Source organism: Chinchilla lanigera, unplaced genomic scaffold, assembly GCF_000276665.1.
Source record: "Chinchilla lanigera isolate Chin_1 unplaced genomic scaffold, ChiLan1.0 scaffold00014, whole genome shotgun sequence".
NCBI classification, from domain to species: Eukaryota; Metazoa; Chordata; class Mammalia; order Rodentia; family Chinchillidae; genus Chinchilla; species Chinchilla lanigera.
Genome location: NW_004955415.1, coordinates 5,439,887 through 5,503,117, shown reverse-complemented (window position 1 = coordinate 5,503,117; position 63,231 = coordinate 5,439,887). Strand labels below are relative to the sequence as shown.

At 42.8% G+C, this 63,231-nt stretch overlaps 1 long non-coding RNA gene across 1 annotated transcript; it reads right to left on the bottom strand.

Moving 5' to 3' along the window:
* Positions 1 to 5,521: 5,521 nt before the first annotated feature.
* LOC102003758 lies at positions 5,522 to 57,887 on the bottom strand. The gene is made up of 3 exons (XR_260270.2): positions 57,736 to 57,887; positions 6,250 to 6,380; positions 5,522 to 5,887 (listed from the first exon to the last, which is right to left on the bottom strand). It is a non-coding gene; the product is annotated as an uncharacterized LOC102003758 (long non-coding RNA).
* Between the last annotated feature and the right edge of the window lie 5,344 nt (positions 57,888 to 63,231).

Below are 63,231 nucleotides of genomic sequence, written 5' to 3'. Positions count from 1 at the left end.
TGTTCTATCTCAACTTCCAGTTTAACTGGGCATCCTCTATCTTAATCTGACAGTGTTAATAGAGAAGAAGGGTAAAGAGAGTGAAAAAATCTTAGCATTAATGTCTCAAAATAAATAGTTGGAGGACATTTACCTCTTAACTTAGAAATAATAATAATAATTTATATTTGTTTAGGAAAGCACTTTGAAAACATTTCTAAGAGTCTCTATAGAAAACAATAAAAGCTACACTGGGAAAAATGAAGAAAGAAAGAAGGGATGGAGGGAGGAAGGAAGGGAAAAAAGAAAGGGAAAAGGAAAAAAGTTTGAAGTCAAAAGTTTAGGAAATTGTACTTCCACTATGTCTCTTTTGGAATTTACACACTGCAATGACACTGGAAATGTTCTAAGAATTCTTACAGGAAGTATACCTGCTGACCTGGTTTAACCCGGCTTGTCCACAAAATGCTATTTATGGAGTTTTGGGTGTTTGTTTTGCTATGTTTATTTTGTAAGGACACCTGGTAACATCAGCAAACTTACTACTCTAACCAGTGTGCTTTAGGGAACACTGGTAGAAAAAAAAAAAAATGAAAGTTCTCTTCAAATACACAGTGGGCTGCTGGGTAGGGAGGAAGTGGACTCAGTCTTTGTAAACCAAAGGGCAGACCAGCACCCAAGGCATAGACACATCTGGAAGGCAATTTTTGGCTCAACATGAAGTCTATATCTCTCTAACAATTAGAATAGACTGGAAGGTAATGAACTCCCAGTTCCTAGAGATATTAAAACAGAAACAGAATGCCGTCAGGGACACTGGAGGAAATGCTTGCTCTGTGTAGGAAGTTCTGCAGGTTGACTGAAAAAGCACGTTCGCATAAAACGTGGAGGGACCTTTGCCAGTAAACTTTCTTTGAGACTATGCCGTATTCTACATCTTTTCTGAAACCTAAGTCCATTCTGTATGTAGACCCTTAACATATGCCTTTCCATCTGTGGGCAAACGTGTCTGATAAATGCCTCAAATCAGACCTCTCATGGGAATAATGTTAGCTCTGTTCTGGGCCTGTTTATACTCCAGTTTAGCTTCCACGAGTCACCCACCCTGAGCCTGAGCTCCTGGAGGGGCTCATACACTTCAGAAGTAGCCTGAGCTCACAGCCCTACTTGCCAGCCCAGGAGCAGATGGGTCCAGAGAAATCCAGATTGTGGGAGCATCAGAGGCACACAGCATAATGGAACCCAACAGAGGGTCAAACCCAAACTCTTCTGGAATCTGTGAAGTAGAAAAAGTCTCTTAGCTTCTCTGAGCATTATTTCTCCTTTTAAAACATATGGGAATGATCATACCTGTACCTTACGATTAGGTAAATCAAAAGAGATTAAAAATACAAAAAGGACCAAGGAAAATTCCAGTACATAATGGACATTCAGTAAATGTTTATTTAATGAGTGATTCTGTTTGTTACTACCATGGTTGTACCAAACTTTCAAAGAAGTTAAAAATTTTTAGAAATTCAGAAATTTTTAGTAATCAGTATGCCAAGATTTCAGACCCCAGCCAAAGCAGAATGTTGAAAATTGTCTAGACTTCTAATATCTTCCTTTTGAGAATATATACTTGAGAAAAGAAGGTAGTACACATGTGTTCTAGAAGACAGTTTACTTTCCTGGGGAGGAGAAATTGCCTTGCAGCTGGGGACAGTGAGCCTGCAGCTTCACCCATGGATTCTAGGCTTTCTTTGTGAAATAAAAAGGTTAGACAAAGCCAGGGTTCCTTGTGGGTTCTGTGAGCTGTGCCTCTGAATCAGAACCAAAATTCAGATATTAAAATAATGCTATTGGTTTTCACTGCTAAGTAAAGAGAAGACTTCACAACTTAATCAATGTGTGTGTGTGTGTGTGTGTGTGTGTGTAAATGCAATATGCATGAAATGCTCTCAGAGTGCTTTGATTGGACCCCACTCTTCTGCCTGTCTGTATGGTAAATGGTTCGACCCTGGATAATTATGAGGAACTGAGATGACCACTAGCTCAGAATGCGGAGAGCTGGTTCCAGTTCCAATGCTTACTCCGTTGGCAATGTTTGTCTGTTGTCTCTAAGTGTGACAGTAAACCCCTCCCCCAAGCCTATGTCCTCTCCATTTTTATGTAAGGGTCTTGGTTCCAGGATCTCCAAGTGCTGTGTCTCTTGGGAGAATGTCTCTGATCTATTTTCACTCAGATTTGATTGCTCTTCACAAGGATTATCATCTGGCTGGCTCCAGTTTTGCTTATTTCTTTTGTTTGATCTGCTCTGGTTTCATAACACAAGCTCGATGGCCTATTTTAGCCCTTTCTGGATTATGGGAGTGTCAAAATTAAGGTATCCGTGCATTTGTCACGGTTTCTGCAGAGGAGACTTGTTCCTCCTCCCCCACCCTGTGTTCCATTCCATTTTGGTGCAAAAGAAACACTCCCTCTCCCTACATGACTCCTTAAGTGGTGGAATCTGGTTTTCACATCAGCTAAGAGGAGGCCCTGAAGTCAGAAATCTTTGGCACATGAGTCACTTTGTCTCTTTGTGCCTCATTTCCCCCAACTATAAATAGGTGGAGTCTCGCACTTTCTGTCTCCCAATGTTTGAGAGCCTGCCACAGAGATGGCTCTGGGCTGGCCTGTAATTCCAAGCACAGTGGGAAGCTTAGGTAGGAGGATCACAAGTTCGAGCCCAACCTGGGCAACTTGGAAGACCCTGTCTCAAAATTTAAACAATGAATAAAATAAAAAGGGAAGGGTATAGTTCAGTGTGTAGGTTCTGGATTAGAACTGCAGTGCCATGCTCCCTCCCCATGGATACACATGTCTGCTTTTACCTGAGGTCTCTCTTGAAGATTGTGGTGCAGAGAGGTTTTCTAATAAATCAGTGTGTCTCTCTGACTCTTTTCCTGGCCCTCTGCAGAACCCCTTCTGCACTGCTTGAGTGAAATTTCCAAACTGTAAATCAGCCTTTGTTAAAAGAACCCTCAGTGGCTCCCTATTACATTCAGCAAAATCCTCAGCAAGCAAGTTCATAGAGAAGCTTAAAGAAAACTCACTCGGGAATTAACACATGCAAACATACTCACCCTGAGCACTGCTAATACAAGCAAACACATGCCAGTGCATAGCATACTGATCTACCAGGACTCGTGTGACACAAGGCAGTGTGCGGAGAGTTAAAAGGAGAGTAAGCTTTGGCCCTGTGTTTGAGAAGCATTGACACCAAAGGTAACAAGTACACAAGGTACCAAATACACAAAAAGCTATATCTTTATTTTTAAGTACTGGAAGTACCTTGGAAATCATTAACCCATGTATAGTTGGAGAAAATCAGAACTGGCAAATTGTAAAGAAAGATGAGGTTTTTCTAATAGATCTCCCTGCTTCCTTTCTGCCTCTGTGGCCAGCAGCTTCTCCCACTTTGTAGCCAGTCATCTCTCTGGGGGACAGTGACTTGCCACTGTTCTGAAACCATTCTGTGCCACACCACATGTAGAGAGAGGCCAAACCCCTCCCCAGACCCAGGTTTTGGGAGTACTGTCCTCCATTCCCCACAGCCGGGGCCTGCCCGCCATGCTCACTGTCCCCTGCCTCCCTTGCCCTCCTCTCTGGTCCCCCAAAGGAAGCCGAGGGGAACCTCTTCTTCCAGACCATCAGGGAAATATTTGTGCAAGGCAGAAAGACAGCCCTGCTCACTCCCTCCCGTGGCCCGGTTGCTGTCTTCACAGTAGGCACCACTGTCATCTGCATCCTCAGGCTTGCGTATTTGTTATTCTGGTTTCTCATGTGTCTACTACTGATCAGAGGGTGAACTACAGGAGAGCCAGACTTGCTTACCTCCAGGGTCTGGAGCAAAATGGGTTCATAGGTGATATCTAGGAAATACTTGCTGAGTTCAAGCCCAGCCTAAGCAACTTCGTCACTTAATAAGACCCTCTGTCAAAACTGAAAATAAAAAGGGCTGGGGAATACAGCTCAGGATGAAGGCCATGGGCTCAATTCCCAGAAGAAGAAGAAGGAGGAGGAAGGGGAGGAGGAGGAGAAGGGAAGGATGGAGAAGAGGGAATGGGGAGGACAGAGGAAGGAAAGGTGGAAGAGAGCGAGGGAGGGAGGGAAGGAGAGAGGGAGGGCGGAAGGAAGGAAGGAAGGAAGAAAGGAGTGGAGGGAAGGAGGAAGGGAGGGAGAGAGGGACAAAGGAAGGGAGGGAGGTACAAATATTTGCTGAATGACTGAACACGTACTGAGCACATACATACACATATTGAAGGAAATTTGAAAATGCAGATTGATATAAAGACATAAATGAAGATCACCCATACTTCTCCTTCTGGATATTTCTTCTGTTAGCATTTTATAGTATTCTCCCCCACCTGCACCCTCAGGTCTTTATATTTTGTTACACTATGGACTGTATGCATCCCATTTTTCCCTTGTATTGCATGGTATTACACTGTATAGTATTGTATTGTATTGTGTTGTATTATTCTCTCATACTGTTACAGCATAGATTTTTAAAGCTCTGTAGAATACTTCAGAAGAATATATCAAAATTTAGCATGTGCCTATCGTTGGACACTGATAAGTTAAATTTTTTTCCCTAACTGATTTGTCCTCTGTCCAAACCATTTAAATAGGACTTGACTTTTAAGATATTGCAACTGCTCCTAGCTGTGTGCACATAATTGGGTAGAAGACATCCTTACCTTCCAGGAAATGTCAACTCACCCATCTTTCACTTTGTACGCTTTCTGTGCCTCTTTCTGTGGCAAGTGACTTATTGGATGACTTAGTTACTATGTCAAAGAGTTGTGATTAGGTAGGGGTTGTGCTTCTAAAGCTTCCTGATAGAAAGATAAACCCTCAAATGCTTTCACGGCGAACAGAGCCAAAGGGGGAGTGCAGGCAGGTCCCAGATGAATTTTAAAACCTCCAGCATTTTCCTGTTGAAGTTAACTGAGGGTCCAAAAAAATTAAAGAGTTTCTAAATATTCATAGATTTATAATAAAATCTAAGTGAATGAAAAGAAATATGAGGAAAAGCAGCTAACTTTAAGGAATAAACTGAGACCCCAAGAGGGGCTCTGCCTTGCCAAGACAGGGAGCAGCAGTGATGGCCCCAGCACCCGGGGAGGGGACACTGTTCTCCGCAGGCCAAGCCAGAGGAACTTCCATGCGGATGCACCGTGACTTCACTGCAGAACGCGCTTCGGGCTACAGACGACCATGCGGAAAGACAAAGATTTGAATTACAATATTTCAGAGAAATCCATTAAGGGAATATTGAGGTTTGTTGTTTCATTATTAAACTGAATTATTTGAGGTACCCCCATCGTAGTTGCCAAACTTTCCTGAAGATCCATCCTTATCCATAAAAATTTGTTAGCAAACCTCTGCGATGTGTGCATGTGTAGTACACCAGCATCAATATAGACCACTATAGTAGTAGATCTTTTAAAGCATACACAAAAATAAGCATTTTATCAGAATGAAAGAGAAACAATGCAAATAGCTGTTCTGTTATTTTACTCTTTATTTTAATTAGCAATAATCACACCTCAGATACACGTCATGGGCTAAGATACTGTCACTGAACAAAGTTTGCCCTTCATTTTAGTAAATTGTCTTTTGTGCTCCTCGGGGGCCTGTAACACATTCTGGAAACCGCAGCTCAAGATCAGCATTTTCCACACGTGAAAGGAAGGGTCAGGACTCCTTGTGGGCCTGGATCATGAAGTCAGTTCCCCAGGTGACACCTACCCAGTTATAAATGAGCTACAATAACACAGATAGGAAGTAACGGGCAGATTGCAAATGGTGATGGTAACTTCAGCAGAGCACTTTTTCAGTAGTTTATATGGATGGAAGTATGCTTGATCTGAGTGCTGTACTGTGAAGGGAGAATACATCTAAATTAGCAGTTTGATGGTTGTGAGAGCCACTCTCATATTACTTCCGTAACTCCTAACCTCACCTCCCATCTTCAAATTGACTGATTGTTCCCAGCATGACTATCTTTCTGATCTAAAGTGAAACAGTAATCGGATCACTCTTCTGGTCTGAAATCCTCAGTGGTTCTCACAGCTTGCGTGATGAGTTCTTCCTCCTCAACCTCGAGTCTTAGACTCTCCAAGCAGGGTCCTCCTGAACCTTCTTTATCCCACCGTCTCCCAGTTTCCTGTTGCTATTTCCATCATTTGACCCTACCTTCCCAACCCCAACTCTGGAGCAATGAAAACTCCCATGTCTCACCTCTTCTTCATGCTTTCAGACTCAGCCTTTCAGCTTTCTTCTTTCTGCATCTCTGCCTTCTCCTTGTGCCTCCAGGATCTTTCCAGTCTTTGAATTTTCTCTAAGCACCGAAGAAAACCATTCTGTGAAACCTATAGGTAAATGAACACAGTCTGAAAAGGTACAATAAGGAAAACAGGCCCAGAATCACCCTTTTTGCTCCTCAAATCCCCTCTCAGGCATCCCACAACGTTGTATGCACACAGACACCCCATTTTCATGCTAGGATTCTAGATCTGGCTCTGGGCTTTAAAGAGGTCATGCATGAGCACCCATGATTTTATTATAAGTCTATAAATATAGAGAAAAACTGGAAGTCTCAGAGGTCGGTTTATCCAATTCCTCTGTTTCACTGATGCTATAAACAACACCAGCAAAAGTGAAACTACCAGGTTCTGTGTTGAAATGATTAAGCCATCGTCTCACTGAATGTACACAGCTCTGTGACATGGTATGACTGCCTCTTGCTGTGCAGATGGGATCACACTGCAAGGAGAGGTTGAAAGATTCAGCCGTGCTTGTACAGCCTGCTGTAGCACAGATTTGACAGCTGAACCCTAGGCTGCAGCTGAAGCACCGTGGGAACTGCAGAGAGGGGTTGCAGGCAAGCAGGGCCCCACGGCCACGCAAGTCTTTAGCTCATTCTTCTGTCTTTTCTGCTCTTACTGCCAGCCTTCCTCTTTCTGTCTCTTTCTTCCCCTTCCTTTTCTTCCTCTGTCCCTCCTTTCCTCCTTGCAGTATTAGTTGTTCCTGATCGAGATTTCAGAAAGACTTCAAAGAGCTAGGAGGAACTGAAGAGATGAACTACTTCAACATTTCTGAAGATGAGGAAATGGAGGTCCAGACAGGAAGGGCGTGGCACCGGGTCACTGCTAGCTTGCGGCAGGGCTGAGGTGAAAATCCGCTTCCTCTTCCTCCTCATCCATATATTATTCTACTGCCCCAGCTACTGTCAGGCCCTATAATGCACCAACACTTAGCAAAGTCTGCCCCTGGCCTCTCCTTACTTGAATGCTATGAAGTCCCGTTACTTCACGTACAGACCTGAGAAACGGTAGTTTTCGGTGAAAGCCAGTGCTGACAGAGTGTTGGCTCTGGGTACACACAGGCCTTCAACTCTGGCTCTTACCCCACTGGCTGTGTCATCTTCTCATTGTCAGTGTCTCCCATTACACTATAAGCTTCCTGAGAGCAGAAGCCTCTTTTCTTTCTTTCCTTTCTCAGCCCTCTACTCCCTGTTACACAAATCAGGTCATGATGGATGCTCTATTACTATTTGTTGAATGAATAAATAAAAACATAGACCCTGTATGGGTTTGTTAGGGTTGCTATAACAAAATACCACAACTTGGGTAGTTTAAACAAGAAAGAGCTAGTTTTCTCCCTAGAATTTTGTTCTGCTTTTGTTTTTAAGAGGGGGTCTTGTTCTATAGTCAGGGCTGGCCTTGAAATCACTTTGTAGCCAAGGCTGGCCTTGAATTCATGGCCATCCTCCTGCCTCAGCCTCCCAAGTGCTGGGATTATAGGCATATGCCACCATGCCCAGCTCTCACTAAGTTTAAGATCTAAGTATCTGTGGGGTTGATTTGTTCTAAGCCTCTCTCCAGCACTTACAGTGGGCCACCTCTTGCTGCCCCTTCACGGGGACTTTTCTCTGCACACATACCCGTGTCTCTCTAAATGTCTCCCCTCATCCTCTCCTTGCATAAGGTCACCAGTCAGTTCACATTAAGGACCAACCTTACAGCTTCATTTTAGCTTGGTCACTTCTTTAAAGTTCTGTCTCTAAATACAGTCGCACTCAGAAATACTGAGGATTGTGGCATACTATCTTTGACACATTTGTGGTTTAACAGAAGGTCCTAAAGTATAATAATGATAAGACAATATAACCACTGTTTTAATAATAAAGTACAAAGCCTTGTGGGACACAGATAATAGTTAATAATTATAATAGTTGCACACTGTCAATCTCTGTGTGTCACGTACAGGCACAGAATGTATTACCTAATTTAATTCCTGCCAGTATTAAATGTCAGCAAACATTTACTAATGCCTGCTCTGTCAATCACCACACTAGAATCTGCAGAGACAAAAATACATAAGCTTAGCTCATAGTGGAAAGATTCTCACTGCTTAATAGGAAAATTCGCATGCGCACGCACACACGCACACATACACACACGGTGCTATGTCTGTAAACCCCTGTTATGTTTATGGTTACAATAACATTTATTCCCCAGCCAGTAATTCATTTTGTGCCCCATCAGGAAAATGGAAATCAGCTAGGTATTTCCACCTAAGGAATTTAATGTAAGCACTATTAGATCAACACATTATAGATGAAGAAACTGAGGCACAGTTAGTAAATAACATGTCTCCCTCACATGGGTAATGGGTTACTGGCCCAGGGCTGAAGGCCATCATACTGGTTTCACACTGTTGTCTTAATCAGCACTCCATATGCTCTTGATGATAAGGGGTCTTGTTATTTTCATCCCCAAAGGAGGGGGAATCTGAGATAAAGCACAGGAGAGGAAAAATAAGCAGGGCTACAGAGTGACATAAAGACAGCAGAAAAAAGCAGCAGAGGAAATGGGAGGGCCAAGGCCCGGTTTGGCAAGCAGCTGGCTGAGCAGGTGCCATACAGGGAAGGCTGGGGAGGTCAGTTGGGACCAGACTAGGTGAGGTCTCACTTGATGTGATAATAATTGGACTTGATTCTCTAGATGCCTATAAGCTATTGAATCTTGGATCATTTAATCTGACTTCCTCATTTACCAATGAGGAAACTGAGGGTCAGACAGGCCTGGCTCACCCAAAGCCTCACCACAGGTCAGTAGAAGGGCAGCGACCACAACCAGATCTCCCGAGGCTGACTCTGTTGCTTCCTGCATAAGATAGTTTTACAGCATGATTCTGTGTTTTCCCGCATCTTTCATCCAGTTTTCACGCACTCTCTTTTTTTGGCAGTTGTACTTTTGCCCAAGTTTTAGCTAATTAATATCTTCTCATGTAAAATAACTTCGATGATTCAAAAGCCCAGTGACCCTGTAGAAATCAGGAATGGTGTCATTTCTCCTGGATGGTGTTACATTATGCAGTGAAATGGCTCACTGATACAATTTATAGACTGGAAGGACCTGTATTTCTTAAGACTGAGTCTAGTACATACTTAGAGATACAGAGATACACTAAATAGTCACTCTGGCTGGGTTTGTTTTGTCATGCAAACATATTAGATCAGCAGTTATTTACTGGTGGCTGCTATATGTCAGACTCCACGTTAGAACTTCAAGATCCAAAGGTGTGTAAGTTCAATTCCAGACAACAAGGCACTCCCTATGTAGTAGTAAAGTGCATGTCCACGCATCTGGACACATCTGGTAAACTCTCAGGATCTGTTTCTGTCATTCTTACAGTCATACTTAGTATGTCATACTTTCTGTCATACTTACGGTCCTTACAGTAGTGACTGTGCAGGAAGGATTCAACCAGGAAAACAGAAACCATCTCAGGTCATTCAGTACACAATTTTCCCTTTATCATGTTTCACTTTCTTTTGTGTTTGTTTTCTGTGGTCAAAACATAGCCCAAAACTATTTTTTATTTTATTGGTACATTTTAGATATACATAGTGACAACATTGATCATAAGGAAATTATGCCTGTTCATGATATATCTTGCTTCTTTTTTTCCCCATTCCCCTCCCCTCCCTTCAGCCCCTCTTCCCCTTTTTATTTACAAAAACTTTATTTCCATTTTTGCTTCTTTTTTTATTTGGTCCCTTCGGGAAATGGGAAGAAAATGTTCAAATGAGAAGGGAAATGGGGTGGAGGGAGGAGAAAAGGCACAAAACTATTAAATGGAAAATTCCAGAAAGACACTATATATATATGATTGTACACTACTCTGAGGAGTGTGATCTCACTCCAACCCTCTCTATCCCACTCAGGTTCATGAGTTATCCCTTGTCCAGTGTATCCATACTGTATATCACACCCTCACCTTATTAGCCACTTACTGTATATCGTACCCTCACCTTGTTAGTCACTTAGTAACTGTCTCAGTTATCAGTCACGTTCTGTACCACCATGGTTTCAGACATTCACTCTCATATAGCCTTGGAATGTATCACCCATGGATAAGCGTAGTGGGGTCTGCTGTTGTGCGGATATGGACATACAGGTGATGGAATGGCCGAGAAATTGAACAACAGATGGGACACCACAGAGATTAACATCAGCAGGAAGTTACCACTGGTCCTGAGCCTAGAAGAACACAAGAGAAGGTGATGCTACCAGATTTGGGAAGTCAGGATGGCTGGCAGGATCTGGAGGTGCTCAGCACATGAAACCACTGCAGAGATGCCACAAAAGGCAGAGAAAAAGGAGAGTAAAAGCCACCTTCCCCCTCTCTCCTCCAGTCTCCTCTCATTGACTCCCATTAGCCAAACTCTCCTTGAACAAATGGGGGAAGGGAGCCTGGAGTACCCAGTCCTTGGGATGCTGAGTAGAACAGGGAGGAGTTCACTGGCTCAGCAGGTGACCTTGAGCAAATCACTTAGGCTCTCAAAGATTTAGTTTCCTTGTTGGTAATTTGAGAAGAATAATACTGCTCAGGTTTGTTATGAGTCGTACACGAAAGGAAGTATGTGAAAGCATTTTATAATCTTCAAAAAGCACGTATACAAACTCAAGGTCTTTTATTCTTGGTTTTAATCCAACATGTTTTAGACTATAGGCTCCAGGAAAAGAAGTAGGGAGGTACTCAGGGATCACCAAGAAATCCACATTGCCCAGCTAGTTACCTGAAGAAAGGAGAGTACCTTTTAATTTTACTGTTTGTGATCTCAGCCTGTCACACTGGCCCATGGCCTTCGTAAATTATGGACTGAATTTAAATATATTGACATCCAATGAAAAGGATATTAGAGCACAACCTCAGTTCTTCTCAGAGATCTGGCTATGGTTTTGAACCAAAAAGTAACAAATAAAGAACTCTGGAAATTATTTCAAGACCATGTATTCTGCCCTTTTCATCTTACAGAGCACTAGAAAGGGAAAGAGACTGCCACAGTGTCCCATGCTAAATTCTTGGCAGAGGGAGACAGAGGCAGGGAGGACCCTCACTCCTTCCTTGACCTGTCACCTCTTCCTTGAACTGTGGGTTGTCAAATGAATCTCCTGTAACAACTTGTACTTCCTATGTGGCCTTCTTCCTTTCTTATGATCCTTATGCCTCCTTTCTTCCTCATATCCTTTGATCTTTTCTCTTTAATAATATTTGACAACTCCATTTCACGAGCAGATAATGAAAACTTACCATTAAGTCATATCTATTTGAAATTGAGGAGACAGGGGATAAAATTTTCCTAAATAACTCAACTCCCCTTTGATAGGATGTGAGCAAGCATCACAAACTTTGAGACCAACTTTTCTACCACACTCAGGGCTGATGGTGAAAATCATAAGGTTTGATCTATTTTTTCCTGCTGGCACCAAGTTCAGCCCATGGCCAGATTTTCTGGCTAAGTGCCAGCATCCTCACTCCTGGCCCATGGAACAGCAGTACCAATGGTTCAAGGTGGTTCCATCCTCTAGGCAAGAGTGGTCTGCTCTTTTTAAACCTTTAATGTGATTTGTCAGCAACTGGTAAGTGAATAACAATTGTAAATGATGCATTCCTGTCTTCTAATGAAGCAATTGTGCTTTGATAGCCTCCAAGTTCTTTCTAGCTCTGTTGTTTAAGAAGTCAGTATCATTCCAGCAAAGAAGGCCTATTATGGTCACAGAGGCACGAAGATAATAATAATCCCCTGAGTGACTCATGGAATTCCCAGCAGCTCACTATGAATTGACATTTTACTGATGCAGAGCCTGTGGCATCTTGGAATATCAGAACAGGAAGAATGTCAGTCATCATTTGCTACGAGGGCCTTCAGGAGTCTGTGTTCTTTGTTTTTTTTTTTTTTTTTGGTTTTTCCTCTGGTACCGGGAACCGAACTCACGACCTTGCGCTTGCCAGGCAGGCGCTTTGCCGCTGAGCTAAATCCCCAGCCCCAGGAGTCTGTGTTCTGATGTGCTGCCTTACCCATTAGTGGATTCCTTCAACAATGATTTATTGTGCTTATGCCACGAGGCAAGCACTGTGCTAAGACCCAGGATGCAGTGACACAGATAAGGTGCCTGATCTCACGTATACTGATGGGGTATGATGCATGATAGCAAGGAAACTAATAAATAAATGAGATAAATACAGTTTCTAGTAGTTTTTTGAAAAGTGTAAATAATAGAATGGGTTCATTCACTTTACTAGATTTTGCATAACTTAAGGGGTAAGTAGGTGAAGTGGCACTTAAAATGAAATCTGAATCTTGACAAAGAAACAACTATGGAAACCAATATGTGAAAAAAAAAAAAAAAAAAAAAAGGCAGAGAGAATGGGATCTGCAAAGGCCCCAAGGTAGGAAAGTGTTTGGTACATTGAAAAAGTGAAAGTAAGCCAAGCTTTCTGAAAATGAAATAAAGGAAAAGTAATTTTGGAAGTAGTTGGAAGATTTGGCCAGGGCTAGATCAGTCCCATGGGCTTTAGTAAGGAGTTTTGGTTTTATTGCAAGTGTGGGAAGGCTTTAAAAAGGCACTTATAAAAGGCACTACAACAGGTAAGCTGCATGATTTGGTTTACTGTCTTGAAGATACTTCTGAGTGTAATAAGTAATATGGTTAAAAGAGAGAATGAAGCTATTACAGAGGTCTAGATGAAAGGAAAAATGATGGACACAATTTGTGTAAATGAAGATGGAAAAAGTGGAGGGGTCTGATATATTCAGGAAGTAAAACCTGTAAGATGCACTGGTCATTTGGACATCTAAACTGAAAGAATCAAAGAAGACTTCTAAATTTTTAAACAGCTGAGTGAATGGAGATGCTATTATTATTTTTCCTTTTTTCCTTTTTTTCTTTCTTTGTCTTAGTTTGAGACAGGGTCTCACTATGTTGCCTTAATTACACTTAACTAACAATTTTGCATGAGCCTCCTGAGTAGTAGGTATTACAGGCATGGGCCACCATGTCTAGCTTCGGATATGCAATTAAGATGATAATGATTGCTGGAGGTCAGTGGGATGAAAGAGATTTATTTATTGTATCGTTATCCATCCATTTCCATGGTTTTTGAATCTGTGAATTCCACCAACCTGGCATCAGAAATATTCAAGAAAAAGAAAGTTGCATCTATACTGAACACATATAGATTTTTTCCTGCCACTGATCTGTAAACAATGCGAGAGAACAACATGTATGCATTCTTCACAATCTACAGATGATTTAAAGTATACGGAAGGATGTAAGTAGTTCATATTCAAACACAATGGCAATTTATACAGGATCTGAGCATTCACAGGTTTTGATATCCTTAAGGGGCCTGGAAGCATACCACCTGCAGATACGATGGGAGGACTGGAAAGGGAGATGGGTATCTCAGGGATTACAAAGCAAGCTGGTGGTATAAGAACTGGAACATTAGCATTTCACCCATGCCTGAAGAAAATATAAGAGCTTGAACTACTTTACAGCAGTGATATTCAAATGGGTTTGATTTTGTCCATAAGGGACATAGCAGTCAGGGATGCTATTGAAAAACTTTCAGTGCACAAGATAGCCCTTAAATCAAAAAATTAGCCATCCCCAATGGCAAAAGTGCTGAGGTTGAGAGCTGCTGTTTCACAGTTGCTTTCTATCATTTCTGAAAATGAAGTCCAGAGAGCAGGGTCCCAGAAGCTGTCACTCCAAATGCAATGTTAAGCAGAAGTGTGGACTTGCTTCTGTGGCAGAGGCTGACAGGAGCTTGTGGAATTTTCTTATGACTGTGGCTGAGCCCCCAGGAGAGGGATTTTTGCCAAGTAAGATCTCATTGATTTAGGTGAGTGAGTTGATGGAAATGAGTCACAGCAACATCAAGAGAAAAAGGCTGAGGGATCCTTGGGGGTGTGAAGAAAGAAAGCAAGAACTCCTCCAGGAATCTGAGCTCCTTAGAGCAAGATCAACTAGAGTCTGCTGGTCCACATGCCTGCCTGCACAGTAAAATCCCCTGGGGAGATATTAAAAGTATTATACCTATACCCCACCCCCCAAGTACATTGAAAGTTAATCTGGCTTAGGTCCCCAGAATGGAACTTTAAACCTTCCCAGGTATTCTGGGTTGACAGCTATGGACCTAATCCAAGTACTGCACACTCAGATGTCTGCAAGGCCAGGTAAGTAAAGAGAACAAGGGACAGGGCAGGCGCCACCTAAGTGGACAGCCTTGGTCAGCTTGGCCCACTGCTGCCCTGTAGAAATTTGGGCTCAGTGTTGCCATCTCTTCCTGTCCTCATGTTTTTTGTTTTTATTTTTTCCAAAAGCCTAAATTCCAGATTTTTAAATGCTAACCCCAACTATCTCAAACTCCCCTGCCAAACAAAACATGTCTGCAGAGTTTGCTGGGCTTTGGGGCTGTCATTTAGCAACCTCTGGTGCAGTGCAGTGGTTTTCACACTTTTTTTTAGCCACAGGAGGTTTTCTCCAGACAAGTCATTTTGTAGAGCTTCTGTCAATTGAATAAATCTAAGTGGAGCTTTGGTCCAAGCAGAACAGAGCACACTCAGCCTCTGCTTCCAGCTCCAGGCTATTTCTGAGGCTGAGTAAAGGACCTTCAGTTCTGGGGCCTCTTTCTACTATATCTAGCAGATGAGAAAACTGAGGCCTTCAGCATGCAATCCCAGAGCAGAACCCTCTCCCAAGCCACTTGGAAATGTGTGGGGATGTTTGGTGTTATCACAGTGACAAAGAAGATTCTTGCATTTAGTGGCCAAGAACCAGGAATGCTAAACTTCCTGCCGTGTCCAAGACAATAAAGAATCATCCCACACAAAATGCCAAGAGCTCCCAGCCTGGAGACACCAGATGAGGAAGTAGAGACCCAGAGAAGTAACATCGGCTGGCAGGATCACAGCAAGAGTCCCTGAGGATTTTAGCCTCTGCCCCACAGGCTTGAGGACTTGCATTTGTGCCCAGGAGACTTTATTGCCTGAGCTGGGCTGGCCACACTCCAAACTCAGGGGAGAAAGGGATGTGTTTAAATTAAAACCAAGTAGCCTCTTGAAGTAGGACAGCCACTACTTAAAAAGCTAAGCCAGGACAGGGAAGCAAATTGGAAAAGAAGAGATAATGCCCTCTCTGATGGGGCTGTGGCTAGCACTAGGAGGGGAAGGTCAGCTGCTGCTAGGAGCAGGCTGCCGGGAATGCTGGGCTCAGGGCAGTCACACAGGTTGGTTGGCTCCATTTGTCATTTAATCCTTACACCAAAATGTGCCAGGTTCAAAAATAGGATGCGGGAGCAGAAAGTGAAAGGAGGGTGTTCCCCATACACCGAGGAATATAGAGCCAAGGAGCATCCTTTTCCTATTTTTGTCATTACAATGCCACATGTGTTTACCTCTTACAAAACCGTTACTGAGAACTACCTTCGTCATGTCCTCCAGGCAAGGCGAGACTTACCCCCCTCTTTATAGGGAAGAAAATGGGACCACAGAGTCATGTCTAGGTGGCAACCACCATTTGAGATCTGATTTCGTATGTTCATTTCTGCTTCCTTTCATGGTCCTCAGAAGGGTCAAGGAAGATATCCTCAGTTCCGATTTGCACTTTAGACCAGGGGTTCTCACACTGTGGTGGGTGTCAGCATGATTTAGGCAATTTGCTGAAATGGCAAGAGGTCTTACGTGATTGGAAGGGTCTTCCTCAACTCTTATCAGTGTCCGGTTATAATGTCCCCACTGGTCTAAGACAAGGTGCACTTAGACATCACAGCAGTGTCCAGTTACCACTTTCTTAAATGCTCATGATCTCAGCTAGTGAGGAAAAGGAGACAATCTAGTGGTCTGCTACCAAGCTGACTGGCTGTGGGGCTGAATCTGAGACTTCTGCTTGTTTCCTATTTCTGTGATGTAGATACTTGTACATTGGCCAATTTCAAAATATCAAGGCAGCATCAGGGAATGTAGCCTTTAGAAGAAGTAAGTTCAATCTGCTCTTTGGAGATAGAATGTATCCGTGCTAGCACACACAGCTTATGTCCTTCCTCTCTGCTACAGAACATGGGACAGGCTTGTGAAGGAAACAGGTCTATGTTCCATGACATCATTTTCAGAGAGCAAACATGTCAATTACTATTCATCTACCATGGTCTTTGAAGGGCAACAGGCATGACTTTCTATCCCAACTTTGTGACTGTGTGACCTTGGAAAAGCCCCAAGTCTCTGTGAGCCTCATACTCTCCCTATCTAAATCAGAAATAATAATACAACCCTTAAAAGGAAAGCATAAGGCTAACATCTATGATAAGCATAAAGTATGTAAGACAGTCCTTGGCAACTAGTTCAACTAAAATGTTTGTGCTGTTTTCTTCTTTGCCCACATCCCGCACATTTTTAAACCTGGAAATATCTTCATAACTCTTCCATGAGATGCCTAGCTGAAGAGTCAGAGACTCAAGGAGGGCAATTGCTTTGCTCAACAAACCACAGGCTGTTGGCAGGAAAGCCACCTTACTTCAAAAAAATTTGTCACCAGGCCATGGCATCCTTTCCGCAGACCAACACAGAAGCCAAACTGTGGGAGCTCTGAATGTTTGCATTGGAGCAATGTTGTCATGGTCATTATCCACGCAGGGTTTGCACAGAGAAGGGAGAGGCATTCTGTTGCAGCAGCCTGGACCTCGCAATGGGGTGGCCCTGCAGAAGGTCGATTTTACCTTTCTGGCACAGGTGACGGAAACATTTAAAGCTATGGATCGTGTCTCTGCATCCTCTTCCCTTCACACCAACTAATGTGTTTTTCATTTCTCTTGGCTGGTTCAATTTCCCACATGTTCTCCAAGCTCTTCCTCTTGCCTCCCCAGGGCTTCCCACAACAAACCTGCATGTTCTGGCATCCTCACAGGAGGGGCTGCTGAAATACAGAGCGGACATGCCTCTGGCTGTTTTTGCCAGCCCAGCCCAGCTCCCGTAGCTGAACATGGCTGCAGCAGAAAGGCTGGGCTCTTCCAGTGGCCCAGACATGCATTCGGTCCATCCCTGAAAGTAACCTGTCTATCCTGCCTTTGTCCACATCTACCATCAGTCCACTGCAAACATTGCTCATCCACAGAGCAAAGACCTTTGCCTCTACACCTCACTTTCCTCACCTTTGAAAATATCAGTGAGCTTGGCAATGAGCTTCTGAAATTCCAGTTACTTGAGAGACTGAGGCAGAAAAGTTGCAAGTTCAAGACCAACCCAGGCAACTTAGTGAGATCTTGCCTCAGAATAAAATTTTGAAAGAACTAGGGGTATGACTCAGTGGTAGAGTGCTTGCCTAGCATGCATGAAGTTTGATCCCCAGTTTGATCCTCAGTAATGAAACCCCACCTTCTCCCCCAAAAAATCCCTAAAAGTGTCAGCACTAGAGGTTTCTTCATTTTATGTGGAACACGTTGCACTTTACATAGCCTCTTTATCTGTGGCTTCCTGTTTAATCCAAGTGTACCCTGAGAAGTACAGGATTCACCTCAACAGGTACACTGCAGAGGTGGGACTGTAGTGCAGGTCTGCTCATGCCCAGAGTGGGCAGCGCTCTTCGTCCTACCCTTGGCTGCTGCCTCATTTATACAAGGGGTCTGGAGAGTCAGCAGGAGTCCGTGGTTCTCCGCCATCGCTGTGTGACCTGCTTTATTTCTGTTGTCTCCTTTTCCTCACTCCCGCAGGACACTTTTCCCCGAGATGGAGCTTTACCCTCGGAGCACACTGTATAGGACACCAGGGGCAGCTGAGCATTCACAGCTTGTGACCTATGTGGAACACATAGAGGCTTATGAGACACACATTTGACTCTTGAAACTCCTTTTTGCATTTCTTCTTAGAAGAGGCATGGCAAATTTTACTACTCCTTTCTCTGTCTCTCCAGTTGGAATTAACTTTTTTTTAAACACAAGTCCTATCTGCACCCTGTGCCCAGGCCTTTTCTGATTAACATTTCATCCTTCTCTGTGCTGCTTACCAGGTTCTCCTGCCGAATGATAAATTCTTCTATTGTAAGGACCATTTTTGAATCATTTTTTAGTTCACTATCGCAGTTCACATCAAATAATAATAATAATACTGGCAGTTGCCGTTTAGCAGAATGCTTACTCTGCATGAGATTATTGAAGCAATATCTTATGTAACCTTACAGCACCCCATTGAGGCAAGTAATAGTACAATTTCCATTTAAGTAACTTTCTGAGAGTTCAATAGAAGTACAAGAAAGAGCTAGAATTTCCAATACAGTTTTGTCAGATTCTCTAATTCCCAAGCTGATGGCACCAAATTCTGTGACATTCTGCCTAGCACAGTGGCTGAGAGAATAGGGATTCCATGAGGGAATTCCAATCTGAGAAAGAGATTCAGAACTATTTGAAAGAGATAACACTTTTAAGGTCATTTCATCCCACCCTGTCGTTTCACTGACGAAGATTTTAAAGCCATAAAGGGGAAAGTGCGTCAACCTGGACAGCTGGTGGCACAGCATAGCATCCAGCTTCACGCCATTTCCCTGCTGCCCACCACCTCTTGGCCTCTTGTTTTCCTAGTGTTCCCATGAGATAGAAATTGCTCAGTATTGGAAAGCTTAGGCAGGAATAGGGTGTGGACACAAATATATGTCACGCTTCATGATCACACTGTATAGGACACCAGGGACAGCCAGATTCCCTGAAGCTTTACTTTCCTGAAAAGTTGTGCGTAGATCAGATGTTGGTTTCCCCTTTCCAGTAAGTCAGCCTCCGGTTGGGTGAGTCAGCTTGGCTGGAGGCTGGAAGCCTGTGCCATGACATTGTCTTTGTGCAGCTTGTCAGTGCATTGCATGTATATGGACTTTAGGATTTACGATGACAAGATTTAGAGACACAGCACTGGTTACTGTTTAATCTGCCATCCACGATTTCCACCACCAGATAATTCTTTGTTCTGGGGTTTGTTTTGTGCAGTGTAAGTACTTAGCAGCTTTACTGGCTTCTACTCACGAGATTCCAGTAGCACCTCCCTTGCCCTAGTTGTGATGACTGAAGAAGTTTCTAGACAATACAGGATGTCCCCTGGGGGCAACAGCACCTCTGGTTGATTTACCCCTTGGTCTCCTGTCTCTTTGAGTTCTCTGGAGTGGGTTAGGTGCTAATTGGTAAAGAGTGAACATAGATTCTATATCTTAAAGATGCTCTGACTTGAGAAGTCAAAATATTTTTGTGGCTTTCATGTATTGTATCATTGTGATCAATAAGCTCAACTTTTCTACAAGGACTGTGGGGGATGGGGCAGCTATTCCTATTTTAATCATTTTAGTCAGAGCTCTCCAAAGAAAGAAACCAGAGAGAGAGAGGACAGAGGTAGATGATATATAGATGTAGATATATAGATATAAATATAGATGCAGATGAGGATGTAGAATATATCTACAGTGGTACCTCAGTCCATGAATGCTTTTGTTTGCAAACAGCTTGGTTCACAAACAGAAGTATTTGGCAAAATTTTTTTTTTGTTTGCCAACTCTGCATCAGGTGACAGACATGACCACAGCCATCTTTCCTACACAAACACAAATGCAGCCACCTTTTCCAAAATTGTAGAACAAATTAAGCTTGCAAACTGAGGTACCACTATATGTCTATATATCTATATCTATTTATATCTCTCTATATCTGTCTATCTCTGTCTACATCTACATCTACACCTGAGTGACCCACACAGTCCACAAAGGTGAAAAAATCCTACCACAGCTCCCTACAGGATGATGAGATAGGGAAGTCAATAGTATGGCTCATTCTCAGAAGCTGGAATCCTCTGAACTGGAAGGCCAAAGGCTTTAGAACCCATGGAGGGCCACTGGCAAGAACTGAGGAAACTGGAATCTGGAGTCTGATGTCCAAGGACAAGGGCAGGGGAAACATGTCCACTCTGGAAAGAAAAGCCAGACATTCCCCAGTCTCTAACTTTCCTAATCTGTCCCAGCCTACAGCCCATTGGATGGTGCTGCCCACATGGAGTGTGCTGCCCTCCTCAGTTTGCTGATTCACATGCTAGTCTTCCCTGGTAACATCTCATAGACACACCTAAAAGAAATGTTTCGTCAATTCTTTAGGCATCCCTCAATCAAGGCAAGTTGACTTTCCAAGTAATCCTTTGTACCAGTGTTCTGGATCAGTGGAAGATAGGTACAGGACTGTCCTATTACACCTCCAATGGGTAGGGATAAGTTTTGCGCACATAAAGGAGGACAATCTGCTTCACCAACTCACACCAAGCCTCAGTTTTCTCATTGGTAACAGAGTGTAATGGCTCATAGTATGTGCTAATTTGACTTCACCATGGCTGACCAGACAGTTGGTCAAATATTATTTTGGATGTGTCTGTATGTTTTTTGAAGCAATTAACTTTTAAATTGGTAAGCAGAATAAAGCAGATTGGCCTCCTAAATGTGAGACTTGTCCAAAGAGTCTCTCATCAATCAAGTGTCAAGAGAGAATGTTAAAACGAAGTTTATGCTCATAACCTCTACATGAGTATTTCACATCACAGTGAGTTTCGTGCTAGGTGTGGGGTGCACTCTCTCATGCGCATGAGGCAGAAATAAAACCTGACAATTACTACTCTGTGTGCTTCCCCTCACTGGTTATCCCAGAATCACTGAATATCAAGGTTAGAAGAGACCAGCAAGATAATCTAACCCAATGGGATGTTCAGCTGATGACCACATACATAAGTGAGCAGTACAACTATAATGAATTCTTTGATGAAATGGTGCATGTTCCTGGAAAATACACCTGGCCTGCGGTCAGCAGAGGCTTGACCAAGGAGTGGATGTGTCAGGATCACATAGGTAGAGAAAGTAGAAAGGCATTTAAAGAAGAAAGAACCTTAGGGTGATAGGAAAGGGCAACCTGACCCAGCCTGGATGACCCTGGTTTTACAGAGTGAGTTCTTAGGATTGGTGGAAGCACACTGTAAAGAGACAGTGAAAGGGACTCAGAAGTCCTCCTGCAGGGGTGGGGTTGAGGATGAGGAGTGGAGGCAGTCAAAAAATCACAGAACCTGATCCAATCTCATCTTATTTAGTATTAGAGGAAACAAATGCAGACAAGTTACTTGCTCAAGGACGTTCAACTAGGCACTTGCAGAGGCAGTGTGAGAACTCAGCACCTCTGCTCTTGTGACAGTGGTATTCTCAGGTGTCATCCACCTCTCTATGTCCCCTGACTCTTCCTTATCTCAGAAGAAGTCCTCTAGCCTTGGAGTTTCAGAGTTCTTGGCCCTATGTCACATTTCTTCCCCCCAAATAGTGGTGCAAATGCTCCCCTCTGTCCATGTGCACCCCAAGTCCTGAGTGCAGAACCATCCCCCAGGGGCTGCCACACAAGAAAGGAGAATCTACACCTGGGCTTATGCACTGGCACAGCAGCCAGCAACATGAAAATAACTTGCGACCAACAGAGGCAGAAATTACAAGATGGTAGTCTCCAAGTCAGTTCTAACCTACAGGTACGTTTTCTTTGGCCACATAATGCATTCAAATGTTTTCAAAATGCATTGCCACTATTTGGAAATCAGAAATTTTCATATTTTAAAAATCAGCCTGCTGGAGATACAGCTCAGCAGCACAACACCTGCCTGGCAAGGGCAAGGTCCTGAGTTCAATTCTTGGTACCTAAAAAGAAAAAGAATCTAAAAATCAACCTGCATCCCTGCATGATAATTCCTTGGAACTTCTGCCTTCCCCTGTGTTCCTGGCCCTGAGGTAACACATGGCATCTGCAGCTCTGAGCTCTGCAGACATGCAGTATGGATGTTTGCCCTGCCCTGCTCTGCCCTGCCCTGTCCTGCCTTGCCCCATAGCAGGTCTTCAAAGACGTGTGAACAGTGACCTTGGAGAGGCACTTAAGCCTTCCTTTTGCGGGCCAGCCAACACCAGGTCCTTCAACTGACAGCTCCAGGCACCTTTTGCAGACACAGTTCCCTATGCCCATGTCAGGGAACACTATGCTGCCCCAGGTGGGCTGACCCCTGTGGAAGATTTAAAGGTAGTCTTTATATTTTTACAGCATTACTTTTCCACTTGGCAGCCAAACAAGCAAGAACAATGTCAACTCCATTTGAAAGAAGCCTCATAACATACAAACTTGATTTTAGCTAAACATAATAAACTCCCAGAGGAAAACATCAAATCATTTCCTGAGTCTATACACAAGCAGATCTCCAACAATGTGAGAGGAATGACAAGCATCTTGAAAAATTTGTCTCTGTTTATATGCGGCAAGAAAAGCCTAAGGAAAATACTTGAGCAAGTCCTTGTAAAATGACAGCGATCTAACTGGCCAGGTGAAGTTACTGCTGGTTCTCTACTTCCAGAATGGAAACAGATAGACTCTTTTTTTTCAACCCTCCGTAATTAAAAGTGCACATGTAGAAAACAAGAAGACTAATGATATTAATGGTATAATTGGAAACACATTGATAACCAGGGGGCATTCTGCATCTGCCTCTGACTACTGGGAATTATCAGGTCACGGGGACTTCACTTTCCATATTGTGCAATGTAACTGTTAAATTGATGTTTAAATGTCACTAAATAGGATGAAATGCAAACATCAGTCTTTTATGCATCACCTTTTCTACAGATCCCTTCAACTATTATTAACTTAATGCTCCTTTTAACAATGACTTCAACCTTAGTCATAATATTGTATCTTAACCTCATCCCAAGAAGATACATTTACGAATCACATGGATGGGTGTTAATAATAACTTTAATACATATTAAAATAAATGTTTAGGAACTGAAATTAAAAACAATGCTTGTCTGTCTGCTACCTAAATATCTTCCTAGAGTGTATCTCTTTGAGAATACCAAACCTGAGGTGCACAGACGGATATCAGAAGGCCTGGATAACCTGAAATTGTAGTCCAAGTTATGTGTGTATGCTTTTGAGAGAGTATAATTTCCTGTAATTCTCAAAGATCCATCCTACCCATAAAAAAGCTGAGAACCATTACTTCCAGTGAACGCTCTAACCAAAAAGACTGCAGTTTTGAAACAGCCCACTGAGGCTCTTTCCAACAGTTGTCTCTTCTAAAATGTCTGAGTGGCTAAGGATGTACTCTTCAATTCCTTGGTAGAGTGAGATTAAAGAGGGCTTCTCTCAGACAGAGCCCAGGGACTCAACAGGGCACAGCCTAATCTTGGCTTCTTCTCTGTCTCAGGTTAGCTGTAGAGGGGTTGGAAGGACGGTCTCCTACAGAAAGGAGCAAGGTCTTAAACATTTGGCAAAAGCCCTCAGCACCTGATTCTTACAGAGCACAGCTGAAGCAGGCCTGTTCCTTTCCTTCTGAGGATTCAAAGTTCAGTTCCACAGAATTGCTGCAGAAAGCAGCAAGAATTGCAAACATCCTACATCTCTCCAGCACTATTTTGCCTGGCAGAACTCCCTGCTCTTTCTCCACTTTCCTCCTTTGCAGTTTGCTGAAGTTCCATATGTCCAGGCTGAATTGTTAATAATGGACTTGATTGTCTGACTATAGAAAAAGACACAGGAAATTCTCCGGCCCTCAAAGTGATACAAGCACATATGTCAATCTTGCTGTGAAATTACTGGTCAGAGAGCTCCCCAAGACGATGAGCAGAATTACTCATACTAAAGTCCAGTTCAGAGAGGTGCTCAAAGGGTATCTAGTGAATCTGTAATGAATCTGTAATGAAGGTTGAATAAATGAGTGACAGTAACACTTCCGATCAGTTCTGTGAGCCATTTACTAGGACAAAAAAGATAACCAGGTAAAGCTTCAGAGTACAGGTGACACTGAATGAAATCTTGGTGTCAGACACGGTTTTACATTATCACATGGACTCCAGAATCTGGCCTCTGTTCGGGTTTGAATTCTGACACTCCCATGTTCAAGGCTTATGTTCCTAACTTCTCCATGACAGTCTTCACGAACAAAATATGGGTAATGGTAAACTTACTTCAAGTGCTGTGTGGGAGTATGAATGAGAAAAAAAACCTTCACACAGAGTCTTTCTGGACTTTCTTCCTGCTTGCCATGGGCACCCCCATTGTTGAGGGCAGTGGAGAGGACATTCATGGGAAGGGGCTTGAGCCAGTGGAGCACCAAAGAGGAGCCATCTTGCTTGTGATGTCTACAGAACGGTCAGCTCACCTGAGCTCCTTATTCTCAGCTAAGGTTTGCAATTGTGCTTGCAGACTTCAGAGTCTGCACTGTAAAAAGTATAACCCATCATCCTCTCAGCAAGCTTGGTCCTGACTGGCCACTGCCTGGTGCTACTCAGTACTATGACCCTGTGTCTCCTCCTCCTTCAACAGCCAGAGTGCTTGGCTCCATGACAGATCCTCCAGTGTGCAGTTATAGGAGGGAGCCCCTGCATCCGCAGGCCTTGGAAGCAAGTCTTTCTCCTGGCTACATTTCCCTTGGAGAAAGCTAGACAGGGAGGCCTAGCAGCTGCAGTGTCAGTCAACAGCAAAAAGGGAGACAGGAAGCAGGAGGAGCTACAAATTTGGCAGAGGCTATTATTGAACTTTTGCTCCTAGGTGGGGCCCACAAGGCCCAAACATCTCTGGAGTAGGCATCCCCCCAACCCTCAACACACACACACACACACACACACACACACACACACACACACAGGGCCATTTGTCCTAGTGGGCCTTGCTCATTTCTCATGTGTTTATTATCATAATTTACACATCAGAACCCGTTGTTCTATATCTCCTTCATTGCACTTGATATTACACTCAGCAGTACCTGCTGTTTCTCTTGTACTAGGACAGTGCCTGTGACATAGTAAGCACTTAGTATTTAACATGAGTTGGAAAAAATACATAAATGAGCATCCACAGTGCTTGGCACCTAACAGATGTTCTACGAATAGCTGGCAAATAGTGAGAATTTGCCTCTCTGGCTACAGGCACAGGAATGAAGGTGTTGTGGGAGAGGGAGGGCTTTGATCAGGAAGGTTTCCTCCAGATGAGGTGTGAGCTAGACCTTGAAAGATCCAGTGAAATTCCACAAGAAGGGCTGCGCAACAGAGCATTTCAAACATAAAGGAGAATACAGAGACATGGAAAAGGTCAGAGCAATAAAAATTGGGAATGTAATTCTGATTGGCTGGAGGGCTGGAGATAATAGATTGACTCCAGAAAGCTTTGCCTGAAGAAGCCTCCTAATGTTTAGAGGATCTCAAAGCTGTGCCCCAGTGCAGAGGCCGTCTCCATCCAGCAGTCGATGTTCATAAGGGTCTTGAAGAAGGACAGTAGTGTGAGCTGACAAGCACTTAAAACCTTAAAACACAAGGTAGCAATGACTTGAGGTGGGAGAAGACAAAGTGCGAAGATCTGAGGACAGGAAGGTGGAGAAGGCACAGTATGCACAGAACTCAGCGTTTCACTGATTACAAAGCATAGGCAGGGAGGGGCCTCCAGTGCAATGAGGGGGTCCTGGATTTCCTTTTGGAAGACTGAGCTGCCACTCCCTCTGAGACCCTGGGCCCAGTTTCCCCACCAGTAAAACATCAGGTTTCCAGGGGATGACCTGCTGTTTCCAGTGTTGTGCTGCTGAGATCTCTAGTGCATGATGATATGGGTTCCGGTTTGGGTGGTGTTGGGGAGATGAGTTTAGAGATAGAGTTGTGTTAGCTGGTTGGGGAGTTCAGGCCTGGCTACTGGGCTGCAACAGGGAGAAGCCTATGGAGTTTTACCTGCTGTGATATAAGACAAGCCAGAGAGGTGGCAAGGGTAGTTGAAGATGGAAATGACCTGACTAGTAAGGATTGCAACTGAGCAGAACTGATTGTGTGAGTGTGCATGTATGTGTGTGTGCGTGTGTACTCGCACTCATTTGTGTGTTTGTGTGTGTGTGTGTGTGTGTGTGTATGGGAAGTCAAGCCTAAGGATGTACCTTCTCCATCTTAAGCCTGCTCCTATGAACAGACATTTTAAATCTTTGTCCTCATAGCAGTGGAAGGTGTTTCCAGAATCTACTGTCCACCCCAGAACCCTTCTTCCAGAGCCAGAATATACAGCCACACCTTTGTATTCTAGAACCAATGGAAAGATGCAGAGAATTTTCCAGACAAGCGTTGAGTGTCAATCAGAGCCACCGGTGGCTCACACTGTCCTGCCAAGGGATGGCTGGGAAAACCAGGGCCTGTTACAGAGATGGGGAGGTCAATAGGTGCTCCCTGGAACCAAAGAAACCTGCTGTTGTCCCAGTCCATTAAGGTGAGGCTTCTGGGAAGGCAGGATCATCTTTCAGCAACAGACTTGCTTAGCTGAAGGTGAAAATTTGACTTTGCTGGGAATTTTGGCTTTGAAACCATGATTAACTTTTACTTCCACATCAACGTGTCTTGTGGCTCTGGGAATCATGATATCTTAGAAAAAAGATATCAGAAATAAGACTCTTTTTTTAGTAATGTAACTCTTTCTTTAGAACAACATCATGCACTAATCCTATATATAAAATATCTCACGTAAATGAGTGATAAACGTTTTTAGTCAACATGAATCTTTCTTCTTGGTGGCAAAGATTTTACTACTTTCAGAATTTCAGAAGTGCCTAACAGAAAAGGTTAAGATTCTTTGGAGCTTATTGTGAAAATCACCAGTGTTGTCCTCTTTCTCTGGCATGCTGGAGTTTTGAGTGGTAAATCACAACTTCATCTCTGACTAAGTGAGATATAAACAGAAGAATGGCACAACAACATGTCACAGCATTCTCCTGATTAAACTTGAGGAGGAGGTAACTTACACAAGGTATAAAATCAAAATATATAGTGACTGCTGCTGAGGGCTTTCATTCAATAGGGGGGCAGCCTTGGAAAAACATCATGGTGTGTCCTCATACACCTTAATCATCGGAGTTGGCACCACGCAGCTTCTGGCTCTTCCCCAAAGTCAGAATGACCATGAAAGGTAAACATTTTGAACTGATTCAGGACACTGTAGCAGCTGTAATAGCACAACTGAAGACATTCATGAAAGAGCACTTTTAGAATATTTCAAAAAGCTGCAAGGATGATAGGATAAGCATGTCTGAAGTGGGGGGGCAATTCTGAGAAAGATTGATGGCAACACGTGCTAAATTTACCATAATAAATGTTTTCAAATGTGAATGTTCCCTGTAGTTTTCAATCATACCTTGTATGCTGGAAAGAAAGAGCAGTGCAGGAAACACCGGAGCTTTGTGTTGTGGATTGGGCTCTAAAGTGTTGGTCCCAGTCCCTTGAGAATCAGTATGCACTGCATAGCTCTGGAGAAGGCTCTGCTTTTCTGGGGACCCAGATTCTCCACCTTGCACGGAGTCTAGGATCTCTCTGCCATTCAGTGTTTTGCTGCAGAATGCTCCTCCACCACAAAAGCAGACAGGCCCACCAAGTGTGCCAGAAAGTAGCCCAGCACCTCTACACACCCAAATTTACTTATCACTGCTAAGTCCTCTAGGGTGATTTCATACAAAGCAGTGAACGTCCGTGGTCAGAAGGTTTCTAGAGGTTGTGTGAGGTGCTGAAGCATAACAGTTAAGCTCCAGGTACAAGCACCAGCCCTGAAACCAGCCCTAGACTCTAGTCCCAAGTATATCAGCTAGTGGCTATGTGACTGTGGCTACGTACCCCTTCCTCTCCTAGTCATACAATGAGAATGCCATGGCAGCTCTTTCCCAGGCTGCTGGTTCCTCAGTGTTATAAGCACAGTGGAGAAGCCATCAGCATCTAGACCAGGAGGCATATTCCTTCTCTTCCACTCATAAACAAAGTCACAGTGTAAATGTTTCTTCATGGGGATAATGACTAAGTCAGATCATATTTGTGAAAAGCTTTAGCTAGAACTGTGCTTGGGACACAGTAAACACATGAAACAAAACGTGGTATGACCAAGCGTAAGGAAATTGTGCCAGGTCCAGCTGAAGAATGGGGATAGCTCCACCACAGACTGGGAAGAGCCCAGCCCTGGAGGCCAGTCTGCACTGTCACCCCTCCGGCTGCTCTTCCTGGCTACCTCCAACAGGGCTTTTCCTCTTCACTGGCCATGGTCTCTCCATTGGGACAAGAAAGATATACTCCACAATCAGATAGAATCTTCTCAAGACTATGGTATATTCTCACAAATACAAGTGTATTTTAAGAGTTTGCAGAGACATAAGGAATGTAGGAAACTATCTGAGCTGCAGCACCAAACCCGACGGAGGTCTGAATGTTGCTTAGTCATTGAAATGATTTTCACTCGTAGTGACTAGATTAGCTCCTCTGTCCGTCAACGCTGGGCAGCTGCGGCTGTCACCTATGATTATAAGCACTATTCTGCGCTGTAACCCTACCTTCCTGGTCTCCAAGAGAAAAAGCTTGATTGTCTCAGGCAGCCGCCAGTCAGAGCACAGTACTTCTGTTGAACAGCGCACTCCCATCTAGGGGCTGCTGGCTGGTACACAGCTTTGGGTCAGGCTGTCGCTCAGTATTGCATCACCTGTAACCAGGATGCCAAAGTTAGTTGATGCTAAGCATGCCAGCCCACGTGTCAGAAACCTCCCAAGAATAGAGGCTCCAGGAGCCTGAAGGGACAGAAGCTGTGATAGAAACATTCTACTTCGGTAAGTGACAGTGCCTGAAAAGGGTGAATCTACATGCCCGGGGTTCTTGGCCCAGCTCCACCATTCTCTAGCTGTGTGACCTTGGATAAGTTACTCAGCCTTTCTGAAATTGAGTTCCTCCATCTTTCAGTAAGAATGATTATAACAGCAATGCTTTGCAAAGGGGGCCTTGAGAGGTCGATGAAATACCGAGTGTAATACCAAGTATAAAGCCTTAAGCACAGATCCTGGCATACAGCAAAACATAATATTTGGCTTAAAAGAAAAAAAAGAAACCTACAGAGACTTTCCCTTCTCAGAAAATGTCCTCAGAGAAGAACAGAACAACATTGCAAGAGGAAATCCAAGTCCTGGGGAAATATGAGCTACTATTGTTATTCTCCAAGAACATGCAGTAACTGCAGACTAAAGGTGGTACATGATGGCGGGCAGAAGGAGAAGGAGCACTGGATCAGAGGACACCTGAGTGTGGTCCCCGTCCTACTGCTCCGTCACTAGCTCTGTAATCAGCCTGAAAGAGGTGCTTTCTACGCATCGGCTCTACTTTCCCTATCGCTACCACTACCGTGAGGGATTGAGCCACTGACCCCAGAGAAAAGGCCCAATGCTAAGGCTGTAGACTCTTGCCTGGATCAAGAATGACAGAAGAAAAAGAAACAAACATTTAGTCAACTAACCCAGGATTCAACAAGGGCCTTGTTCGTTTGTTTGTTTGTTTGCTTGCTTTTGTTTTTTCCTCTGAAAGGTAACTTTTGGCTGAAACAACACAGACTTGCTGAGATAATGTTTAGTCAGGATGCAAGAACGGTGTTCAGTGGCATGGAAAAGGCCATCAGCTGGAAACAGGACCCAGCTGGCCTGGGTACTCTGTTGTTAAAGGATAGATTCCACAGCATGTTAGGGATTACCCTTCTGACAAGTAGAAGTGTCTTCCCCCACATGGTGTCGGGGTAGAACGGCCCTCACTTTTACCAGTGTCCATTCAAATATGACCCCCTCAGGTCTCTGCTCGTAACCCTGGCTGCCTCATGCCTGTCTCTACCTTGGCTAAAAGTCACTTTTTCATTCTGTGACGAATTAAGCTGCCTTTGCTGTCCTGTTACCTCACTCCCCTCAGGGAATGTCAGCTTCCCCACAGCAGAGAATCCATTTCCCTCATTCACTGCCCAGTCCCCAGCTTTCAAAACACAGCCGTGGACATAGAAGATTCTCAAGAAATATTTGTAGGCAAAAAGAAGGAGCAAGAGGAGAAGTCTTACAATATAATTCTCCTTCTCTTACTTAACATAACCTGGAGTTAGAAATTAATTCCTAAATACAAGCCTCAGCCTACTGATAAGAAAAAGAACTGAAAGGTGCAAACGTTCCCGTAGGTGATGGTCTGTGCAAGCCCAGCAAGGGGACCAGCGAGGCTGAGGTGGGCATTCATGTCTGCAGCAGCCTCACTTGTGAAGGATCTCCTCCTTTAACCGGAGGCCACACACCAGCCTTAGATGAGGCTTTGAAGGCCTGGACATTCAGAAACCCTCCTTAAATTTCCCCTTTCACATCCAGAAACTGTTGATTGTCTAAGGTATATAAGTAAAAGAACAAGGGCAAGATCAACTCATTGGAAAGGAAGAAAGGGAAGGTAGGGACAGACTGAACTGAACCTAAACCTCATTTGGAATTTGAACATCTAGAAGACTATGCAGGAGGCTCGTGATTGCAAACCTCTGGGAGGGGTCCTGAGAAGCCAAGGAAGTTCTCTCCTAGTCCTCAGTCCCTATCACAAGAATTTCTCAGCAGGAGTTCAAGTCCCCAGACCTTGCACTCTTGAGAAGCAACCCTGGCTGCAGGCTGTGTCTCTGATCCCTCTGAGGTCAGGAGACAAGACAAGCAATCTCCTAGTCCTCTAAACCAGGTGTCTCTCTGGAAGCATTGTGAATCAAGCATGTGGAGCCATGCCTGGGGCACCTGAGGCATTTGGCATTTTTACTTTAGGGGTTGCCTGATGGGGCTGCCTGACATGGCTTGTTCTTTCCTCTCTACAGGACACAGTTTCTCCTTCCATAGATAGAAATCCAGACTGCATTTGAGCTGCTTTTCCTTTGTCAGCAGCCTCCAAAGCCTCGTGGTACTTTGCTGGCCTATTCTGTCTGCACACCCCTCACATCCCATCCCATGCCTCCTTTTCTATTGGTAGAGAAACTATTTCCACCTGAATGTGGAACAGTTTAAAGCCTTAGTCACAGACACTCTTCCTGTGCCTGGATCCAGAGTCTGTCTCCCCACTGAACCTCCTCCCTCCCTCTCTCCTTCCCTCCCTCTCTCTCTTTCTCACACACACTCTCGCTCTCCTTCCCTCCCTCCCTCTCTCCCTCCCTCTCTCTCCCTTCCTCCCTCTCTCTCACTCTCTCTCCCTCTCGCTCTTGCTCTTTCTCTCTCGCTCTCTCCCTCCTTCCCTCCTCTCAGTACCACTACCTGTTTGCCACATGCCCATCTGAGGCCTGTGACACCAAGATACCAAGAGGAAGCTGCCCAGAGAGCGCTGCATCCTTGGCCTTAGTAAAAAGGTGGCACTTTCCCAGTTTATGATTCTGGGGCTACAAAGGGATGTTTATCTGCTTCTGTACTCACAAAATGGACATAAGAGCTCTACCCAGCTATCTCAGGGGACTATGGGGAGAGCCAGATGGGAAAACAGATCTGAGGGAGAGCTCTTATTGGCTACCTAGATGCTTGGGTCCAAGGTTCGCAGCCACTGCTTTGGCCTCCTGCCCTGGCAAAATGTCTCTTCACTTTGCCCATCCCGATGGGCTCTCCACCTAAAACAGAGCAGTCTGGAGGCAGACCCGGGGTGTTTCTCCCTGGCTCTAATACTTACCAGCTGTGTGAGCTGAGACCCATTAATTTCCCTCTCCTATCCTCAATTTCCTCTGGGCAAGTGGAGGTGAACAGAACCCACCTTGAGGGCTGTGTGATAAAATGCACGAAGAGCTCCAGGCACAGCACCTAAGACGTGTCAGGTCCTGCTGACACTGCTATTGCCTTGAAGTCACACAGCCTACCTCAGATCCCTAGGTGTGAGCCACAGACTTTGGCCCAGCCTCGGGAGCCTTTCAAGGGTCTCAGAAACCTAAGACTATTTATGGGATAATAGCACTTCAGCTTTTCCTCTGTGCTAACATTTGTGCTGATGGTGTGAAAGCGGTGGCTGACAAACTGCTGATGTCTCCACACCCACCAAGACATCGAGGTGTCCACTGCTCCTCCACTCTGCACTTCTGGGGGAGGGCAGGTCCAGCTAACAGTGTCTTCTATTAATCAATAAATATTACTTTGGTTAAATCTTGACCCTATTTTTACTTGAAAGGACACCTGACTGACAGACAGTAACAACGATTACTCAGATGTGGACATTTGGCAGTTACTTTCTCAGAAATGAATAAAGTGAGCATGACACTTCAGGGAAAATCTGTACCAACGTTGGTCACCAGTAATAAAATTCGAGCCTTCAAAGAAGTTTGAAAAACTTATATCTACCACCATGAACTTGTGGGCTTCTCAAGCCTTTAAGACTTTTTTTAAATGAAATTGATGGTAATATTAATGAATATGATTTTTTATTACAGAATAAGGTGTGTCAACATTGAGAGGATCTGCATGACTCAATGAAGTAATATTTTCACAATGACTAGTTCATGATGTTACAAAATCACCCAGGGGCATATGTCTCATTCAAGGTGCAAATTAGACCAATGGATTATGAATAATAAACTATGAAAGTTAATAGATATGATTCCAGATTCTACAGCACAACTAAAACTTTCGAAATTACAACTTGTCAAGTTTCAGTGTAATATCAAAGAATATCCACAACTCTGAAAAAAAACCACTGAAGTATTCACCTTTTATTGAGGTATGCCTGAGTAAAGGAAGACGCTGTATATGTCAAAGAAATAGAACATTGCAACAAATTAAATGCAGAATCACACAGAAGAATCAAGGTGTCCTATGTTAAGCTAAATGTTAAAGAAATATATCAAAAATGGAAAACAGTGGCATTGTCTCAGTATTATTTTTTGTTTTGGAAAATTCCTTTTAAGAACATGATAATTATATTAACATATAATGGGATTACTTCTGTCATTTTGAATTGGATTGACAATTTAAAATTTAAAATGTTTTGATTTCTTATGTACTGTTACTAAATATAATTGACAAGAGCAAAAACTATTTATAGCCCTCAGTCTATTTTTACAGGATAAGGAAGTGTAAATCTAAAACTTTAGAACCGGTGCTGTAAATGTTTGAGAGACAGAGAACAAAAGAGTAACAAGAACCGCCACGTGCCAAGTACAGGAAGTGACAGTTCTGCCGTACACTCTGCTCATCAACCCTTGCTGGGAACACCCTGGAATACACTGTCCAGCGACAGCACCACATTCTATCAGGGAATAGCAACTAAACACTATCCCAAAATTGGTAACGGTGCCATTGAAGGGTATGAGAATTACGATCCAGAAGAACAATAGAAATAAGGTAAACTGTCCCTGGGGAATAGCAAAAATAAAACTACTGATTTCTACTGGTTGGTTGAAAGGAACAGTTAATGTTTAATTGTTTTATCAATCTTGCATGCCTATATCTGGTGATCTGAGCAACTGCTTCAAAGATAACAATGTGTAATATAACAACTATTGGTAATTTCCTATCAACTTGTTTTGAAATTCTGTAGCATTTTTACTGGTTTTTGTTGTTTTGTTTTGACTTTGTATTTGTTTTGTTTTGTTTTCTCTTTAAAATAAAAAACGACAAAAATAAAACTTATGAACTCAGTAGTTTCTTCAAATCTATGACAGGTCACCAGATAAAACGTTTAACAAAGGGATTTATAAAAATAGCCCCAGCTAAATATTTTGTTACAGCAAGATTTTTTCTTCTTTTCCTTCATTTTCTACTTTTCTCTTGCCAAACTGTTGTGTTTTTATCATTTCTCATTGCCTTCTTGTTTTCTTTCTGTTTTTTTTTTCTAGCTTTCCTTTTTATCCCCCTTCCTCATTCTCCTTTTTTCTTCCTTTCATTATTTTTCTTCTTTCTGTACCCACAGCACATAAAATATTTTCCTGCTTTCCTTCCTTAAAATGGTGAGTGTGAGAAGGAGGATGAGGAAGGAGGGGAAGGGAAAAGGAGAGGAGGAGGAGGAGGAGGAGAAGAAGAAGAAGAAGAAGAAGAAGAAGAAGAAGAAGAAGAAGAAGAAGAAGAAGAAGAAGAAGAAGAAGAAGAAGAAGAAGAAGAAGAAGAAGAAGAAGAAGAAGAAGAAGAAGAAGAAGAAGAAGAAGAGGAAGAATCTATTTTTATCCCACCTCTGGAACCTGTTATATTTAATAAGACAAAGGTGAGATTCTGGTGGCTCCTGCTATAGCAGCCAAACCATCTACTTCCTGCAGAAAGAACAGGAGGGTAAGGCTGAGCCTGGGCTTTGAGTATCATCTATCGCAACATCACCAGAGACAAAGAAAACATCACAAAACAATAAATGTGAATGCTTTGCAAGCAATGAATTAAAAAGAAAATTCTAGAACATTTTAAAGAGGAGTTACAATAAGATTCTTCTTCTAGGAAACAAATGTAAGGAAATAGTCTAAGACTTAAAACAGGGCATACAATCGTGCACCAGAATGTTTGCTACACTGACAAAATAACAAAAGCCTGACATACACTAGACATCCAACAATAATTGTTAAATCACTTAGCTAATAGACTATCAAGTCACCAATAAAAAATACAGAAATAATGACATGGAGAAGTATAACATTAAATTTTTTAAAGATAAGTAGAATAAAGATAAGCTATGTATAGGAACCTAATAACCTGAATTAATGTAAACATATGCCATAAACATAAGCTAAGATTAATAATAGACACAAGAACTAATATGCGGATGGGAAAGTAGAGGAAGAGGAGGAGGGGGGAAAGGAATTTAAAAAAGAAACAAGTTGTATTACGTGCATACTCCAGCACCCCAAGATGACTGTAAACAGCGTTAACTACAAACATGCTAATAAAAAATAATCAGAATATCAAATCATTTTTAGTAATTTATTCAATACTTTTTATTGACCTGCTCTCTGCTGTATTGTAGATATTAGACTTTCCATGATGGGCATAGTTTCTACCCTTATACACTTTAAAATCAAGTCATATGCTTTAAACAATTAATGACACAAAAATTAGTTACATTTCATTTCATCCCCACTGCAATAAAGAAACTTGAATTTATTCTAAAAACTACATGGAAGTGTAAAATGTTAATGTCAGATTTTGTTGAGTAGTAAAAGTATATAGTCTTTGGATATCTTATATTCTTCAGATTTCCTAGAAAAAAATGTAGTACTCTAAAATCATTATAAATCTTTATGACAAATAGTTGAGGACCAGGGATCTAGCTCAGTGGCACAGCATCTGCCTGGTGAGCATGAGGCCGAGTTTTATTCCTGGAACAAATAAATAAATAAATACAGTTGAGAAATTGCCTAAGACACATAGTTTTTCCATTAACTGCTAACCCTCAGTCTCCCTTCCTTTCTTCTTCCCCTCATTAAACACCAATGGCCCCTTTTGTCTCTACTGACCTACCTAGAAAATCAAAAGTAGCCTTTGTTCTTTCTTCATAAAGGCCTGGACAGACAGACTGGGAGATGTCAGGTACACAATAGTGCATGAGCCTGGCTGTGTTTCCACAGGACTTACTGCTCAGTGATGGAACCGAACAGTTGAACAGTACAACAGGGATTGGGGGTCAAGGTGAGCAGGAACTCCACATGCATTGTCTCCTTGTTTCTTCACTACAAATTCTTCTACTTCACTACAAATTCTTCTGCTTCACTACAAATTTGTGAAGTAGACCCATTTTACAGATGAGAAAATTGAGACTCACTGAGTTTTAAATAATGACTAGCAGTTAGCTGGAATTCAGACCCCTATGGCCTGATTACAAAGCTCAAATTGTTAATAAATCAGCAGGAAGGGGATGGGGCTAAGAGAAGCCAAGTTCCTGCCAGGGAGAGGACCTAACAGAGACATTCTACCAGGGAAACTTTCCTCAAAGAAGAAAACTTGACCTGAAACCTAAAGAAATGAGCTGTAGTTACTTGAGAAGAGGCTTCCAAAGTAGGACCTGGAGATCCAAGTTGGGTATTAGAAGGTCGGCGAGACTGTCAGGAGGACTGGAAGAAGACAGAAATGAGGACAGACAGTAAGCAGGAAACTGATCACACAGACCTTTGAAAGCTCATTTAGGACATTTCAGCTTCATCCTGGAAAACATTGGAAATCCCTGAACTATTTTAACCAGGAAAGAATCTGGGTCAGTATTCCCTTTACAAAATAAAGTTCTGGCAGACTGTTGGAAAGCAATTTGGAAGGATGAAGAGCGAAGGCCAGGAGGCCAATTAGGAGGCTGCGACAACTGATCAGCAGAAAGATATGGAAGCCAAAACCCAGAGAGAAGCAACAAGGAGAGAGAAAAGATATCTGGTCTCAGAGACATTTTGAAAGTGAAGCTTAAAGATATAGAGGTGGGCTTGTTGGTTGGTTGGTTGACTTAAAATAAGGAGATGGGAGAAAGGCAGAAATAGGATGCCAAGATGATCCTCAAAATTGTGCCAGTGAAGTACCAGTCTTTGAAAGACAGACAAAGAAGGTGGCTGCTATTTATGGAGCGAGATAAATTCATGTTAGCATACACTGGATTTGGAGCATCTTTGTAACACTTATGTAGCAAAGGTAGGAAGGGAGATGGAGCAGTCTGAAGCTTTGGAAAAGGAGCCGATCTGACTCTGTACATCTGATGATTGAGTGGTGGCAATGTATGCACTCTCCGGAGAAGACAAGAAGGGTTAGGATAAAACCTGGAGAACATCAACATGAAATGGCTGGGAAAAAGAATAAGACTGAAAAAACAAAACAAAACAAAACAAAAACAGACAGGGAATGAGCAGCAGCCAGAGAAGAGGAAAGTAAAACACCTGCAGAGGAAAAGTGTGATGTCATAGGAACCTGTAAAAAGAGCGGTTCCAGGAAGTGGAAGTGGTCAGCGGGCAAAAAAGAGGTGTCATTAAATGTAGAAACACGGAAGTTGCTGATCACCTTTGGGAAGCCAGCTTTGCTGGTAAGGCAAGGGCAGAGGGTGGACTGCAGCATAGCTGGCCAGCAGAGAAGTAGGAGGGGAGAGGTTGAGAGGGGGCACAGAGGCATGTGGAGCCCTGGATGTGAGCAAGGAGAGTGGGGAGCAGCAGCTGGTAGAGGACCTGAGCCAGATATTGGCTCCCTCCTACTTTCTACTCATCACAGTTCAGATGGATGAGCAGCGCTAAGTGTTCTTGCACACACTAAAATGGCTAAATGATGTATTAATCAAGGACTACTGAGCTTGAAAATCACCTGATTTCTCCAAGAAGATGCCAAAAACAAAGATGATAGGGAGCTCACATTTGATTTGGGCTCTAAGGCAGCTTTAATAAACCTTCTACTTCTACAAAGTAATGAAATTACTGTTATTTTGACAAAATAATATCAGCTAACCCTTGGTAACCATTCATTATGTGCTATGCACTCTTCAAAAGAGCACACATATAGCTAATTCAGTCCCCACAGAACCCCACAGAATAAGTCACTTCCCTCATTTTACGGGTGCAGAAATTGAGATGCAGAGAACTAAAGCAACTTCTCCACATTCACAGGAAAGTAAGCACTGGGGACAGGATTTTTAGAGGTGTTTCACCCTGACTTGTCCCAGGGACGGAGGACAAAAACAAACTGAAAGGGTCTAGGGCAGAAAAGATGAAATAATTCTGATGTTGTCAGCACACTTTCATCTAAAAAAAAGTTCTGGCATGAAAGGAGAACAAACTTGTCTGGTGTCTTCACTTCCCTTCCCCTACTGCTCGGGAGCAGACAATGATGTTCCCTGAGCCAAATGCAGTAGGCTCTGCTGGCACCAACCACGTAAATTGTAGTTGTCTAAAGGCTGCAGAAGAGAGGTAAACTGAATGCCCCAGAGGGCTACTGAAGTGTGCAAAGCAAAATGTCCGTCAGTAAAAAGTCTCCCCATATCTGTGCAGCTTTGTACTGTTTACTGAGGGCCTTCACACCCATGATCTCACTCACCATGGAGCTGAAGGTAGGCAAGGAGGAGTTATGACCCCTGGATCTTTGCACATTCTGTTCCCACTTCTTGGAACATTCTTTCTTCGCTCCCTTTTTTAAATGTTATTGCTTAGTCACCTGCTTATCATTTTCTATCCTGTTCTACTAGGTTAAAGGAAAGGAGAATAGTCAGAGTCTCAAGTAAATATCTTTCTTTGGTTCTGGACCAAGTGAGATGATGATCTATGTCTCTCCTGAGGGGGAATAAACACCAATATCCTCCTTCTTTGGTTGTTTGGACATACCAGAAATACTGAAGGATAAATGAACTTCAAGATACTTAGAAGTTTATGGGCCTTGGAAGAGTCATATTCAGTCATGAGTAGATTAACTGTAATTGGTATGGAATAAGAAAGTTATGAGAAGAACTAGACGTTGCACAATTATAGGGGAAAACTGAGGAGTCGAATTTTGAAATGGATATTTGAAGGATCAGAAAAGGATCATCATAAAACCAAGCATACACAGCCACCAAACTGGGATCACAAAGGGGAAGTTCACAAAGAGAAAACCATTACCTCTGAGAGGCTACTGCCGCTGGGACCCACAGATCTGGTGGGAGACCGAGAGTCAAGAGGCCACTCCAGACGAGCTGGGACCTACCAGACACCTCTGTGCTCATCACACCTGATCACCTTCAAAGCAGCCACAGATGCTGTTTCACTTCTGCCTTCCAAATCTCATACAAGTCCTCTGTTATACAACTCTGGCCTAGAATTTAAAAGAAACCCTACACAATTCCCAACCAATTCAGCCTGACTCAGCAAAATCCAGCAATACCCATGAGAAGTAGATGGCAAATTAAGTAAGCACTGACTACCACGGGGAGGGATGTCCAAGTTCCAGGTGCCTTGCACCCCTCCTCCATCCCACACCCTCAGCTTTCCATCATATTCCATAATGGCATGCTCATTTGTCTTCTCTCCTCTCTCGCCATGGCCTTGACTCTAATCCAGATTCTCCGGCCATCTTGTCTTGAAGACTGCTCCACAGACCCTGCTGTCTCTGGCCTAAGAATCCTTTGCTCTTAACATTTCTTCTGCCTGGAATGCTGTTCCTCACTTTGATAGTTCAGTTCACAGTTTAAATCTCCTTCTTTCCGGAAGAATTTTTGAAGCCCTTCAAAAATCTGAGTCAGGTTCTTCAGTGACGGGCTTCTCTACTCTAGTACTTGCCAAACTTCCGACGTCAATTACCTGTATTCCTTCCCAGCTCCACTAATAGCATCTGGTACCCATGAGCTCAGTAATTGTTAGGTAGTTGAAAAGCATGTGTGGATGGAGAAGCCTCTCCACTTCCAGCTTGTCTCCTCTCAGACAGCTTCTATTATTTACACTGAAGTTATCTTTTGGAAAACCTGACCAGCTTCAGTGGCTTCCCATTGCCAATGGGAAATGTGTAAAACTGTTATCTGTGTGTTCAAGAGCCACAGCAAATGGGCTGAGACTATTTTCTCTAAACATCTCTGAATACTTCTCTGTAGAGATTACCTGCACTCCAACCAAGTTTAGCTCTGGGTTATTACTGGAAGAAAAGTAATTATTTGTTGTAATTTCAAAAGCACAGCTTTGTTGTGCTGGGAATTGAACACAGGGCCTGTCACATTGCTAAGCCCATGCTCCACCATGGAGCTACACGCTTAGACCCAAAGTACAACTTTTAATTTATTGAGCACATATTAGAGGCTGACTTTGTGGGGCACATTTTATGCATTTTATTTTATTTAATCATCACAACAACCTCATGAGGTTCTTGTCTCTTTTTAAAGATAAGAAAACCAGAGTTCAGAAAGTCATTTGCCCAAGTCACACAGTTACTAGATAAAATCAGACTTCAAGCTCATGTATTATCTGATTCCAAAGTCAAGAGTCTAACCATTCCCCGGTACCATATTCTCCTGCTAGAAGCTCTCAGAAATCATTTAATTAACTGACTAATTCATTGATTGATCATTTACCTTAACCTAAACATGTTGTAGAGCTTATCTTACTTGAATTCCTAAAACAGCTTTTTGAGGAAAGAACTATTATTTTTCCGAGATTATAAATTTTAAAAAGTGTGTGTCTAGGAGATTAAGTAATTTATAGTCCTCACAGTTCAAAAGACTCAAAATTAGGAATTGAACCCTGGTTTGTTTACCTCCAGAGCTAGAGTGGCCAGTCATTATGCTGAATGGCTCTTGGTCCAAATCATCAACTGTTAGGATTGGAGTGGACCTATTTTGTCTTACAACTATCACTGAATCAGTAAGAACAATTCCCAGGGAGGCTAAGTGCCAATCCCTAGTGGGGGTATACTGGGAACGTGGTGTGTTATCAGTTGTATTAACATTGTAAAATAAATCTCTTCCCTCGATCAGAAATCTATTCTAGGCCATGGCATGAAAGCCACATCTTGCCTGTTGGACAGCAGGGAGTACATCCAATCTACTCAGTTTTTGCTTATACTGTACCCTCTGCCTATTTACAATTCAACTTTGCTCCGCTGGTCCTGAGAATGTTTACTTCCTGTTTTCTAAGAATATTTTGGTGAGTCAGGGAAACATTGTCCCTACCTTCCAGGAGCTTCAAAACAAATAGTGACAGTACATAGGAACAGAGCAGCCATCAGACAAAGTTCCATGAAAACAAGCTCTCAAGACTTTCTATTCATGCAAGCACTAGAGCCAGTGAGTCCTGAAAGACGAATGTTTATCCTGGGTAGATTCTAGGGAAAATTGTCACCTTCCTGGAGGAGATAGAATTTTAAGAAGCACTGATTTTCTGCAAGAGCTAGTGCCTCTCTCTCTAAATGTAGATTCTGTTAACATTGCTGCATTCTGGGCTCATGTCTTAAGAACGGCACTTTTGACTTTCTACCTTTGCTTTGTTTTTGAAACACAGCCACCATGTTGTTAGGAAGCCCACAGCCTATGGGAAAGCCATCCAGGAGAGGCTCTGTGGACAGGAAATGAGGTCCCCCACTCAGCCCCAGCACTAACGTGTCAGTGACACTGGATTCTCTATCGCCTGGTCAAGGAACCTCAGCTGCTGCTACACAGAGCAGAGCCAAGCCCCCCCTGCCAACCCCGACCTAAACTGTAGATGATCAGTGTAAACAAATGATTGCTATTATTTTCAAGACAATAAAGTTTCAAGCACTTTGCTACATAGTAATAGATATCAAGAATATAGGGAATTAAGAAGGCACTGAAGAATTTTGCTTCTAATTATAGTTTTCTATTCTGAATAATGGGGAATGTCACAATGACTTTATAGGATATCTCTGAGTACTAAATGAGTGAAAATAAGGCACTTTACAGCGTCGGGTATTTAATAAGCCCTCAAAAAGTGTTATATATTATCGTTGCTATTTTAGGCTTTAGAAAAAAGGATGAAAGAACACTCTTTCAAGAGTCAAAATCGTTTGAACTAGATTGGCTACAGTGGTAATAAAGTGAGCAGATTAGCCAGCCATTTAGAGATGAGAATTCACGGCCAGTCATAACCGATGCATGTGGTAGCTGAGGAAGATGTAAAACCCGAGAATTACTTCAAGGTTTCTGGCCTTGGAACTAAGTCAACAAACATGGTAGACAACTGCTGAATTTACTTTCCAGCATCTCTTCATCATTCAGGTGCTTTTTACTCTAATTTACTTCTGAGAAATCAATATACCTCCATTCATAAACCATTTGATTGAAATGTGACTCACCCACTTTGCTTCCTCAGGAGAAACACATTATCTAGGCCCAAGCCAATCTCCCAGGCAAGTGGTTCCAGGACTGGCACCTGACACAGACCAATCAGAGCCAAGCAGACTCAATTTTAGGGCTTCTACTCTGTCTAAGTTTGGAGGAGGGTGTCTATTTACTTTGAAATTATCTCAACCATGGCACATCCAAACATTGAGCCAACATAGCCTGTGGAAGAGGGAAAGCAGAAACTGATAACATTGCTCGAGCACTGGATCACGCTACAACTGAGGTACAGTACCAGACTGTTCAGTCATCTAAGGTAAAGAATTTTGGGTTTTTTCTCTCTTTTTATTAACTTAACACACTTTGATTTGGGATTTACAGGAGCCCAAATTAATGCAGTAGCTAAAGAGAACTGAAAAAAAAATATCAGGTATTATATTAAAGTTGAGTAGATATTGGTGACTTTATAGAGCAACATCAGTGGAGAAGTTAGGGTTGAGCATAATTAGAGCAAAGGGGTAACTGGAGGGGTGAGAAATGGAAATGAAAAAGAAGTCAAAAATTAGTTATTCCCCTTCTGAGTATTTTTCCAAAACAGTTAAAGACACGTGGTACATATATACTCATGTTTACAGCAACACAACTCATAATGGTTAAATCTTGGAGGCAACCTATACGTCCATCAACAGATGAATAGATAAAATATGTAGTATTTATACACAGTGCATAAAGAAGGATGATCTTGAGTCATTTGTAGGAAGATGGATGCACCTTCAGACCGTAATGGTAAGTGAAATAAATCAGACACAAACTTAAACATCACATGATTTCTCTTATATGAGAAAACCAAAATGTAGTTAAAGAGCAAAATAAAAGATCATAAGAAATAGGGAATCAGGCCTTGTGCAAATGACAGGACCAAGCGGTGGAGGGTGGGGGAAGGCAGAAGAGGGGAAGGGGATGAAAAAAGAATTAAGATATTTTATGTACATGTACCAACTTCCCATCAGGAATATCATCATTATGTACTGAAAACATGAACTAATAAAAAATAGAAATTGATAAAAAAGTTTAGTAGTCACATATGTGATCCAAGCACAGTATGTGAATATATGGAAATGACACAGTGAAACCAATTAATATGGGCAGTTAATATGCAATAATAATTATAATTTTAAAAACTGGTGAAATGCAAAAAACTCTGCAGTTTAGTTCATTGTAATTCCCTGATATGAATTTACTGGTTATGATAAATGTAGCATGGTTTTGTAAATTGTTGATATTAAAGCTGGATGAAGTATACTACAACTTTTGTACCATCTTTGCAATATTCTCATGAACCTAACATTACTGCAAAATAAAAATATTTTAATGTAAACATAAAACAAGTTTATTTTTTGAAAAAAGTATTGTCACTTTATTAGTCAAAGTAATATAAGTTACATCATAATGAAATACCATCACACATCCACCAGAATGAATAAAATGAAAAAAATGATTAAAAGACAATTTCAAGTTTTGGCAAGGATGTGGATCAATTGGAGCGCTCTTATAAGTTAACAGGAATGTAAATCCACATATTCACTTTGGAAAACTGACCAGCAGAATCAGTTTACTTCTCAAGATGAATAAATACAGGCATACACCATGATCTAACTGTAAACTGAATGCAGACATAGAAGCACCAGAAGACATGGACGGAAATATCAGTAGAAGTTCTATTTGTAAGATATCAAACTACTCAAATCCTCTTTAATCAAAGAAAAAATTGTGACATATTCTCTTAGTGGAAAAAATTGTGACATATTCTCTTAGTGGAATACTGTATAGCAATCCAAATTAATAAACTGTAGAGCTCAGAACCAGGCAGAACTAATCTATGGTGCTGTAGGTCGGAATATTGATTAGCCTCGGGAAGTGTAGTTACTGAAAGGAACAAAAGAGGGGTTTCTTGGATTCTCATCAATTTCTATTTCTTAATCTGAATTCTGGCTACACAGGTGTGATCATTTCATAAAATTTCACTTACAATTTCTATACTTTTCTGTATATTTATTATATTCCCATAAAAATTCTAAAGCCCAACATAAGGCAATGGAGTAAACTTGGAAAGGAGGCTAGAGATTGACTAGAGTAAAATTACTGAGTTTATGTCTGGTGTGTCTGAATCCTGGACTCCTAGAAATGGGAAGGACTAATTAACCTGAAGTGGATGATCTTAACTTAATAAGAGGTACCAGCTCTTGGTGTTGGGGTGCTCAGTGCTGATCCTTCCCACCAATCGGCTGGAGCTGTTGTCCTACATTAGGGCACTGTAGGTCTTTCCTTGGCTTTGGTGATCTGATAGGCTAGGATCTCTGCCAGGATTTGGGATCATCTTAGAAGTATTCTTTCAGTGATTTTAAGACAGTCTGGCTGGAAAAAAGACAGAGCATTGGTATCTTCAGGCCTTTGGTTTGGAAGCTCTCCAGGCAGTCACATTGCCTCTCAGGAATAAAGAGCTTCATTTAGGCTCCTGCAGAATGAATAGACTAAAAGAAGCAAAGAAACCTGTGTGAGTCCAAGATGGGATTCAAAATTCCAATTTCTTTGCATCTTTTTCAGCATCACTGTCTCTCCTGTTCTCGGTTCAATCTTACTTCCTCTCTCTTCTAGTCCCAGGAGGCTCTAATCTCCCAATTTAATGCTTTACAACCTGCCTTCCCTAGCTGAGTCATAAGTATCCTCCCACATGCAAATATGGCTCTCCTGCCTATAACCTTCTGTGGATCTTTCATCTTAAGATTTAAGTATGAAGACTTGTATATCGAGGGCTCAATCCCCAGTGCAACAATGTTCAGGAGTGGGGCCTAGAGAGGTGAGTAGGTCAAGAGGCCACTAACCTCAGTCTATAGTTGAGTGGGTTATTGGAGGTGGGGTCCAGTCGGAGGAAGTAGGTCACTGGAGACTTGGCTTTGGGTCTATATCTTGTCCCTGGCCTCTTGCTTACCTGGTCTCTTTTGCTCTCCTGTTCTTGGCTGCACAAAGTGAGCAATTTTTCTCCACCTTGTCCTTCCATCATGATGTTTCTCCTTTGACACATACCTAACAGCAGTGAAGCCAGCTGACCATGAACTGAAACCTCTGAAGTTATGAGCTAAAATAATTTAATTTTTCCTTAAACTGATTTATGTTAGTCATTTTGTCATAGTGAGAGAAAGCTAATACACTCGATCTGGGGTTTTGGTTCAAACTTAATGATGAAGCATGAGGTTCCACGATCCAGCGCTGGGCCACTTTTAGCTTCCTTACCGACTCACAGTCCAACAACACCATCGGTCAAACTTCCCAGCCTGCATGTCAGGTAGTGAACGCGGAGACTGATGCACACCTCTGTGCCTTTAGCCCACTTTTCCTAATCTGTCTGTCTCTTGAATATGTATTTGCCTTTTAAGAGATAAATCACTTCTGGGAAGCTTTCCCTGAGAGCCCCACCCTTCCTCTCATTCTGATTTTGTACTTCTTTTCACTGTATGTTACATTGTACCATATGTATTCCTTATATGCATATCTTCCCTATTAAAAATCCACAGCCTCAAAAGTTTATCCATTTATATCTCCATTTCTTACAATGGCATTCTGTATGCAGAAGTTTTCCAAGTGGTTTTATAAATAGAACTCTAAAAGGGTAAATCTAACTGCTGTCATATTTTTCAGGCAACTTGCTAAACATTATTATCATTATTATTATTATGTACACACATGATTTAGTCAAATATAATAGCATGCATAAAATTCTACAGCTGCTTTTAGAAGGATGCTACTCGCTTGATCTTTATAATAGGGAACTTGGTAGAAAGGCCTTTCTGAAGGCCCCTGATCCCCACACAGATGAACACAGGTGTGTCCAAGAAAAGGAAGAATATATAAATAGGTCTCCTACTTCTCCTCTTCTTCCTTTTTTTCCTCCTCTTCTTCCTCTGCCTCCTCTTCCTTCAGTACTAGGGATCAAACTCAGAGCCTTGCACATGTTAGGCAAGTGTTCTTCCACTATTCCTGAGCTACACTGCCAGGTCCCACTTTTTCTGTGATATAAGGTCTTGCTAAGTTGCTCGGGCTTGCCTCGAAATTGTGATCCTCCAGTTTCAACCTCCCAAATAGCTGGAGTTCACCCAGCAAAAGATCTTCTTGATATTTATTTCTATCTAGCTTCTTAAAAATTGCATTTTACATCTTGTATAATAGATGTAATAGTACAGTAGAGTATATATGTAAGTTATAGATGAGTAAATAAATATATATTGTGGGATAGTGCTTAAAATTATTTGAACAATAAAGTACATGGTGAAAAAACTTTGGAAACATTGCGAGAAAGAACACGAGGGGCTCCAGGTCCCCAAGACTTGTGAAAGAAAGGCAATGCGCTCTGCCAGCCAAGTTGCAGGGAAAATAGTTCATAATTTGGTGTCATTTCTTTTTTGTTGGATTTGGTTCAGTTTTGTATTATTTCCCTGGCTGGGTTAAGTGCCTGGGCACCTTTCTCATTTCCCAGGCTTCCTTTACTGTCTCCATAACAGCGGTAATAGTTGGACCAATAGAGTGCTGCTTTATGCCACAGGCTGTGCTCATCAGCTCTGTATATTATCTCCTTTAATATTCGCAACCACTCTGTGAGATAGGTTCTATTATCCCTGATCTACAAATAAAGAAACTAGAGGGAAGCACTGTTCCCAGTGCTCCAACTGGTGGAGTCGGGATTTACTATTATCCTGGGTATAATGTCCTTGAACAAGTAGGGGAAATTGAAGGGCAGTTATGGATTTAAACACAGACTCTGTCACTTATTAAGAGAGCTGTGCAATAACATTGTGTCTATTTGGAGCAACTGATTATTTTATGTGTAGTTCAAATCTGTAATGGGCCTCCCAGCAAGACACAAATAGAACAGGATGCAGATGAGATACTGCCTTTCTGAAGGAGATTGCATGCCACACAGTACCATTGGGAAACTGCTCTGATAAACAGCACAATTCTTCACCATCACTACCCCTGCCAACACTGTCATCATGGAAAACTGCCCAAAGTCATCAGGCAGTAAGTGCCTCAGTGTTTAAAGAGGGCCTCAAATGAAAAGTGGAGTAAGCTAGCGTGTCTTGTCTTCTGATGGCATGACCTCACCAGATTGTTTATTTGAAGCCAGCCACTGAGAGAAAGCAGAGAAGGGTGAAAGACTTTCTGAGCCAGGCAGTGAAACAAACACCAGGGCAGCTAAGGATGGCTCTACTATGGCTTCTGTAGGGACTCAACAACAGGTCCTGGGGGTTGGATTCCCTGACCCCAAGCACCCCTCCATGCCCACAACAAGTCTATGTATCCTGGTCCTCAGGGACACACCGTATAGGGCTTGCCCTTCTGCCTGATATCTGCATGTGTCCTACACATTGTCAGGAAGCTTTCCCGGCCCTCATCTGCATGGTAACTGCACATCACTCTGCCCCACTCCATCTCCCTTAGTGGGGAGAGAAGAAGCTGGTGATTCCGGGGTAGTGTTGATGACCCAGCACCTTGGAGAAGGTCATGCTATGATGAGGATAACAGTGAAGCTCAAGTTTGGTGTCTGTCTGCAGGCACCTTGGGAGGACACCACTGTGTTCACAACCTGCCTTGGATGCCAGAGGAGTGTCAGGTTCACAGTGAGCTTGAGGAGCTTAGCTCAGATTCAGTCCTCTCTTTCCTTCCCCGTTCTCGTTGAGCATTGTGGTCTGGCTAGGAGTGGAGCAGCTGCTTTCCAGGCACTCAAGTATGGGTTGCTTTATTTCCAGAGTGCATGTTGAGGGCAGGATGTCCTATCTAGTAGGAGAGGTAAAGAAGCATCCAGTTTCCACGCAGGATCCCAGGCTGAGAGGATGCTGAAAAGCCTGGAATGAACACTGATTATCAGAGCAGAAAGAACTCATAGCACAGGTGATGAAGATGATGGGGGTGATGGTAAGACAATGATAGTATTACTAGTAGTTAGCATTTACTGAAACTCTACTATAAGCCAGGGCCTTACTAGTTAGCATTACTAAGTTAGCATTACTAGTTAGCAGTGAGCTTGAGACCTTTGTTACTTGCTGAAACTCAACTATAAGCCAGGGCTTATGATAAGCATTTGACATGCATTCACTTATTTAGCCTAATCTAATATTATTGCTATCACATTTGACATTTGTAGGAATAGAGGCACAGCCTGCTTATCCTAAACTACCCTAAGTGATACAGCTTGAAGGCAAGCAGAGACATCTTCTTCTAGCTGCAATCTGACCTAATACCCAAATGCCTAGCTGCTGGTCTAGGCAAAACCAGGAACTACTCAGGCTGAAGTGGAGAATGGGAAGAGGAGAGGATGCCAGAGCCCCGTGCCCTCAGGTATGCCCGATCAGGAAGGGGAGCTTCTACAGAGGGAAACCACTACTCTCTATCATCAGCACCACCCTAGTTTATTTTAAAATGGATATGTACATTCTGACACTTTTGGACACCGATGTCTGCACAGTAAGAAAGATGTACCATTGCTGGATGAAACCATATGGACAAGTTTGCAGATATACTGTTGAGTCAAAAGGGCTAGATATAAAAGAGATCTAATGTTTATTTTCACTGACAGACACTTAAGAAACTGGCAAACCCTATCTTTGGTGTCAGAGGACACCAGACTGACTCACTAGTTTTGGGAGCATCTCTCATTTTTTAAAAGTAACAAAGGTCTAATAAAGGAAATTTGATGTCTGATCTACTGTCAAATGGAATTCAAAGTTTCCATCTCCCAGAGCAGTGGTGATGAACTTACGGCACTTGTGCTATTTGTTTTTCTTTTAAGACAAAAGATATTAATGCATGAGGTGCTTTTTCTAACCCAGACCCAGTCTGGCAGGCCAGACTCATGACACTGTTAAGTGTGTATGAGGAGTTAAGTATCTAATAGATGAAGGAGATCTAGAGACAGATAAAGACTAAAAAGTATTACGATGTGATACATGCATGTGCCAACCCCCCCTGATGAATGCAGCTATTAGGTATCACAAACATGCATGAATAGAGAGAAAGAAAGAAAGAGAGAGAGAGAGAGAGAGAGAGAAAGAAAGAAAGAAAGAAAGAAAGGAAGGAAGAAAGAAAGAAAGAAAGAAAGAAAGAAAGAAAGAAAGAAAGAAAGAAAGAAAGAAAGAAAGAAAGAAAGAAAGGAAAGAAAGAAAGAAAGAAAGAAAAGAGAGAAAGAAAAGAGAGAAAGAGAAAGCAATGGAAAAGTAAAAATCAAATGGTATTCAGGAGCAAGACTAGGAATGAGGTTAATTTTAAACCATGAATAATTAAAACCATGGAGCCAAATGAAATCACCTGGATGAAGAAAGGAGCTAGAGAAGCTAAATGGAGGCTTGGGGAATTCTGACATCAAAAAAAAAGATGAGAGATACCTACAGAGGATTCTGAGGAGAGGCCCAAGAGGTACAAAAAAACCAGAGAAGTGTGATTACCTAGCATCCGAGGGAAGAAAATGTTTCCAGAAGATGGGAATAATGATCCTTGCCAGATCCTCCTCACAGGCCAATAAGATGGGATTAGAGAAGTGATTTGGGCTCTGCATTAGGACAAGAGCACGTTCAGTGGCATCCTGGGATCAGAGGCCCAGCTGCAGGGGACTAAAGGGTGGATGTGAGTTGAGAGAGTAGAGAGATTTTGGAAGACCTTCTTAAGAAGATCATCTATGGAAGAGAGTACAGAAAGTAGACAATAAGCTAGGCAAAGATAAAAATCAGTTCTTAATTCTGTTTTGAGTTATTTTAAACTGAAGACCTGTGCTTGCTTTTTTATGATTATGGAACTGACCCAATAGAGAGGGAAGTAACAGAGGTATAGGGGACAAAAGAATAGTTTGAAGGTGGGGAGTGGTCCTTGAGAAAACAGGAGTGAGGACAATCTAGAGTGCAAGTAGATTTTCCTTAATAGAAAAGTATTACTTTAGACCCCTCCAAAAAATTCTACATTGTGCAGAACTCTTCTGAACATCCCTGGCTCTAACAGTTTCTTCTCAGTAATTATGGCCACACAAAAAAAATCATTAGACATCCCCATGCTTTCAAACACGCCATGTAAGCACAGTACTACTGCACTAAGAACTAACTACACATTTCCTACCTGCTTCCTCTTCCCTGCCCTGCCCAGCTCTAGGGATTCAAGTCCCTCTTGACCTGAGAAAGGGACATGAGCATCTTGAAAAGAGTGATGCATCCAAATTCTGGGGACTCTGGCACCAGAACCAGGAGCCAAAATGGTCCAGTGGTTAAGCTGCTCAAAACGTTTCATAAGAACACTATAACTTCCCAGCTGGATAGCTGCCACTGGCCTTCAGGGTTGAATGACCTAGCCAGCCCTGGTAGTGCACACCTGCAATTCCAGCACTTGGGAAGCTGAGGCTGGAGGATCACCATGAGTTTGAGGCCAGCCTGGGAGACATAGTGAGTTCAGGACCAGCCTGAACTACATAATGAGACCTTATCTCAAAAGCAAACAAAACAAAAGATTGAGCAGCCCATGGCTGCACTCTGTGACAGAAGCCTGTAGCTTCCACAAGAACAACTGAAAGCTGTATAAAAAACAAAATAATAGAAGCTGTTTGAAGCCATCAACAGCAACTAGGGCTTGAGGGACAAGACTGTGAAGAGGAGGTAAGCTCCTTTCTGTTTCTTCTCTGGGGACACTTGCTGAATCTTAAGCTCTCAAATCAAGAAGCTAAAACGTAAACAGAGAGAGTTTGAAGAGCTCAGTGCAGGATTGTTAGCAGGGGCCTGGTGCTCAGCGCTCAGAATTTGGAATCGGGGGGTAACCAAGGCAGAGGCTTCTGATAAACACCTCAGGCTCTTGTGTAGAACCCTTGGAGGGCCGCAGCATCTTCAGCACGGACTCGAGGCAGAAAAAGAGCAAGTCAAGTGAGGGTTGAAATCCAGCCTCACCTCTGCTAAGTGTGACTTAGATTGAATAACTAACTACCTGCATTTTCACATGGCTAATGGACCTCACACACCAAGAAACGGGGCAGAGGAAAACCAATCCCCAGGTATTGTGTACAACCAATTATCAGACATCGACTCTCAAAAAGCTGGTTCATCCTTCTGAGAAAGTAAGTGACCAGCTGGAGAATGTCACTACAGAAATGAAATTATAAATTGAAATGGAAAGTGTTTTTTGGAATTCAAAGATCCAATAATGGAAAGGTCTCACTGATCTGTGATTGTATTTCCTCAATGTCTACGTTTCACTAGGGGTATCCAGTATAGGTGAGGGGAAAGGAAAAAAAGATAGGAAGGATGGGAAAGGAAGGGAAAGGAAGGGAAGGGGAGCGGAGGGGAGGGGAGGGGAGGGGAAAATAGGTACATATTTATAAGAAACTCCAAATCCTGGCTTTCTCCTCTGCCCTTATAATATTTGATTGGGATACCTCAATCATGTGTCTAGAGGTTGAGCAATGGTTTTGAAATGTATGTTCACACACAGAAAAATAATCTTGGGATTTCCTTGACATGACAGGTGCAAGTGAGACAGACAAAAGGCTCAAAGACTTACTTCCTCCCACCTGGCTGGCATCAGCTGCCCTGTAGTAAGCACTGAGTCTTTTATAGCTGATGAAAATCCCCTTTCTACCATCTCAATGAGCAGGCACCTAACTTTGCCTGGAATCCTGCCGAGGCTGAGCAGCTCAGCGCTTTACAAAGTAGCCCATTTCTCTTTCTTCTAGGTACTACCTACAGACATCTCCCCAAGCCCCTTGACCTCAAATAGACAAACTCCTGCCCTCTTCTCATGGCTGTCCGTGATCCAGTCCTGCCCATCTCTCCAGTGCATCTCTTTCCAGTCCAGACATGCCAGATGTTCCCTGGGTCCTCGCTGTATCGAGTCTTTTCTCCAAGGTCTTGCATTTGCAGTCTTCCCATGCACAGTGCTCTTACCCACCCACCCGAGCTTACATAGTTCCTATTCATCCTATGGTCCTCACTATCATGCTGTAGTTGGGGGGAAGCTGTTAGTGATAACTTTTCTCTACTCCCAATCCAAATTGTCTCTCCTATGTTCTCAGTAGCTCCTTGTAGCTCCCCCCATTGTGACAGCACCACTTAGAATGTAGCTGCCAATTGCTTGTTTGTCTGTAGCTGTGTGCCAACATTAGTCCTATGGGTGCAGAGTCTGTGGAGTACCTGGTACATTCTAGGGGTGTAATAACCATGTATTAATGAAAGAATGGTGAAGCAGTTAGCACAACACTTATCACATAGCAGAAATCCCTTCACTATTTCTTTATTGGAATGCAGAATTGAGAGTTCGGAGGCCTGTAGTGGCTTCCAGGTCTGTCACTAACGCTGGAATTCCTGGTGACAAGAAAGTCTTTCCCTTCCTTCTGCCACTTTTTGTGTTTGTGAAGAGAAAGCATTAGGTCCTGCAAGCTTTCCTTTCTGCCTCTTTTGTGCCAGGAAGCACTGACCTCACCCCTGCAGCAGGCTCAGGGATGCCCAGAGCCTGTGCTGCACCCCCGCATCGGCAGATCAGCCTCTCGCTGTGAGTCCACTGTCTCCCAGGTGGGAGACTTGCTGCTGACTTGCAGGAACATCCTGCAGAAAGGCAAACTGCACTCTTCAGTAACAGGGATGCTGTGTAAAATAGGGCTTGGGGTGTTGCCTGGGGATATATGCCTGAAGCCAAGTTCCAGATAAATAAGGCCTCAGTTCTCTCTTCCCAAGGAAAGGCTTAATGTCTTACAAGCATAGCCACTGGTTCCAAGGACAGCATTTCCTAACTCCTGTGGGATTTCCATTTCGTCTGCACTTGGCCCCATAGTGACCAAAACAAGTTTAGAAAAAGCCACTTGCTTTCAGGCCTGGGACTCTAAACAGCCTGAATGGTGTTGTGGATGGAAGATCCTCACCGTGGGGGAAACAAGGCCCAAGTTCTACAAGTCCCTCTGCCAATAACTAACCCCTAATGCAACCCTGGGGATGACCTGCCCTTCTCTTAGCCTCAGTTTCCAAACCAATGAAATGAAAGCCATTGTCAGTGGTCTTCTGGCTCTGCCATCCTCAGATCCTCCAATGAATTTGAATGTGGTCCCTGGCCACTGAGAGGAATCATAACCGTATGAATACTTCCATCTTTACCTTACCTTACATTAAAGAACAACTTTACATTGTTCTTTAACCACTGCCTGAACTGAACCTCCAACAAACCTGTGAGATCAATTAGGGGCACAGAAAATAAGCTATTGAATTTATGTCTCTCAAAGGGATATGAAACATTTGGCTCACAAGCTTTTAAGACAGGGTCATAGGACATAAAACTATATTTAATAAGGACAATGTACTAAAAATATCCTTTGCTGAGACGGATTGATGAAATTAAAAGCGCACCAGTTTAGAGATCAGGAAGGCAGATGCCGGTCCCTGCTCAATACCAGCCTCAGTCACGTGGCCCTGGGCAGGCACCTTCTCAACCTACCATTGGTTTACCATCTGTGCAGTATCATCTCTAAGTTATGCTTGGCACTGCTGTTCTTAAAATTCAGCATAAATCTTCCTAAAGCTGTGTGGATGTTTCCTTAGTAAGTTTGGGTGATGCTTTGTTTGTTTTGTTTTCTATTGTTTGATTACCCTGATACTTCCAGTGCAGTCCACACTAAAGGCAGACAGTACACCGGGAAACCACATCCCCATCAGTCAGGTCAGATGCGTACATCTCAGTAAGGAGAGCAGGTGCTCACTTTTAGTAAAGGGTCAGGCCACTGCTGAGGGGGCCTTGCAGAGGGGACAGAGCCCCTATTGCTCTACCTGAAATCAGACAGCAGGCCTAACATCCCTCTCACCTCTCCTGGATGACTGCCAATTCCATCTTCCAAGCCAGAGATGGACCCCACAGAGAGTCTGAGGTCTAGATGACATCTCCTCAAATATTTATGGAACAAGTCATCATCTATTGTCGCATTTCCTAAAGCCCATGAGTGGAAAATAAGATCCACAGGTGTGTGTCTTTCTGAGGCTGAGCATGCCAGATTCTGAGGCTTCCAAGCGTTAGGTGAGGCTCCTAACAAGTGAGGATAGACAATGACTCGTGCACCCTGAACTCAGCAAGTGAAAAACCATTGTCAAAGGAGTTTTCAAAAGAGGGACACCTGACTGGAGAAAAAGTTGAAAGAAGGAGAGATGTAGAAGAGTAAATAAGGAATAACTAGAAGGAAAAAAAACAGGTACCATGGACCACTTAGATACCTAAAATGCGTCTCTGAAGAGAATAAAGGATTCAGTGTCCAAGTAAGTTTGGGCAAAACTACTTTACCTCCTCTCTTGAGATTTATAGTCTGTAACAGCTATTAAAATCCTCATAAATTTTTGTGGTTAAAAACAACACAAAATGATTTAAGGTTAACCTTGTTTTAGGCGAAGTTTTGATCACAGAATCCAGTTTTCTTGCAATGCTTATTAACATTCCTGGAATATAGTAAGAGAAATTGGACTGAAAGACTCCAGTGTGTTAGACTGGAGAAGTGCAAAGGGTCCCTGTTTCCAAGGAGTTTACAAAAGAGTGGGACAAGACACTTGGATGCTGAATTCAATGAGACAAAAAATAGCTGGTGATAATGGGAGGATCACTCATTTCCAGGTAAGTGGTACAGACAGAAAGGGTTGGGCATTGGTTGGCTTATCCAAGAGTTCATGAGGCACCTATAGTATACAGACACCATGTGGGGCCAAGATATGCCAGTAGGCCAGGCAGATCAACCTCATCTCTGAAAAAAATAAAGGAGGGTAATGTGGGACAGGAACCTGGTGTGGACACAGAGTTAAAAGTTGACCTAAGAAGGCTTCTTGGAGCATTTCATAGTGCTCATAGGTGAGCATTCACATCTCATAGTGAAATGAGATATGAATGACAAAAAGGAGAGGTCTATATGAAAAGTTGTCTGGGAAACATATCCCTGAGAGAAGAGCTCTGAGCTGGGCAAGGAGCCCGTGTTTGGGGAACCCACAGATTCCTAAGTGAAAGGGCAAGTATGACAAATGACAGGGAAGAAATTTAGAATTTAGCAACATATAGCTAAAATAGAGCCCTCAAGAATGGGAGTGCGACGAGTTTGGAAAAGTAGCTGTGCACATGTTGTAGAGGAACTGGAATGTCAGAATAAGAAGTTGAGAAAAATTGTCAACTTATTGTTCAATATCATGCACAAGACACTGTTCCCAAGTGCAGCCCATCCTTGCTGGGATTATGAGCCACCGAAATGATGGAAGAGGGCAAGGACCTCACACAATCTGGACTGTCAGTAATACTTCAATAAAGCTGATACAACAGAAATTTTCTCCTCTCCCTGTACGTATTCTTACTTCTTCTTCAGTAATAGGCCCACCAAATTTTAGGTTGAAATGGGACTGTGTTTCCCAGGATTCCCTGTAGGTGGGCTCTGCCGTGGGACTAAGATCTTACTGGTGAGGTGTAAGCAAAAGTAGTACAGATAACAATACTTAATGTGTTAACTGTCATTTTTCTCCTATGATTTTGTTATGAAGTTTTGTTTTACTTTTTTCCCATGAAATAAAATGTGGTAGTCAAATTCTGGTATCCAGGGAAATATCCTTTCTTCGCCTCCTCCTTACGACTGTCTAGACTGTGGGTGTAATGCTCAGAGTTCCATCCTGGATGGTGGGGACATGCACTACTTCTAGGTATGGTAGGAAGAGAGCTGGAGGAAGCCTGGATCCCACTATGGAGACTCCACAGAGTCCATAAACTGCTTTCATGGAGAGTTTTAGCCATTTTCCCTTTGTGTCTTTGTTAATCACAGCCAAAACTGGATGCTGACTACTACTGCCACTTGTGACAAGTTGTGACAATGAACAAGATCAGTTATTAAATGTGAGTGAAAATATATATTTTGTAAAAATAGCCTTGAGCCCATTCTATATATATATTTATTTTTCAAGGCAAATCTTCAAATATCAGTATTTTAAAGTATTTTTAAGTCACATTTTTAAGTATTTTAAAGTATTTTAAACCACAGTGTTATAGTTTGTGTTTGGATGTCCCCTCCAAAGCCTCGTGCAGTTAGGGGCTTTTTCGGAGGTGGTTGGATCTAGAGTGTGTGACTCTGTAATTGATTCATGGTGCAATGCTAGGATAAAGGGCACTAGGATTAAGGGTGTGAGTGCTACCCACCATAAGTAGCCTGGTTAAGATATAAGGGATAGAAAGAGCTGTGATCATCTCTTGCTGCTTTGCTACTTTCTGCCCACCATGAACTGTTTTTTCTCTGTGATGCCTGTCTGCCATGTGCCACCCTGCCTTGGACCCACCTGATTATGGACTGAAACCTCTACAAACTGTGAGCTAAATAAACCTTTCCTCCTTTAACTTGTAAGTGTTGGGTACTTTGTCACAGCAACAAGAAAAGTAACTAAGACTTGTATTTCACAACAGGACTTAACATCACTTGGGGCATGGTCCTAAGGTAAAAAATTCCACATGAAAGTCAGGTGGATGTGCAGCTGTTCTCCAGATTAACTGGTACTGAGATCCAATTATAAATCATGTGATTCTCATAAAAAATGGCCTTTGAATTAACGTTAATTTCTCATAAGGGTAAACATAATTTTCACCACTTGACCCAAATTCTACAACTAGGTGTTTACCCAAAGAAAATGAAAACTTTTATCCAAAGATTTGTGCATGAATCAAAAACTGGATAGAGCCCAGACAGATGTCCATCCACAGGAGAACAAATAAACAAATTGTGCCACATGTAATGGAATGCTTTCCAAAAATTATAATGATTAATCTACTGGAATACACAGACTGTGGGTGAATCTCAAAACCATTATGCCAGTAAAAGCAGCCAGGTGTCAAGAAGCATACTTAAGATGATCCCATAGAGAATATTCTAGAAGAATTCCACCAGCCTACAGTAACAGAGAGCAAATCAACCACTACCCATGGCTGCAGGTAGACATGGGAAATAACAGCAGAGGGACACAAAGGACCCTTCTACAATAATAATGTTATTCCATGTTTTAACTAGGGTAGCAATTTGGCAAGCACATACCTTTATCAAAACTCATCAAATTATACAATGAAAATAAATCTATTGCATGTATTGTGCATTTCAATAAATTGATTTTTTTAATTTTAGAAGAATTATCAAACTGAATAAGGAAAAACGATGTAGGGAAATAAGACAAATAGTGACTTAAAGTAGAAGTCCCAGTCTGAAGTCAGAAGCACAGATGTTCTGAATTGCAGTTATATTTTTTAAAATAAACTGCTTCTCAGATGAGCGTGCTGGGTAGCTATGCTCCAGAAAGAAACAGTAGAGACTGATTTCCCAAAAAGGCAACTCCAGAAGCTGTCAGGGTAGGAGGAAGCTAAGAGGAGAGGCCAAGCTGGATTGTGGATAAGACACCCTCACAGTGTTTCTCAATGGACTCTAAAGGAATGGGACCTTCTTGTTGCTGTTTGTTTATAAAATTGTTTTTTTAAATCACATCTCCTTGAGATAACAGAATGGAAAAATGGCTCTGAAAGTTCATTTTTTTTCTCAATGTATGTGCCAACCTCACGGCACACCACTGGAAAACATGGAGGAATTGGCATAGGTGTCTTAGAATCTACTGTCAGTGCTACTCCCCTGAGTCTCCCTGGGGGAAATCTCCCTGGGGCGCACTTCAAAAGAGACTGTGTAAGTACAGAAAGGTAAGAGCTACAGGCAACTGGGCCATGGATATGAATGTGGCCCTGTTTGTTCATGGCAAATGAAGTCTCACAAAATGTGCTCACAAAGGTTGTGAGGACATGGTCACCAAAACACTGCTTCAGAAAGAGTTACCTGGAAGCACACACAAGATGGTGAGGCTGCACAGCACCGAATCTTGAAGACTGATGAGCAGGTTGTTGACAACCAACCGGGTAGTAGAACCTGTGATTTGAATCAGGGTGAAAGCCATAAGAAAGGAGGGCGGAGGGCAGAGGACAAGGAAAAGCAGGATTAATAGTGGGCAGTGACTAAGGGTGAGGGGCTGGAGGTGGAGGCTGAGGGCTGAGCCTTATATGTGGGAAGAGGTGGGCATGCTGAGGAATGAGGGAATGAGGGTGTGTGGCCTTCTCTGCTCTGAGAAGCAGGAAATAGACTCTCAGGTGTGCGAGCGCTCCTTTGTTCCCTCAGCCAGGCAGGCTGCTGTGGGCTGACCCTGCCTGCCTGGCCTCCTGCCCAGCTATCTCTGACCCACTGCCACCCACAGTGTCACTCACAATGGGGGACAAAGGGAGACAGACAGAGGGGTGCCTTTGTACATGCCATTTCCCGTGCCTGGCATGCCAGCTTCCTTCCACCCAGACTGTACTGTAACTCCTCCTCATCTTCCAGGCCCAGCCCAGACGTCACCCCAGGCAGAAGGCATCAGATGCTCCTTTAAGTTTCAAGGCGCACATGTGTGTCACAGCATACGTCACAACACAGCACAGCTGCTCCTAAGTCTGCCTGCCCAACCACACACATGGCTGGATTACCACAGGCATTAGAGCCAACTTCTGTTTCACTACCCTTTAGCACAGTATCTGATGCAAGTCCCTGTGCCCAGAAGGCCACATAAGCAAATGAACAGAGAGCACACCCAAGGAAGGACAGAGACAGGCAGGGAGGTCAGTGACACAGGCTCAGTGGGTGTGCAAAGGTGAACGGAACCAGAGGTCATAGGTCTTTTGCTTTTCTCTGACCCGCGGTATGTCTATGTCGATCATTACTTGACACTTTGAACATCTTCAATCCTAAATACTTTAGAGGCTCTTCTGTATTGAAAAACAATTGGCAGCTCATAAGCATAGAAATTTTTCTCTGGATTTAGTCAGAATTGGCCAGAAAACAATTCTCTCACCCATTGAAACTGCATTAAGGTTAGAAATCACCCACAAACTAGGAAGTCAGCATCTTTGGTCTGAGAATAAGAATCAAAAGAGAAGCTGGGTAATCCTCTGGATTTGCTGGTACTGAAGTCACTGGCAACACTACAGAATAAGGGGAATTATCACAGAGTTGGAGATGGAAATCCAGGTCAATGTGGGGTGTTCCACTCCCAGGCCATGGGGTAGTGGCCCACAGTGGCCTGCGTCTGTGGTTTGGTTTGTGCTCTCCTATGGAGAATGATAATGTTTGAGTACCATGTTTGCCCAGAACCCTTCAGCAAGGATGATCACAATGATTTTCTTTCTTTATTTATTTATTTCTTCTTTCTTTTTCTTTCTTTCTTCCTTTCTTTCTTCCTTTCTTCCTTTATTTCTTCCTTTCTTCCTTCATTCCTTTCTTCCTTTCTTCCTTTCTTTTTTTCTAAGCATTTTTTCTAAGCATTTCACTGTGTAGTCCAGGCCTTAAACACACTATGGAACCCAGGCTAAGCTCAAACTCACAGTAATCCTCCTGACTCAGCCTTTCAAGTGCTAGGATTACAGGCATGCACCACCACACCCACAGTGATTTTCGTACACAGAGAAAAGGCTTCCACAGCATAGAGAAGGAAGGGACTGGGACCCAGAGAAGTTACTAAAAAGTCAAGATGGGGAATTTTCTATTGGAAGCAAGAATTCCTGGACAAGAGACTTTCAGTACTAAACCAGGAAACTGATTGTTGACTAGCCTACTTGGACCTTAGAACCAGCCCCCTTTTATAAAATATAGTCCCAGAGAGGGCAAATAACTGAGCCAAGTTCACACAGAAGCCGGTGGCAAGGCTGCAACTGGAGCCAAGGTCTTCAACTCACCCTGCAGGGAATGTCTTTTCTCTGGGTGACATTTTCTCTCAGCCTCCAAATGTTTACCTTCATTTCCATGACTACAGCTACTTCTCTGGTACGGTGCTGAACAGCGGATTTGCCCACAGCTAATTGTTAGACAAAGGGGACACCAGTGTCCCCACACTCCTATTTACACAGGTGGGAGGAGAGTCCAAGTGGAGTCTTCTAAGGGGGCTGCCATTTGCACTGCAGTCCCTCCTGTCCGACCAAGGTAGGCAATGTCTCCCAGCTCTCCTAACTCACTCCAGAGGCCCCTGAAATCTGTGTGGGTAAAGGAATGCCACTTCTAAACATGAACCAGCAAGGCTGTTTCTCTTCCCCACCTCCCATAGCTCCCAACTGATGTAAGCAAAGGCCTACATAAACAAAGGGAATGCAATCTTTGTCCTGTGACAACTTTGTACAACAAACACTCATTGAAGAAGCACTCAGGACCAGATGCTACAGAGCTCTTTTGTTCCTGGGCACATAGCACCTGTAGGTTTCTTCCTCTCATTCCTAAGACACCTGAGCAGTAAGTCAGCAGGCGATCCCTGCCTGACTCTGCTAGAATCCGTGGTTGGAGTGTACGCCCTGTGGTGCAATAGTCCAGTTATGTGGAAATGCATGCTTCCTGAAGGATGATAAGATGGAGAGATAGATGCAAAGCTACACCTCCAGAGATTTTCAGGACAAAAACACAGAAAATGAGCACCGTTTTCTCCTCGCCTAGGCCCCAGGCTGTCTGCTTAAAAATGTTCTCTCTTCTCCATCTCATGCCTGAATTCGTTCTGGAATGCCACATTCCAGCCTTTCCGGGATGATGACTTATCACAGTGACACCCATTGTAATGCTTCCTGTGGTGGAATATGGCATCTCTGAGTGAGTCAGACACTTGCTGTGCCAACTGTTGGAGACCAAAGCACACCTCAGGCTTCATCATGGGGACACAGGACCTGGACCATCATTGAAGAATTAAAATGGAGTAGGACTGTAACCATGATGATTCTACTTTCATTGCCTTCTCATTCATACAGTCCTGTCATAGCTATGCTCTCAGTTCAGTCTTATGATAAATATCCCCATGAGGAAAGCAAGGCTGGTCAAGTTCAGAGCGTGGAAATGCCTGCAGACGTGTGCCCGATACAGGGCAAGTGTGACCAGAAGCTGAGCAGTTGGGGTCATACGTTCTTCTGGACTTTTCCCACCATACCATACAGCATCTGTCTGCTCCATGCTCCCCCAGAATACATACGCTGGTTAATCTATCGCATGGATGGACAAACTCACAGTGTCTGTAATGAAAGGTTGAGGTCAAGCTGTGCCATGTAGCAGTCAGTGGCTGTGTTGTATCCTAGCTCTGTCGTCTGTGACACTGACCAAATAATGCTACTTAAACTCCCAGACTCTCATGGGAACAATAATGCCTGATTATGGGAACAATAATGCCTAAATTGTAGATCTGTAGATGAGAATTAAATAAAATAAGGTCTGGGAGACAGTGGTGTGCAGTGGCTGAGAGCTGTAGCTTTGGAGTCAAAAGGCCTGGATTTGAGCCCTAGGTTGGCATCTTGTAGCTCTGTGATTTCATCACCAGCCCGAGTTTCAGTTTCCTCATCTGTGAAGTGGAGATAAAACTCACACCTGCCTTAGAGGGCTGTAAGGGTGAAATATTATAACCTGCAAAATAGCTAATCATGGTACTGGTACAAAATGAGCACTTAATAAATATTTGCTGGATGAGGAGCCGAAATGATTGGAAAGGTGGGGGTACAAAAGACAGTCTGGGGGCTGGGGATTTAGCTCAGCCGCAAAGCGCCTGCCTGGCAAGCGCAAGGTTGTGAGTTTGGTTCTTGGTACCGGAGAAAAGCCAAAAATGAAAAAAAAAAAAAAAAAAAGACAGTCTGTCTGACTCCAGAGCTGGGCGCTGCAATTTTTGTGAAAGCCTGGGTCCCTACCCTGCCAAGAAGCCCTCCCCAAAATACTTAGGGTGAGAAACTTTCTTGAAATAGCTCCATGATTATTCTTGAAGTCCCTTCCAATCCTCAAGCATCCATGCCACTCACTCACACTTTTGAGTGCATTCCAAATACCTTCAGAGAGAAGGAACTGGCTCACAGATTTAGAGAAAACATCCCTAAAATTCATCTGGAACCAGAAGAGGCCTAGAATAGCAAAAGCAATTCTGGAAACAAAGGAAAGGTAGGAAGCATCACAATCCCTGATCTGAAATTGTACTACAAAGCTACTGTGATAAAATCACATGGTAATGGCAAAAAAACAGACCTGAAGATCAGTGGAACAGGTTAGAAGATGCAGACATAGCTACAAACACACTCAGCCACCTTATTTTTTACAAAGGGGCCAAACATGTTCACTAGAAGAAAGACAGCCTCTTTAACAAAAGGTGCTGGAAAAATTGGCTGTCCACATGCTGAAGACTAAAAGTAGACTCATGTCTATCACCATGCACTAAACTAAACTCAAAATGGATCAAAGATCTAAATATCAAAAGAGATACACTAAATCTAATGGAAGAGAAAGTAGGTAAAACTCTCAAAGACATAGGGGTAGGCAGAGAGTTCATGAACAGAAACCAAACTGCATGGGAAACACTTCAAAGAATCAACAACTGGGATCTCATCTTATCAAAATTTTCTGTACATCAAAAGAAATCACCAACAGAGTAAAAATAAAACTCATGAATTGGGAAAAAATTTTATCGAACTGCCCCTCAGACAAAGGACTACCATCTAGAACATATAAAGAATTTTTAAAAATCAGACCCCAAAAATTCAAAGACACAATCCAACAGTGAGTATCTGAGATGAACACATACTTCTCAGAGGAAGAAATACTAATGGTGAATAAATATACAAAAAAATGTTCAACATCATTAGTTTTTAAAGAAAGGCAAATCAAAACAACACTGAGATTTCATCTCACCCCACAGAGAATGGCTATCATTAAGAAATCAAGCAATGACAAATGCTGGAGAGGCTGTGGGAAAAAGGAACACTTCTCCACTGCTGGTGGGAGTGTAGGTTGGTGAAACGACTATGGAAATCAGTCTGGAGATTCCTCACAAAAGTAGGATTAGAAGTCCCACTTAACCCAGCTATTCCCCTTCTGGGTATATTTCCAGAAGAATTTATTTTTTTATTTTTTTATTTTTTTGGTTTTTCTCCGGTACCGGGAACCGAACTCATGACCTTGCACTTGCCAGGCAGGCGCTTTTGCCACTGAGCTAAATCCCCAGCCCCTCCAGAAGAATTTAGAAAGTCATACCACAGCAATATATGTGCACCCATGTTTATAGCGGCGCAATTTGTCATAGCTAAATCTTGGAAGCAACCCAAATGCCCATCAACTGAGGAATGGATAAAAAAGCTGTGATATTTCTATATAATGGAGCATTACTCAGCTATAAAAAAAAGATAGACTCAAGGCTTTTAAAGGTAAATGGGTGCAACTAGAGACCATACTCATAAGTGAAATACATTGGGCCCACATGTGTAAACATCATATTGTCTCCCTGGTGTAAGAACATGAAAGAGT